At 33.0% G+C, this 72,089-nt stretch overlaps 4 protein-coding genes across 6 annotated transcripts in view; 3 read left to right on the top strand and 1 right to left on the bottom strand.

The window, feature by feature from the left end:
• Positions 1-14,682: 14,682 nt before the first annotated feature.
• Positions 14,683-15,997, bottom strand: LOC133304140 (protein BIG GRAIN 1-like E). The gene has a single exon (XM_061504109.1). It carries the CDS (start codon positions 15,830-15,832, stop codon positions 14,882-14,884), a length of 951 nt encoding a protein of 316 aa, XP_061360093.1. The 5' UTR covers positions 15,833-15,997; the 3' UTR covers positions 14,683-14,881.
• Positions 15,998-30,533: 14,536 nt separating this feature from the next.
• On the top strand, positions 30,534-43,709 carry LOC133304129 (agamous-like MADS-box protein MADS2). Of its 2 annotated transcripts, XM_061504097.1 has the most exons (9): positions 30,534-30,868; positions 32,223-32,225; positions 35,829-35,910; positions 37,080-37,141; positions 37,440-37,539; positions 38,965-39,006; positions 39,098-39,139; positions 43,315-43,445; positions 43,535-43,709. In XM_061504097.1, exons 1-9 carry the CDS (start codon positions 30,684-30,686, stop codon positions 43,623-43,625), a joined length of 738 nt encoding a protein of 245 aa, XP_061360081.1. In that variant the 5' UTR covers positions 30,534-30,683; the 3' UTR covers positions 43,626-43,709. The 2 variants fall into 2 exon arrangements, with proteins under 2 accessions (XP_061360081.1, XP_061360080.1); XM_061504096.1 differs by lacking the exon at positions 32,223-32,225.
• Positions 43,710-57,463: 13,754 nt separating this feature from the next.
• On the top strand, positions 57,464-62,666 carry LOC133304128 (truncated transcription factor CAULIFLOWER A-like). Of its 2 annotated transcripts, none has more exons than XM_061504095.1 (8): positions 57,464-57,775; positions 59,236-59,314; positions 59,820-59,884; positions 59,989-60,088; positions 60,201-60,242; positions 60,414-60,455; positions 62,160-62,272; positions 62,391-62,666. In XM_061504095.1, the coding sequence occupies exons 1-8, from the start codon at positions 57,591-57,593 to the stop codon at positions 62,482-62,484; spliced, it is 720 nt and encodes a 239-aa protein (XP_061360079.1). In that variant the 5' UTR covers positions 57,464-57,590; the 3' UTR covers positions 62,485-62,666. The 2 variants fall into 2 exon arrangements, with proteins under 2 accessions (XP_061360079.1, XP_061360078.1); XM_061504094.1 differs by having other exon boundaries at positions 59,962-60,088.
• Positions 62,667-67,337: 4,671 nt separating this feature from the next.
• Positions 67,338-72,089, top strand: part of LOC133304139 (truncated transcription factor CAULIFLOWER A-like) — a 5,105-nt gene continuing 353 nt past the window's right edge. Inside the window, exons 1-7 of the mRNA XM_061504108.1 lie at positions 67,338-67,746; positions 69,389-69,467; positions 69,697-69,761; positions 69,888-69,987; positions 70,091-70,132; positions 70,305-70,346; positions 71,987-72,089. The exon at positions 71,987-72,089 is cut by the window's right edge and continues 10 nt beyond it. Coding sequence (XP_061360092.1) covers positions 67,562-67,746; positions 69,389-69,467; positions 69,697-69,761; positions 69,888-69,987; positions 70,091-70,132; positions 70,305-70,346; positions 71,987-72,089 — 616 coding nt within the window. The 5' untranslated portion in view covers positions 67,338-67,561. The remainder of the gene's footprint in view (positions 67,747-69,388; positions 69,468-69,696; positions 69,762-69,887; positions 69,988-70,090; positions 70,133-70,304; positions 70,347-71,986) is intronic.

The raw sequence follows: 72,089 nt of genomic DNA, 5'->3' as shown, positions 1-72,089 counted from the left end.
TGTGCTTCTAGCTTGTAAAAATAAGTTAAAAGAAATGATAATGATGCTCTCATCCCTCGATCTTCAAGAGTAAGGAAGTCTAATTTTAACAAAGTCAAACAGCAAACTTTGTAGTCATGGCTTTAACCGTTAAAATGATACAATAAAAGTTTAGATTTATGCCATTCTGTAAATTATTCAAAAATTTCACTACTTGTATATTTCTAATGCCTTATTTTCATTTATTTTATATAAAATTTTTGGCTTCGGCTTCGGCTTCCTCGTGAGTTTGCAATACTTGGGACTAGATTTTCAAAGGCCTTATATGGGATAACAAGTGTTAGGGTTGTGGGCTTTATGCAATGGATTGGGTGGCTTTTGCCAAAACATGTTGGTGGCCATGACAAAGTTTTAGTAGGCAGAATTAGACAGCTAGAAGTTAATGAAACATTAATATATACAAGTTCGTTGATAAGAAATTAATTACAAGTGCGCCATATTTCTCAACAACAATTGACAATAGTCCAAGCTAGCTCTTATAACTCACTATTGCGTTATTACTTATTTATAACTTTTTACTAGAAGTTTGTTGACAAGCAATTACAGGGTGCAACATATTTTTTCCACCATAATAAATAACATGCAACTTGGGAGGGATATCCATTACTCATCACTCTAATTCTTACCAAACATATTAATAACTTTTGTTGCACCAAATTATAGAAATAGTAACATTTGCTTTGAAGATGGTAAAATTGTTGGCCAACGTGGATTGGAAATATTAAGGCAATCATGTAATCTGTCACTTTCTTGTAGTATGGTTGTTCAATGATTTGATTTTTCTGAGCCGGCTATGATATGATTTTATTGTCATTAGGAAGCTTGTGATTGTCTGAAACATATCAGACAAATGAGATTCACGTCATTTAAGATAATATATATGGGATTCTTCAACCAATCCATATAATTACAGGGACAACAATTAATATAGGAAAAGCTAATAAAAGACTTGGAATTGAGGCTATCAACTTTGTGTGTTATTTGTACTCTACGGTTGCATTTATCATACATAACAAAACTCCCATTATTTTCTATATCTCATTGCAAGTGGAGTGTGACACACAATACCCTTCAAAGTGCTATCTATGTGTGTTTGGTGACCCTACAATTTGTCAAATCAAAATATGAAGGGTGAAGATGGAGAGGGCGTGCTTGAGTGGGTAATGGGAATTGGGAAGTGTGATTCTGACCTTATCTCATGTTAAGATGACGCTAAGCCTAGCTTGATTTTCCTTTTCAATTTCAAATTTTCAGTGCAGGCCACTAAACCATTTATGCCATGAGACTTTCGCCCACTGTAGAAGAACCCTCCGTTTCTCCCAAAAACAAAGAACATCTTTATTACTCCTATAACAAATTATGGTAGGTCAGCTGATAATAAAAGAGTTAAAAAAATAAAAATAAAACACATGTCATTTTTGGAGAGATTTAAATATTTTTATCCATGACTCGCTCCGCACTTTGAATTAGTCTCATAGTCAACTCAAAGAGTAAAAACTTGTGAGAATACCAAAGTGAGCCAACTCACCTCTAATAGTATTTAGAGTTGAGTTAACTCCAAAAAAAAAAAATCTTTAATACTACTATAGTAGTGGATGCAACTTCTATTCAAAATGAAATTACAGATTATATATTTCCAAAAATACATAAGCATAATTTTTTTCTCTCCTTAAAAAATATATCAGTATATGTGTTAGTATTTTTATTGACGGAATATAGGTACTACGCTAATATATTAAAATTTTAGCATTCCACATGCATATTTTCTTTTGATCAAATCAATTAAATTCATTACTAAATTAATTACGCATGTATATATTTATTTTTTTGATAACAATTACGCATGTATATTTGAAGAACTTGAAATGGGTTTTACTCTTTCTTTTATTTCTCTTATTTATCACCAAAAAGAAAAACATATTACATTGATCAATGAACATATTTGTCTTAATTAGTCTTCATCAGTAAAGGTTATGCCGTTAAGCATGACTTTGCATTAAATGTAATCTTCAAGTAATGGTTAATGGAATAATGGGTAATCGATCTTACTGAATTTTTTAGCCTACGATATCTAAACAGAGATTTTTCGTTGCCTCTTTAATAATGACAAGTCAAGCTCCTAGCAACTTTATTGTGAATCGGAGTCTTTGAGAAAATTTTGTTTGACAATGCAATTTTCTTGTATTGAAAAGGTTCTGCGATGCACGTATAAATTAAAAAAAAAAAAAAAAATTTAAAAATTAACTGTCAATTAATTTTAAATTGTAATATATAAAACAATTTAAAATTTTTTAACAGGGAAAATTGGTGTAAGTAGTAACAATAATTTAATCTTATTTTATTATCATAATTTTTTTTTAAATAAAAAAGTAAAAGAGACATCAAATAGAAGAGTTACTGATAAGAAAGGTGGCTCAACTATTGTTGTGAAAAATTAGGGTAAAAATGTAAAAACTTACGTTTTCACGTTTTTACTGAAGTGATATGTGCTAAAATACAAGTAAAAACTTTTCTCGGTAAAAACTAATAAACACTCCGTGTAAAAACATAAAATCAGTAGAAACACAAGTTTTTCAAAAAACTTAACCGGGTCAACTTTTAACCCATGACTTGGTCTTACTTTTATTTTAAAAAAATAAAATAAAAAATCTATTTTCATTCCCCCAAATCAAATGCACAATGTCTTCTTCTAGTTATCTGAAGAAGAAAAAAATTCTCGCGTGAGGCCGTTATATTTTTATTTAAGAGTTGTTAAACTTTATTCTTTTGATGTTTTGGAACTTGGTTATAGGAGTCGTTAAACTCTTTATGTTTTTTGACTTATGTCTTATATAGTTATCTGATTTAATTATATCTTTTAAATATGAAGCTGTTTATTAAAATTTGAGTAGTGACTTATATGCTATTTTTTTTACATGTATATATATATATATATATATATATATATATATATATATATATATATATATTTATAATTTTGTATCATGATATTAAGTAGGAGAAACTTTACGTTTCATGTCGTTTTTACGATTTACGTTTTTATCATCCCCTTCTGTTTCTGCGTAGAAATTCGATTTTGACAACATTGGACTCAACTGTAACATTAAATTATGTTGACAAAAAGATTTTGGGCATTTTTTTATTGTGTTTTGGTTTTTTAATTTTAAAATTATTTTGTAGAATAGTCAATAAAATATGTATTTTTTGTTTTGAAAATTAAAACATAAAACAAAAATAACTGAGATATATTCTCTAAATTTGATTCTAAAAACTAAAAAAATAGTTATAATTTTTAGAATTATTTTTATTAAATAGGTCTTATCAAACAGATTTCTTTCTTTTTTTATTCTGAAAATTAAAAAACTATTTTTAAAAACTGTTAAATTTGTTATGTTTCATTGATAGATCATATTAACACTGCTGATGCTTCTACACGATTGAAGTCCTCATTTGCAATTGTAGCTAAATGTAGTTAGCTTTCAGTTTGTTGTTACAGCTGTCAAGTTGTTAGTATCTTTTAGGTACAGCTGTTAACATCTGTTAGAGTTTAGTTATACAGGTGGCTTAACACCTTGTGCTGAGTCATACTCCTTTAGTCTTGTATATAAGCTTTAGTTCTGTATCACTCTCAACATAGAAAATATACATGCAATTCATTCACCTACATTTTCTCTCTTCTGCTTCTATTCTTTCCTTCTTCATTTTCTTGATGGTATCAGAGCTCTCTCTGAGGGCCTGATCCAAACGCACATCATGTCTTCCGCACCAACATCAACTCGAGATTCAATGGCTGAAAACAAGACTCCTGTGCTGTTTAATCATCAGATTTCTGTTAAACTAACAGAGAAGAATTTTCTTCTTTGAAGTCAAATTGTAGAACCGGTTATCATGTCACATCAACTGCATCATTTTCTTGTTAATCCTAAGGTACCAATGCAGTATGAATCAAATCTTGATCGCACTCAAGAGATAGTAAATCAAGCATATACTGATTGGATTAAACAAGATCAAATGCTTCTCTCCTGGTTGCTGTCAACAATTTCTGAAGAAATTCTCAATGAAATTCTAGGAGTTCATCATGCTTATGAAGCATGGGAACAAATCCATAAGCTTTTCCATGGAATGATGCGCTCAAAGCTGCGTCAGCTCAAATCTGAGATCAGAACTATCAAGAAAGGAAACAGATCTGTCGTTGAATACCTTCGGCATGTAAAGACCTTGTGTGATGAACTCAAGGCTATAAAGAATCCAGTCTCAGTAGATGAACACACAGAGGTAATCCTGGATGGACTTCCACCTGAATTCAATGCTTTTGTTACTTCAGTTCGTGCACGTGAAAATCCTTATGCTCTAGATGATTTGCGAATTGAGCTCATAACATATGAAATGATGTTAGCCAAACAAAATGAAGTTCTGCTATCAGAGTCTATGACAGTGAATCTTGCTCAAAAGAATGCAACATCTGATCAGAATGAAAATCCAGGACATCCTGCTCCTCTGGCTTCAAATTCGTTTGATCACCAATATAACAATGGCTCTAATTCAGCAAACAGAGGTAGAGGAAGGTATCTTGGCAGAAACTATCGTGGTAGAGGAAGAGGAGGTCGTAGCAATCTCCAGTGTCAGCTATGCTACAAGTTTGGACACAATGTGCACAGTTGCTGGCATAGGTTTGATGAAAGCTTTATTCCCTCAGAACATGCACCTGAAGCACCTCAGTATTTCAACAGCAACTCATATCAGAGGTCATTTCATTATACAAGACCTCCTTCCAATCCTCAAACTCCACAGATTATGCTCACATCACTTCCAGCACAGACTCCTCCTTCACAGCACACTGCTGCTCTTCAACGAGGCCTCTTGCCTACTCCATCACAACCTGCTTCTTTGGATTGGTATCCAGACTCAGGTGCATCGCATCATGTGACTGCTGAACCTTACAATCTTCTCCAGAGCTCTCAGTTATCAGGTTCAGATCAGATCTTCATTGGAAATGGTCAAGGTCTGAAAATTAGAGCTATTGGTTCTTCTCATTTCTCATCTCCCTTCAAACCACACACGAATCTGTTTCTTCGTAATCTTCTTCTTGTACCTTCCATTACCAAAAATTTAGTCAGTGTTAGCAAATTTGCAAGAGATAACAATGTGTATTTTGAATTTCACTCATTCTCATGCTATGTAAAATCACAGGACACACATGAGATCCTACTCGAAGGAGCTCTAGGGACTGATGGACTGATGGACTGTATAGATTCAATGATGTTCAACTTCCTCATTCTTCAAGATAGCATAGGCAGCATAGCAATTCACTGTTGTCTTCTACTACTTCTGTCAATAATCCTACTTGTAATTCAGCTTTGTCTTCCAATTTGAATTCTGCTGCTGTACCATCACATTGTGATAATAATACTGAAGTTGTAAGTAGTCAATCAGTAGAATCCAATTACTTGTACAATTTGTGGCATTGTCGTTTAGGACATCCTCATAGTGAGGCACTTAAAAATGTTCTCCTCTCTTGTAAGATTTCCATTCCTAATAAAAATGAGTTATTTTTCTGTTCTGCTTGTTGCTTGGGAAAGGCTCACAGGTTACCATCCACTTTGTCTACAACAAAGTATAACAAACCATTTGATCTCATATACAGTGATCTATGGGGTCCTGCTCCAATCAAGTCTTCCATGGGATACACTTACTACATGTCCTTTGTTGATGCACATAGTCGATTCACATGGATCTATGCTCTCAAACTAAAGTCTGAAGCTCTACCAAGTTTCAAACAGTTCACTGCCTTGATTACCAATCAGTTTCAAACCACCATTAAAGCCATTCAAACAGATTGTGGGGTGAATTTCGCCCCTTTACTCAACTCCTTAACCAACTGGGTATCATTCACAGAATTGCCTGCCCTCACACACATCACCAAAATGGTGTTGTTGAGAGGAAGCATAGGCACATAGTTGAAACAGGTCTATCTCTTCTTGCTCATGCTTCTCTCCCATTAAAATTTTGGGATCATGCTTTCATATCAGCTGTGTACCTTATCAACTGTCTCCCTACTGCATCATTGCACTTTGAGGTACCATTTACTAAGCTTTTCCAAATTATACCTGACTACAAGTTTCTCAAGGTATTTGGATGTGCTTGTTTCCCTTTTCTTCGACCATATAATCAACATAAAATTGATTTCAGATCCAGTGAATGTGTTTTTCTTGGGTATTCACCCAATCACAAAGGATACAAGTGTCTCAATTCAGATGGAAGATTGTTTATCTCTAAGGATGTGGTCTTCAATGAACACAAATTCCCTTATGTGTCATGGTTCAAGCCTGACATCTCTCCCTCTCCTGTTTCTTCCTCATTTGCAAACAATGTCATTCCTCTTGTCTCTCACAGTCCATCAGTCACTCCTTCACAGTCCCTCTTGCCTTCCATACACAATTCTCCTTTAGATACCTTACCTGCAACACATGATTCACTGCCTCTTTCAAGCTCCTCATCCCCTCCATCCTCACCTACTGAACCACAAATAAGACCTCCTTCCTCTCCAATCCCATCTGATGCTTCCTCTCTGCCCATACTTGCTCCAACACGACACTCCACTAGAACCTCACATCCTCCTTCCTATCTCCAAGATTATCATTGTAAGCTACCTTCTAGTTCTGTTAACCCACAGCCACATGCCCTGCTTACATCTCTTGAACCAAGCTCAATTAAACAGGCCTTGTCATCTCCTTGTTGGCGTTCGGCAATGCAAGCTGAATATGATGCTCTTCAAGCAAATGAAACTTGGTCTTTGGTTCCCCTTCCATCCAACAGAAGAGCTATAGGATGCAAGTGGGTGTTTCGTGTTAAAGAAAATTCTGATGGGAGAATCAACAAGTATAAAGCAAGACTGGTTGCTAAAGGTTTTCATCAACAAGCTGGATTTGATTATAATGAGACATTCTCACCCGTAGTCAAGCCTATTACAATTCGTACCATCCTTACTATTGTTGTATCCTATGGCTGGTCTCTAAGACAGCTTGATGTCAATAATGCCTTTCTTAATGGCATCCTTGAAAAGGAGGTTTACATGCAACAACCTCCTGGATTCTCTTCTAATGATAGATCTCTTGTATGTAGGTTAAAGAAAGCTCTTTATGGCCTTAAACAAGCACCACGGGCCTGGTTTGATAAGTTGAAAAGTGGTTTGTTTCAGCTGGGATTTGTTGGAAGTAAATGTGATCCTTCCTTGTTTATTTATCGCAACAATGGTCACTGTGTGTTTGTGTTGGTATATGTGGACGACATTATTATCACTGGAAGTGATGCTCAGCTTGTCCAACATCTCATTACTCGACTTCACTCCCAGTTTGCACTTAAAGATCTTGGTATACTTGACTACTTCTTGGGAATTGAGGTCAAAAGAGCAGTTTCTGGTTCACTGATCCTTTCTCAATCCAAATACATTAAGGACATTGCTGCTTAAGGCTCATATGGCAGAAGCAAAAGGGATTTCAACTCCCATGCCCTCTGGATGCAAATTGTCCAAAAATGGTTCTGACTACTATGCTGATCCTTTTCATTTTCGCTCCATTGTTGGGGCATTGCAGTATGCAACTTTGACAAGACCAGAAATCAGCTATCCTGTTAATAAAGTTTGTCAATTCATGTCTCAGCCTCTCGAAGAGCACTGGATTATTGTTAAGCGCATTCTTCGGTATTTAAAGGGCTCTCTTGATCATGGATTACTGCTGCAGCCAAGCAATCCTGGCGGCCACTTCACCGTCACTGCCTTTTGTGATGCCGATTGAGCCACTGATCCAGATGATAGGAGATCAACCTCAAGTGCCTGTGTTTACTTTGGGGCAAACCTTGTGTCCTGGTGGTCCAAGAAACAGGCAGTTGTAGCACGCTCCAGCATTGAGGCAGAATATAGAAGTCTGGCTCTTGTCACTGCTGAGATTCTTTGGCTGAAATCGTTACTCCATGAATTGCATGTTCAGTTCAGCACCCCTCTTGTTTACTGTGATAATCTGAGTACTGTAGCCTTGTCTCGCAATCCAGTCCTACATGCTCGCACAAAACATATGGAGCTTGACATCTTCTTTGTCAGAGAAAAGGTCATTGCCAAGGAGCTGCATGTTCTTCATGTTCCAGCTATTGATCAAGTTGCTGATACTCTTACCAAACCTCTTGGGGCTCCTCGGTTTGTTTCTCTTCGTGACAAACTCAGAGTTGTGGATTCTTCCTCTTTCAATCACTGCCTCTGAGTTTGCGGGGGTGTATTAACACTGCTGATGCTTCTACACGATTGAAGTCCTCATTTGCAATTGTAGCTAAATGTAGTTAGCTTTCAGTTTGTTGTTACAGCTGTCAAGTTGTTAGTATCTGTTAGGTACAGCTGTTAGCATCTATTAGAGTTTAGTTATACAAGTGGCTTAACACCTTGTGCTGAGTCATACTCCTTTAGTCTTGTATATAAGCTTTAGTTCTATATCACTCTCAACATAGAAAATATACATGCAATTCATTCACCTACATTTTCTCTCTTTTGCTTCTATTCTTTCCTTCTTCATTTTCTTGAGATCATATGCATATATAACGCTATAAGCCCATGTGCTTTTGGCATGCCTTTTCGATTTTGAAATGTGGCAACTGGCAAAGTTCCCTTCCTTCAAAGTCTTATTGTAAAAATAAGAGAGGATGTAACTAATTCTTACTAAATGATGACAACGACCAAGGCCCATCGAATTATACTTAGGATTGCTTCATGGCCTAAAGATAAGTATAAAATGAGACCTTTTATTAAAATTAACGAAATAAGCAAACATTTATTTATTTATTTTTTATTTTTTATTTTTTTTAATTGTTAAATTTTTATATACAAGTTATTTTAACATACCTTTTTTCCATTAATAATATAGCCAAATCATTAAGGTGATAGCTGACTTGGTAAATTTCCCTCTCTTCATGTGGCATGAGTGGGTCATTTACTAGTTAAAATCTAAAAGGTTTCATGGATTATTGGGCTTCCGAATCCAAATGTTGGAAAACAGATAAAATTTTGGAGGCCATATAGAGTAATATTGGGTTTTGCAATTCTATTAATGGAAATCATATAAACCTTCGTAGTTCATAGGCCCAGAAGTTTAAAGTATAGAAGAGAGAGAGAGAATCAAATGAGATAAGCTTTAGGATATGCTAAACACAGCAGTGGGTCTAAAGTAAAATATCCTAATTCTTGTGGGAGGTCCTTCTTCGCTTTTAATGAATTCATTTCCACTTTCTTCTCAAAAGCAAAGTTTGTTGTTTAGGATCAAATATGCACCACTTATGGCTTTTGTAAAAATGGTAGATATTCTTACTATCAAATATTTTTATTATTAATCTATTACCATTCTAATATAATTATGTATTATCAGTAGTACATAAAAAATTATATATATTTTTTGATCTTTTTATAAATTTTTCAGAAATTGTCTGTTGAAAAATGAGATCCAACAAAGGAAAAGTGATAGTAAATTAGTAATAAAAATATTTAGTAGTAAGAATATCCTACTCTTTGTAAAATTTCATTTTCCGTAAAGTTTTAAATTCCCAATGAGTAGGCTCCGGGACAATTTTTTTTTTTATATCATAACTTATAAATAACTGTAATTATGAATTTCTAGTCAAACAAATTGCAACGCTTATGCCAATCTCATTTATTCATATACGTTGCCCCTATGCATAAATTAATGGAATTTTCAATGATTTTTGTAATGGGAAAGTACATGCATATTTCCCTTTATTTAATTATTTATAATCTTAAACTATATATATATATATATATATATATATATATATATATATATCAGAAAAATATTTCTGCAGTTAATGCAGATAAGTTATCTGTATTTACTTCAAAAACGATATCGTTTTGGGATTGAAAGATTAGAAAATTATAATTATAAAGACTATAATAACCCTGAAATAAATTAAAATTACAAAAATACCATGATTTTCGCTCCAAAACAACATCATATCGGGCTTACTGCAGATATCTTATCTGCAGTAACTACAGAAAAAGTGAACCCTATATATATATGAATAATATTCTCATGTTATAAGAGGTAATTTTATCTTCTATATATATATAAAAGTGTATAGAGCCATGTGAAGAAAAGAGATATCACACATTTTTATGAGTGTGTATGAGATATAATTATCTCTATAACATAAAAAATTATTAATACATATATATATATATATATATATATATATATATATATATATATATATATATATATATATATATATATATATATATATATATATATATATATATAGGGCTTATCGTTTCTCAAGCTGCTTGAGACAATGTTATCTCCGGCTACTAAATCATAACCGTACAAAGATGGATCAATGGTGATAAATGAAGAGAGAGAAAAAGGAAATCAAAACCATTCAAAGGTGAATCAATTGATATAAGGAAATAAATAATAAAACGACGTAGTTTTTGATTAGCCGGAGATAAACTTATGTCAAGCTGCTTGAGAAATATTTTTCTCATATATATATATATATATATATATATATATATATATATATATATATATATATATAGGGATATGTTATTCTGCCTACTTCCATTTTGTCTACCTTTACCTACCTCTTTTATTGCCGTTCAATTACAATATAATCCAACGGTCCATATTTGCAAAATAAAATAAATCATTTTCCTCCCTTTTTTTCTCCTCAATTCCTCCCACATCCTTTCTCTCTTTCTTTCTGCTATACCTATTTTTTTCACCACCTTTATCGATGATGTCTGCCGCCTGGTGAATGCACGACAGTGTATTTTTATTTTAGTTTTGGAACTTACGAGGTTTTTTCGCAAAACTAATCCAACGATCCTGATAAGGTTTTTCAATTATTATTTTTTTGGTTAATTACATATATTCCCAATTTCAATTTATCAATTTTTTTCCATGCTTATGAATACAAAGTATATCTTTGAATCCGGTTTGGTTACTGCACTTCGAACAACCTTTTCAGGGAGCACAATTCCAGCAACTCCACTTCATTCACAAATAACTAACATAACACCATAAATTCAAAAGGTAGAATACAGAATCACTGACAATAATTAATAATAACAAATAAAATATATTTTTTTGGATCCCAATATATTGCATATGAGAAAAAATAAACAATAAAAAAATATTTATTTGATTCCCAGACAATCAAGTTATTATATGATTTCATATCAGTTAGATTACCATCAAATATCAATGAATCTGGAAATTGTAATCATAAACCCTCAAAACAAATAAAAAAAAATTAGAACGTATCAATAAAATGAATAAACCATCAAACGATAAAAATAAAAATAAAGGATCGTCAACAAAAGGAAGAGAGAAAGGGTGTGGGAGGAATTGAGAAGAAAGAAAGGGTGAAAAAAAGTTTATTTATTTCGTCAATATGAACCGTTGGATTAGATTGTAATGAACGGTAATGGTAATGAAAGGGGTAGACAAAGATAGACAAAACGAGAGTAAGCAAAATAACCTATCCCTATATATATATATATATATATATATATATATAATGAGTAAGCAAAATAACCTATCCCTATATATATATATATAAGGCAGGATCCTTTGACACCTCACCTGAGAGCCATTAGATCAAAAAAGATCAATATATATATATATATATATATATATATATATATATATATATATAATTTGAAATTTGACAGGATCATTTATATATATATATATATATATATATATATATATATATTACACTCTTAATCTTGTCCGTTAATCCCACTTATATCTAAGGGTTTTTTTAGTAACGTGAGCCATTGAATTCAAGTGGATCAATTGTTAAGACTGAGTGTAAGACTTCTAACTCTTACACCAGTGTAAGAATATATTGTTCCATATATATATATATATATATATATATATATATATATATATATATATTCCTGTTGGGATAGCTTTGCTGGTAGGAACCTTTTCTCCTTTTTGATCAGTTTTATTAACGCTAATCACTCCCAACAAACTTTTTAAGGCACAAACAATGAAAAATAAGCACAACTATTATTGATAATCCATTATCATGATTCATGAAGAGTTTACTAGGAAGGAGTTGAACCTTTTCTCCTTTTTGATCAGTTTCATTCGCTAATCACTCCTAACAAACTTTTTAAGGCACAAACAATGAAAAATCAGCACAACTATTCTTTGATAATCCATCATCATGAGGAGTTTACTAGAAAACAGTTTTAGATTTGTAAGTAAATTTTTTTAAAGGAAGTGAGCATGATATATATTTATATGCATATATACATTTAGTGAAGGGATTTGTGCCTTTGTTTTTCATTTATATTTGTTGGATTAACTTTTACTAAAAAAACAAAAAAGAAAAAGAAAAAGGAAGATTTGATTGCCCATAAGAAAAGATGGGCATGTCTCTCTCTCATTCTCTCTATCACACTCTGTCCCTATCTCTTTCCCTCAGGCCTCTACTCTAGTGCAAAGCATCAAGGCCTGAGCATACATAGCGAACTTTACAATTGCGATTCAAATTGAATTATAACAAGGTTTGGGCCCTCCACCCCAACACTGATAGTTACACCGACCCTTTTGGTTCCCCATGCATCATTTGTTTGTATCATTCTTTCAAAAAGGCTACCCAATTAGTCCATCATTTAACTCCTTGCTAGCTTCCAACTGTAAGCCATAAATAAAATGCTAGATCATACCCCCGGCCAGAAATTGCATCCTCACAAACTTTGCAAGCATCTAACTCATTTCGTTATGAATTTAATGTTTATCACATTATAAAAAGTACTGATTCGTTTATAATTTTTTTTTTTACAAATACACTATGTTTTTTTCGGAAAAGATAGTGTAATCTAGGGGCTGTTTGGTACACGGATTTTTCTCGGATTTCTAGGAAACTGAAATTTTTAAAATTTTAAATTTTCAGATATTATCATAAACTGGATGTAAAAATCATATTTTTGAAAATCGAGATTCCCGGACAAATAAAAATTTCTCCTGTACCAAATGCCCCCTAGTGTTCTCCTGGGAGAACATAGTGTAATTTGTAAGAATTTGTAAACAAAAAAGTTTGTAAATATAACCCTCCCCTAAAAAATATATTATGAATTTTATTTCTTATACATATATAAAAAGTATGTGTGATTCATTTTTCTCTCTCTTTTATTTACATGATTTCATACGGGTTTCACATATTTTTATATATGTGTAAGAGATAATTTTATCTCCTATAACATAACAAATATCAAACCCTTTGCTTATTTATCCAAATCTATTTATTTTTTGATATAGCAAAAAAAAATCTAAATTTACATTTTGACTCTCATATAAATTGGGCATTATTTCTCTCATATTATTGGAGAGAATTCACAGACAAATAAAATGGGGCCTATCATATTAAAAAAAAAAAGAATCGCTCATCTTTTGACGTGAGAAGAGTATGGATGCTTATGTGAAATGAAAAAAACAGTTTTTCATATAAATTAAGAGTTTTATTAATCTTATGTTAAAGGAGATAAGTTATCTCATGTCATAGAGACAAACTTGTGGGCTCCACCGCTTGGAAAAAAAAAAAGATGACACAATTATCGAATGGTGTGTAGGAGAAAAATTTATCACATATAACATAAGAGTAGTTTTTCTAATAAATTAATTAGGAAATTGAGCAAGTGCGAACTTATTTTTGTATCTCATTCGTAAGATTTGTCTGTCTTATATTTTATTTTTTGTTTTAGCTTTAAAAACTGTGCCTAATATATTGCGTGGTAAATCTTGATGTTTGTCTGGATTCTGTCTCTAACACCGAGAAAAATATATTAGATTAATGAAATTTCCATGACTTTCTATGTTAGGTCATTTGATTAGACAGATATTTCATTAAGCATATCAAGCTCCTAATTATTGGCTTAGCAAGCTAAGATCAAAACTGTAAAAAAAAAAAACCATGGATTGTACGAATGATAACTAGTTTTTGTGCTTCTTTTTTCTTCATAGTTCTCAATTGACCCACCATTAGCGGGACACAGCTTAAAATGTAATATTGATAATGTCACATCATGGACATTAGTTTAGAGGAAGAAATTATTAGATCTCCATTTGCTTACTTTTCAAGTTCCCAAACCCCTAATTAACCACCTTCCACTCCATGAGCTTAGCTTGACAATGTGACATTGGAATAATTAAGCATTGTTACTGTCCCCACCTAAGTTGGAATTGCAAAACCAAAACCTCAACTCTTAAAATGAAAAAAGAACTAAAAAACCTTTGACTCATCACCAACATGGACAATATATGCATATATAGATGAGAGATGTAGATGAATCATGCAGGACTTGACAGATATATTATACTCATCTATTTGTGTTTTAGTCCCATTCTCTATAAAAATCAAGGATTGACCCGCGTCAAATTAAGGCATGCAGCCAAAAAGGTTGATTTTAAGTATGATTTTTTCCATCTCAAGGTCAATAAGGCTCATAATTGCAGCCCACAAGAAACTCTTGATAACATGTTGTTAAACCAAAAATCACGGCAAAAATCTGATCAAGCCACTAATGGTGGACATTTTTGTTTTGTTTTTGCACTCTAAAACAAATTAAGGTTCAAAAGCAAAGAAAGAAAAGTAGATAAAATTATATAAGACAAGTAAAACATTCCAAAAGCTGTACACACAGAAAAGTATTGAAAGAAGTTGAAATGAAACCCAGAAGGAAACAGGCAAAATCTAGTAGATTTTTCTCTTACATGGCTTCTAAACTTGCTAGTTCAACAGGAACCAATTAAGAAGGAGAAAATTCACAGTATCACAGAGGGCCATTGGAAATTGGTGCTCCTCTCTTGATGTTATCCATGTTGGTAGTTTCATAGACAGGTAGACCACTTGGATAGTAACCCAAGTCATAGTTTTGCAATTCAAACAGATCAGAGCTTGAATCACTTTCTGCACCATCATCAACCTCATTGAACTTTCTGATTTCCTTCTCTTCTTCTGAGTATTTGTCCAACCATATCCTATTTTTCTCAGGAAACTCATTGCTGCATTTCTTTTGTTTCTCTGATAAACCATTACTATGTTTGTTATTATCATCCAACAAAGTAGGGTCCCTCTTTTTCTTATCATCCAACCACTCATTTTGCAAAGTGGTTGGTTTTACACTTTCGTTGTACTTTGTTGACAAGGACACTGCATGCTTGTGATCTGACAAGGTTCTGAATTCCTTGCAGCTCTTTGTTGGTGTTTGCACGTAAGGAGGAGTTCTAAAACCTGAGCTTAAAGAAGAGTATATGGACCTTGAATCAGCAGTGCTGGAGCTTCTGAAATGGCTAATGCTGCTCCTCCTCCTCCTTCTACCACCAGGGCTCTCATCTTCATCCTTCATAGACTGTGTACTGGATTTTGATTTCTTCTTCTTAGAAGCTGATTGACTGAAGAGAGAGTTCAAGAAGCTTGCAAGTCTACCACCTGGAGAGCTAGGCTGCTTGTGTTTCTTCTCTTTCATTTGCTTCTCCATGCCATGAAATTGTTGAGGAAGCAAGCTTCTCATTGGCATGTCTAAGCTGATTCTGGCTCTGTGTCCGTGCCTTTCTTCTCTCATGATCTTTTGGGTTAAAGTAGAGCCAGTATAGCCAACAGCTTCATTGTATCCTGAGAAGTATCTTGCAGCTTCAAACACATCAAGCTCACCAGAATCATTTCTGCGGTGGAGGGTCTTCTTGTGATTCATTTCTGGGTCTATAAGCCCTGCCATGGACATGGTGCAGTCCTTGATATGTGCAAGTTTGGGAACTTTGTCTCTGAAGTTTTATGTGAAGGTGTTTACCAAGGGTTAAGTATGAATAGCCATATGTAATTAACAAGAGGGAGGGGGAGGCTATTTTAAGGATGCAAAGATATCAAAGGGTTTGAAATGATTGAGAGTAGTGGGAGCTGGGTCAGTTTAAAATAATCAATAACTCTCTAGCCATAATTTTATATGATGAGGGAGTTTTGGAGGTTTTTGTGTGAGACCCACATGACGTGAATATGTGCATGAGCGATAGAGAAAGAGTGGGGTATAAGTGGGGAACAATGCTTTTTATCCTTCTCTCATGGTGTGAAGACCAGAGATTTGTGTTAAGGATTGTGGGTAGCAAAGAGCTGTGTTTCCTTGGATTCTATATGCTTCTATTGGTTTGAGTGGGAATTGGGTGTTAAGTGGTTGTTGGCTATGGATATCCGATGGCCATGAATTACACATGTACATAATGCAATCAAACCTTTCTGTGTTTATATCATTATACAGATGGACAATAATTATTATAGAGATCCCACCATCATTTTTGGAGCTTGAAAGTCACTCTATAACAAATTAAAAGTAATTTCTTGATAAGTAATTGCTTTTGACTAGGATAGATTTATGATGGCCCATTAATATCTCACTGCCTCCTCTTTAGGCTATTTTGATAACAAGGACTTTTTTTTATCATGGTAAGTCTATATAAGTGGGTAATATTTCAATTTCCAACCACTGGCAGGTTCAAATAGAGAATCCATGGTAGCAGAGAATAATGGATCTAGATGATATAATTCAGATTAGCAGATAACAAATGTCTTGTCTAGTAAAATTTTAAAATTACCAAATTTTCAGAAGTATCTTCATATGGAAGATGAATAATATACCATGAAGTCCCACCTTAGGAGCAAAGAGTAATGGTGGAGTGGCCTTTTCTAGTGCAAATAACTTTTAAGATCTACACATGCATACATAGTATAATCAATTTCATTTTCTTTTACTTTTAGATACTCATGTTAATCTATAGATCATTTGGCCCATCAAACCCGATGCCCATTTCTAGGTGTCGCAGTATAGTGATAACAACAGTCTTCTATGTGTGGGCACGAACACACGAGCACTTGTAGCATATGAACTAAAAGAGACACCCCAATATATATGGATGTGCATTAAAGCAATATATAGGCTACAAAATATTGTTGTACCTATAAACGTTCAGTTATTCAAGGCAAGTCAAGGGAGGTGACCATGACAGTTCCATTAAGATCATCGAGTGATCTAGTCAATTTTAACTTCTTAATTATACATATGGGAAGCTAATGGTCCCCCTTTTCTGTTGTAGCTACCACTATGTTGTAGTTTACCTATAAAAGTCCTTTTTTTTTTTTTCTTTTTTCCATTTGATAAATCAGCAGCAAGATTTGAAAACCGATGCTGTCACTTGTTATGGCAGGTCCTTGTCCATATCTAGTTTTTGTTGACAAATCTAAGTGTGAGTGACTGAAGTCTCCTAGTGGTTAAGAATAGATTGACTGAGCGTTATACAAGTGGAAGGACCCACATATTTAATGCCTTAAGATTTTCGATTTGATTGTAGTGTCTAAACTCACTCAATATCATGTCTCACTTATACAATAGATGATGGTTTCTCCTCGGCATGAGCTCTTCCTTTGTCAGCCCAACAAGTGACATTCTATTAAAGCATATAAAGCGCAAATCTCAAAGCACAAGGTTAACCAAACTGAAAGGGTATAGGGGTGTTCACGGTCTAGATTGGATCGATTTTTGAAACAAAAATCATCTGATTCAATCTCTTCTTCGGTTTGATCATTTAATTCTCTTTTCGGTTTGATTTTTTTTTCTTTCTCAAATCCGATCCAATCTAATTTTATTCGGTTTGAATCGGATCGATTTCCTATTTTTTGACAAGTTTAAAATTTCAGCCATACAAATCATTAGCTATATCAAAATAAAATCATACAAAACTACAAACTATTGAAAAATTTAAGTCTTTAAATTAAAACAAGTCTTAAAACTCATAAAGAGTTAAAATAGAGTAATAGTCTACTTTGGATTCTAGAACGAAAGTGGGTTCTTCAGACAAAGGAGACGCAGTGCGGGTGGTATGAATTTAGGAATAGTCTACTCTAGGGTTCAAAACTAAGAAAGTAACTATATAAGGGTTACTAAATTAGGGAAAAGGGCATTAGCTGAATTTCAAAAATAATAAATACATAATACATTCAATCGGTTTGGATTGGATCGGTTTTCACCAACTAAACAGAAAATCGATCAATCCAATTAAAATATGCTATTTTTTTTCGATTTTTGATTTTGATTGGATAAACTTAATGTCGATTTTGTATGCAGATCAATCCAATTCAAATCTAAGTTTGAAAAACATAAGAGGCCAAGGTAAATTTAGAATGCAGATTTTGTTACTCTATTATTGGTGAAGCTCAATGCAAGACCACAAAATACATGGGGGAGAAATCATGAATATTCAATTAAGTTACCTGGCTTATATCCTGTGCCTCATATCTGAGTTCCATGAATGGCCTACATCAAATAATAAACTGGACATTGGCCGCAAATATTAGGCCCAATCATGACAGATGGATCAAATCCAAAGCCAGTGACACCACGGCATTTGAGTTGACGTTGCCACAACATCTTTATCCTCATCTTGAATAGGAACTTTTTTCTATAAACTTGGAAGATACACATGCTTGGTTGCTTTCTTTTAACATGCACCATGCATTTTTAAAGTGGTCTTTCATGGATATGGTTGCCCCAAGAGTCTCATCTAGGGCTGAGTTGCATTAGATATCTTGTCTCCTTTTCACTAAAACGACATTGGATCATAATTTCATCATTGAAATTTATTAGTAGAGAGTGGAGTTTTTAAGGGTTTAGGACTTATTGTAGACCCAGAGAAAGTCCCGGTTCAGATGTTATCAAGGCTTTTTTCCAACAGATCATATGAATTCTTCTTGTTTTAGGCCCATCAAGGGCTTGAAGTACCACAGAGAGGTCCATTTGGTGTCCCTAAAAGGAAAACCTTGTTATTAGCTTCAGGGACAGAGTGGGGCTTCAGAAACTTGAATTGCTCTTCAACCTTAGCCCAAAGTGTAATTTCATCTTAATTCCTGACACCGACACTTCAAAAATTTTGATGTGTCGTGTCCGACACTCCGACACTTCTCGACACTTCCCGACACTCGTTGCAAAAATTCAAGAAAAGTTCAAAGGTTATGTCGCATTGTATTGTATTTTGAGTTCCAACTATTAGATTCGTTATATTATGATTACGATTTTATTGAGTTTAATATAAACATTTGAGATATATTATGTTTCTTTGCAAAATTGATGGATATTATAAGTTTAGTTTTATTTTTTTATTAAATTATTAAATACTAAATATAATATATACTACATAAATTAAAAATATTATATAATATCACAACATGTCCTAACGTGTCAAAATTTAATATTTTTTAAAATTAATATATCGGAGTGTCGTGTCTCGTGTCGGTGTCGGTGCAACATAACTGGCAAGTACTCTCCAATGGGATGTCCCCAATATGAACAGGACCTTCAATAATAAGAGAATAAAAAAGATAAGATAAGGATACGAAAGAGGTTTGCATATTTGGGTACAAGAGAATGTGCAAGGAACCTGAAACCTAAACAATCTGAAATGAATCTAAATCAGAGTGCACTACACAAATGGGTCTCATACAGTTGGATTTTACATAAAGTTCTTAGACAGTTTTTCTTTTTCAACTTTTTAAGATATTCAATACACGTGGCAATACTAGCTTCATACATAGTGCGTTTTCACACTTGGTAAAGATGGCCCTTTAGTGCACTTGTTGATATCATATCTATTTCAAGCTCCCAAAATGTTATGCATAGTTTTAATGTGTATGGCTGTAAACTTAGCATGGCCCAACGACATGTGTGCTCTTATCTACTATAGTCTATAGGTATAATTTTTTTTTGATATTTTAATCGATTCATTTTTTCGCGGTTAGTTCGATTCGGAGTGAGTATCGGAATTAAGACTTTAAATTTAAATTCTTTCCAAAGACAATAATAAACAGAATCGAACACATAAATGCTCTCATCCCACCTACACAATACCTGAAGTCAAACTGGTTCATAAGTTTCATCGTCTGTCTCTCCCTTAGCTTCTCCTTCCAAAATTTCAGTCCACTAAGCACTTCTCTTACGTTCTTCTAGAAGTATCACTTTTGGGTGATTTAAAACAGATAAGCATAAACGGTTTTGTCTACTCAAAGCAGTTGCTTTTTCTAATGAAGAAATAAAGAAAAATATCTCATACGAGCATAATGGCTGATATATATCAAATCATTCATCTTAACTAACACCTAAAACTTTTGAAAAGAATTCCATAGCATGGTATCAAAAGTCTGTATGATTAAATGATCAGTTTAACAACTTAAGATTTTAAGAAAAAGAGAGTTTGAATTAAAATTACAAGGGCAATGCCTTTTAATTTAAAACCCTAGTTGATGTGTTAGCTAAAATTCCGTTTCCCAATGTTAAGTTAACTTCCTAGATCCTACTTGAATTTTCTTAGTCACATGCCCAGTAAAAAAAAAATTACTAGCCAAATAAATTATGGATGTGATTCTAATACTTCTCGTTTTTTTAATTAATTGATAAATGTTAAAGTGAAAAATGAAAATTTTTGCTGCCCCTCTATTTAAATCTGGTTGAATGATCACTTGAAATGACTTTATACATAAATGGATCACGAAATTGGAAAGGATTCTCAACCTTAATAAAATGATTAGGAGAAACCCAATTGGGGTAATTGGGCCTTCGTTGGCTCTAATTTGACTAACAGACTTGGGTTTGCTTTCTCCATTGAAATGTTCTGGATCTCTCGTAGCAGTACTTCAATTCACAAAAAGCATATTCGAATTGAAATGAAGAAGCAATTATGCATAAGCTTATTTGCTACAATTGGATTTGGGTTCCTTCTAACTTCTAAGCATCTTTTATCCACAAAGATAGAACGGAATATTTTACCCAAAGTTAATGGAATCTGCAAAGCTGTTCAATCTTTCTTTTCTTCCAGCATGGTGTTCTGCCTCATAATAAATGAAGCAAGCATTGATTCCTAAAATTCATAGCTGAGCATGGTACCAAGCTGTTATAACTTGTAACATAATTTTGTTTTTAATCTACCTCAATAGTGCTTGTTCTTTTTTATTGACCTTTTTGCTATTAAGTATTGAATTAAAAAAATTGAATATATATTATTCATATGACAAAAATCAACCTTGTTTATTTTATTTATGTGCGATATTATATTATTCAGATCATATCTAACTTTAATTTACATTATGTTTATTTACTAAAGAATGGAATCAACTAAATATATATTAAAAATGATCATATCACCGTAGCTCATTGTATTTCTATAATTGTTATTTCGTATACAGATAGTGACATTGTTTTGGGTTTAGCAAGTCACCAAGAATTACTTGACCAGAGATTTATACATTGTGCCATGTAATATCTCTTTAGAAACCAGCTCAACAACTAGGGATAATGGAAATAAATGAAGAAGCAGTGCGACAAGTTTTGGACGTATTTATTTTTTGTTTTGTTTATTAAAAATATGGCAGGCACTTTAATCCCTTTGCTTTACTGCTGCAAGATCATTTTAATTTGTCGGGGTTTAAATAAATTATTTTAATTGGTATATGTAGATAATATTTGTATTTAGAATTTTTTAATAAATTATTTTTTAAAACAAAATTTAGTTTATTATATGTTTGGAAGCTAATTATTTTTAAAATAATTTACAGAGATGCCAAATTACTTTGTTTAAACCAATATTCTTAAGTTGTAAAAAAAATCCAATATACTAAGTTTATTTAAAAGTGTTTCTCATATACTAAATTTAATATATAATTTTTTTTTCAAAAGCTCTTCCATGCGATAGTATTGAAAATGATAATTGACAAAAGCTTGTACAAAATTTTAAGAATAAATTAATTTTGTCCGTGCTCAACACTAGGGGGACACTTATGCCCCGTATTTCCTCATAAATGCAAGATCTTAACACACCGGATTATGCGAGTGGGAAATTTTATTCTACGGTCCCCTCTCCATTTTTTCTCCAACAGTGATCATTTTGTTATTGTTGGCAAAAAAATTACCAGACTGCTACGTCAACAGTAAATTTTGCCAAAATGTCACGTGACATATATCGTTACAGTGTGTAGCGAAATATGTGTATAAATAATTCGCTACACAGTGCAGCGAAATATGCCACATCAAAACCAAAAATGTCACGTGCCAAACAGGGAGAATTTCGCTACACAGTGTAGTGAAATTTTCCTTGTTCGCCACGTGGTATTTTTGATCCTGTGCATTCTGACGTGGCATATTTCGCTACACTGTATAACGAATTATTTGAACACATATTTCGCTACACAGTGTAGCGAAATATGCCACGTGACATTTTGGCAAAATTTACTGGTAGCGTGACAGTTTTATAATTTTTTTTGCCAACAGTGATACTTTCGTCACTGTTTCCTTTTTTCTTCTCTCTTTCCTCTCTCCTCTCTCCTCTCTCTTTCCTATTTTCTCTACAAGGACCACAAGGCCGGGAGCCTTGAATATTGTCTCTGAGAGCGGAGGGCATTCGATGATGCAAAATAGCTAGGAAACAAATGGCACAATATTAATATTAGAGATACAGATCTTGTGCAACACAATGAGTGGTTATCATACTAATTCGTAAATTAGTTATCAATAATTTTTTTTAGTAAACCCAACCCTAATTATTTTCATAAGTTTCGACTATTTGAGTTAACTATGATACTAATTTGGAGTGCAGAGCAGGTTAGAAATGTTGATATTTAAATCTCTCTCAAAGGTGACATGTATGTGAAAATCAAATTGAGACATTTTTCTTTCCACTTACTCAATTATCTTGTTACCCACTAAACTACCACTATTTCGTGTTATCTAAATAATGTTGTGAAGGGTTTTTAACACTTTACACGCCTCATGTACCCACAATAGGAAACAAATTATCAAATACCACCATTTTCCCTACTTTTCAAGGCTTTCCTATATTACTTTTTTTTTTTGCTGCTTTCATTAGTCTAGGCTTAAACTAAATCCAATAGCCTTTATTTCATAACTTGTAGCCAGAAATTGATGATTTTATTGGAACCCCAAAAGTTAGGGGTGTGCAAAATAATCAAAAAATTGAACCGAACCATGAACCAAACTGAACTGCACTTAAAATAATCGATTTTTAAAAATCAGTTCATGAACCGAAACAGTTTTTAAAGAACCAGTTTTTTAAGAACCAGTTCATGAACCGAATCGGTTTCTAGAACCAGTTTAAGAACTGAACCAAAATGATTTTTATAGCTTTATTTTTAAAATTTTTAATTTTCTTTTCTTTTCAAAATAGGATCGATCCGAACCACTTTCGAACCGAACCAATTTTGAACCGAACCGAACCATTTTCGAACCAAACCATTTAAACCAATTCGGTTCGGTTTTTCAAAAAATTTGGTTTGGTTATGCATATCCCTACCAAAAGTGTACTTGAACCACTCTTGATAAAACAATTCAATTTCATCTAAATATTCTTTTTACTTTATTTCTCATGTTTATATGTTTATCATTTATCTTTTGGGACAAGTTATATTTACAAACTTAACTATATACTAAGGGTAGTACATTAGTTGGTTTATAATTATACTACCTGTAACGTTGGGATCTACAAGCCCAATATGTTTCCTTTTAGGGATGTGGGTCACTGTATGGGTAATGCTACTAGCATAGGTAAAGACCAAGCTAGACAACATTGTTCCAAGTATGAACCATGCTATCAGTAAAGGAGGGGATGTGTGTGATATTTACAGGGCTTGTGGTTAATAGGGTAACGATACATAAGATCCTCTCTCTAGTCTTAAGGGGGGTATTTATATGGGGTGAGATGCCTCCTTGGTGCGGGTAGGTAAAAGGGGGGGGGGGGGGGGTCAACCCTCCTGGGGGATGCTGGAGATGGCTGACACTGCTGCGGTAACAGAGGAGCAGTCCCTACATCGGAGGTGGCAATTGCCGATGCTGTCTCTGTGCGAGGGGGTTGCTATTTTTGGTACTTGGGGCGATCTCTAGCAGGGTTGATATCTCGAGGTGAGACATTTTGGTGGAACAGTGACCATTTTGCCACGCCTGGTCAAAAAATTTACCAGACTGCCACGCCAACAATAAATTTTCCTAGAATGCCACGTGGGATAATTCGCTACACTGTGTAGCGAATTATGCCTCGTCAGAATGCACAGTTAGCAAGAATGACACGTGTCAAGCAGGGCGTAATTCGCTACACTGTGTAGCAAATTATGTTTGCGAATGATTTTTTGACACGTGGCATACTGTCGCAGAAAAAAGCTGACGTGTCATAATTCGTTACCACTGATAGCGAATTTGGTCTGTAATATGACTACGTGTCACGAAATTATTGGCCATGAAATTCGCTACCAGTGGTAGCGAATTATGACATATAGCAGTCTGGTGAAAAATATTGTTCGCATGACATTTGAGTAAAAAATTTGACAGAACGTGGCATTTTAATCACTATTCTCATTTTGATTTCTCACCTTGGGTATGTTGTCGCCCAGGGGACAGGATGGAAGGAGGGTTGGTAGTGACTGGTCAGCAGGACTGACGTGGAGGTAGTAAGAGGGGTTAGGCCTAAATCACTGGGCCGCCCAGATGTGGGTCATCTGGAACACTACCCTTAGTACATAATTAAATTTGTAAACAAAAAGTTTGTTAATATAACATTCATTTTATCTTTTTACTTAATATTTTATATTTTATAATTGAACTATTCAAAAGACATTTTATCAAGCCAAATAACATTCACAATTCCAAGGTTATGAAATGCATAATTGTGCATTCATCTATGACAAAGATTGTCATAAATATGAAAATGTTAGATTTCCTATCTACTGTAAAAAAAACAAAATCAAAATTCAAAACCATATTAACTCACCAATTACCATAAGCAATTTTGAAACTACGAAAATTTCTACCCCAAAAGATGGCCGATAATTATTTCAGTCCTCAAAGAAGAGGATGGTTGGTAGTGCTATGATTAAGTTGGCGGAACTTTGCAATGGGACCCCGCTACTTTACCATTCGCAATTTTTCAAATGGGGAACGCAAGCATGACTGAGGAAAGAATCCTAGAGCTTCTACCATAACACAACACATCTGTTGTGGCAAGGAAGAAAGAAGTAGCGTCGTCTTTGTTTTGTTTTTGTTTTTCAATTTTTTTGATGTCTCCTTTATTACCTTTCTTTCAATTACCGATTTTCATAAGAAGCATTAAATATAAACATTAATTATTTCTTAATTGTATGTTTGAGAGATCTTTTTTTTAACTCTGTTTTTTTCTGTAAGCAGAAAATAAGCCAAATAAATTAATAAAAGGTCAAAGTCAAAAGCTCTTAGAAGAAACTTTTTTTAAGTTGTATAAGCTTTTTTTTTGAAATAAACAGCTTTTAAACTAAAGATTTTATATAATTATCAAACAACTTTTAGCTTTATTTTTAACTTGATATGCTTTGTTCACTAGTAAAGAAATTAAGAAACATTGTTGCTTTGAAATACTTATCACGAATCTGATACGCATTGTATTAATTTTTTTATATAATTTCAGCTTTTATTTTTTGGAAAATATTATATTTATCATGCAACATGAGATAAAGTTATTTCCAACAACCTCAAAACGACGTCATTTAGGAAACAAATACAGAATATTTTAATAATTTAACTTTCTTTTTGTATAATGTAATTTTATTAAAATACTCAGTATTTTTTTCTCAAACCCTAAAAATAGTATTGTTTTGGAGCTCAGGAGATGATCTTATATCATGTTATAGAGAAATGTAAATCACTTATTTTTTTTTAATTATTTTGAAAGTTTTATATTAATATAAGTGAAATTGTTGAAGAATTCAAATGTGAATGATTGAGTGAAAAAGTCTCACATTGGTTAAGAATGAACTAAGTGAGCACCATATAAGTGGAAGGGCTCATGCACCTAATGTTTTAAGATTTTGAGTTTGATTGTGATGTTTTAAGCCCACTTAATGTCGTTGCTCACTTGACTCATGATTGGTGGTCCCTCCCAGCCACGAGCTCCCCTGCACAACCCTGTAATTGGCATCAGAGCTCAGAGGCGGACCTAGGTTGTTACATATGTCCGCAAGTGCAGACATAAGATTTTAGGGGGTTTTTTTTTACAGGTTGTTCTTATTTGTCTCTTGATTCAATATTTATATTAGGAGTAAATACTCTTTTAAATCCTCAATAAAAAATACGATCCCCACTTTAGTTCCTTATAAAAAAAATTAGTCTTGAGGTTTCTAAGAAATTCAAAGTGGATCAATTTAGTTAAAATCGTGATCCCTCACAAATTCAAAAACAAGGCACATTAGTTGCTCAAAAGGGCTAAAATGTGTCTACTTTGAATTTCATAGGTACCAGGTCACTATTTTTTTTTTTGTAAGGGACTAAAGTGGGGACCGAATTTTTTGTTAGGGATCAAAAAGAGTATTTACTCTTATATTAGTTAGCAATGTAGCAACGTACATAAATGATTAAAACAACGTAGCAATGCAAATTGATTAGAGAGAAAACTTATTCTTCCTCTCCTGTCACTTATCCATTATCATGCTCTCTTCATCCTTTGTTTCTTTTTTCATTTTTCTAAAAAGAGAGGATTGATTGCAGGTTTGACATTCTCAAATAAGTTAATCTCTAGAGACGAGGCACTCATTGTGATTTCGCTTGCCTTCTGTACAGGTAGTGTTGACTTTTTTATTCACCATTATAAAATAAATTGATGATATATGGATGTACTGGAGTATATTCTAATTTTGTTTTGGAAGATTGGTAAGATTTAAGGAGGAATGATTAGTCAAACCATTGCCTGCAGCTTCTTATGGAAGCAACTAAAGCGTTAATCTAAACTGTCTTTACAAAAAAAAAAATTCGGGGGCGCTGCTCCCGAACCCCCACCACTAAATGTGCGGACATAAAACTTTGTTCTTGGGTCCGCCACTGTCAGAGCTAATGGTGGATTGGCATGTGGTGATCCGAGTATGTCTTGATGTGAGAAGCCAATAAGAAGCCAAGCATTGATGAACCTCGTGAAAACTTGAAGAAGCTTCTCTTTGACGGGGAAAAAATGTGGGCCTATAACTCATACTTGAGGGCATAACTCACATTTGAGGGGGAGATGTTGAGGAATCCAATTATGAATAATTGAATGAAAAAGTTTCACATTGGTTAAGAATTGACTAAGTGAGGAGCACCATATAAATAAAAGAACTCTTACACCTAATACCTTAAGGTTTAAGTTTAATTTTCAAACCCACTTAATATCGTTGCTCACTTGACTCATGATTGACGATTTTTTATCGTCGTAAGCTTCTCTTGCATGGCTCAACAGAAATATCATAATAATTTAGGTAAATAATAAATATTTTATTATATTTATAATAATTAAAGGTCTTCCAATAAAACAGTAAAAAAAAAAAAAATCAATTTGGTTTGAGCGTGCATGTACGAACATGGTGCAGCACTGACGTACGCTTGCTTCTGATATGTGACTTACATCGAAACAGCGTATCGTAGTGTCTTCACTGCGAAGGAACCCAAATATAAGACAACCAACCAAAAATCGACAAGTTGCTCCCACAACTGTCACCCCCTCTCTCCTTTATTTGTCTCTGACGTTGGTCACTCACATTTTTTATTTTTCTTCGAATCAGCCCTCCCCTCTCACCCTTTCCTTCTCCCCTTCTTATTTTCTTTGTAGGAAAAATTCTTTACGTGATCTTTTGAGGACACTTACATCACATCAAATTTATAATGTCTCAGGGATCACGTTTTTCATCATAAAAATAGAGCGTACAGTGTTAATTTTTTCAAAAAAATAAAATAAAAATCTTTGTACCTTTAAATAGAAATTTTATAACTTTCGTGTTTTAGTATGTAACTTTTTCAGTTATTTTATGCCTTTTCTCTACGAGTTTGTTCTCTCTTATGTTTTTGTAAAATTAAATATTAATAAAGAAAGTATAAAATTACTTTAAAAATTATAAAATTTATATTATGAGTTACACAAAATAATATAATATTATATATTTTTTTAAAGAAATATTACACTAAGCCCCAATGTTTCATTATATAATTATAATTAATCTCTGAAAGTCTTTTCACCCTTTTTGATTTTTTATTTATGTCAAATGTAAGGTAAGGGGTTTACTTCAATATTTATTTTAAAATGAAATTTTATCTTAAAAGCTATAAAGTTATATAAAAAATAAGAAAATTAAAAAAAATTATAAACGAAGCTAATAAACGAAGCTATAAAGTTATATTTATTTTCAAATTAAAGTTATATTGAACCTTATAATTTATATATAATTTGTAACTTCTGAGATAAATTTTATAAAATTATACCTGCATTTTTTTAAGGGTTTGATTTTTTTCATATTGCATAAGACAATTTAGCTCATGTAACACTCAAAAAAGTGGGTGAGATCCACTAAAAAGAAAAGAGAAAAAGAAAAAAATAAGTCTCATCTGTTTTTGTGTATGTTATATAAAACAAATTATCTCATTCAACACAAGAAACATTTTTCTTTTTTTAAAATACAAAATGAACGGCGTGAGTTACAGTACATCCATTTGTACAAATTATTTTATTTGAAAGAGCGTGGGATACTTATGAACGGCCGCGGACCCAACAGTGACAAGATGTGATGTTATTATAAATACACTGATTTTATGATATGATGTGCTTATGATAGGATTGTCCGACTGATATCTTAATTTTTTTTTTGGAAAACTTCAAAAACTTTCGTGTAACTTTTTTTATAATTATTTATTTCTTTTCAAAATTTTGAATTATTTATTCTCTTGTCTTAAATTTTATTTATCATTTATTCCTCTAAGTAAAGAGATAAGTGATAAAAAAATTTAAATCAAAGAGATAAGCGATAAAAAAAATTTAAATAATAGTGTAAGTGATTCAAAAAATTTGTGAGAGGGGTAAGTGATAATTGAGAAAACTCATAGGAGTTTTTTTTGAAGTTTTTTTATATTTTTTTATAGAACGTGGCACACTTGACAATAGGGGTGTTTATCAACCTATCCAACCCACAGTGACCGAACCGAAAAATCGATAACCAAATAAATCGAAAGCCGAAAAATCGAAAACTGAAAAAAAAACGCAAATTTTAATTGTATTGGATTGATTTTTGGATGGTTGATGAAAACCGATTCAATCCAAATCGATCCAATATGTTAATTCCCCTTTATCTACTAGGTCTTTCCCCAATCATAGCCCAAAAATTTCTAAACCCAAGTCCCATTAACCCATCAACTAAACCCAAGAAAAAATTTAGTCACATCTCATCAACAAAATTTTATCTTTGTAGAGCTTCATATCTCATTGCCTAAAAAAAAACTATATTATAGTTTACTAATGCTTTTGTATTTCAAAAAAAAAAATTTACAAAGCCAATATATACAAAAGATGTTATTTGCACAATAATCATGAAATAAATTTTAGGATTTTCAAAAATCAAAAACCGATCCAATCCAATCCAAACCGAAAAAAATTGGATTGGATCGGATCGGATTTCACAAAAAATCCAAACCGAATGCATGATTATATGATCAAACCGAAATGATTGGATCAGATGATTTTTGCTTCCAAAACCGATTCAATCCAGACCGCGAACACCCCTACTTAACAACATATTTTCAATATAACAATAGTGCATTGACACGAATATATATAAAGAATAATTTTATTATATAACGTAATATTCTATAATTATTAATAATATATTAGAAAGAAACAAATTAAACGTATCTCACAAGAATAAAACGTAAGACTTATAATTAAAAAGATGATTATATTTACAAATGTTTTATTTACAAATTACATTATATACTTCTAGGCGTATATTAAGTCATACTATTTTTTTTAGTAGTATATAATATAATTTATAAAAAAATTTATAAACGAATTCTTTCCTTCTAATTCATTATAACCCTCTAAGTCCAACTATGACAATGGAACTAACTCTAGCTGACCATTTATTTGAGTTATGGCGTGACGTACAGTATAGGTTTGTCAAACAAGACTTTTACGCCATTAGTGTAGAAAACAAGAAAAATTGATTGTTATTTCCAAAAAAGAAAAAGAAAAATTGATAGTAACATATTCGAAAATAAATAATATAAGAATGTTGTAACAAAAATAATTTGGGTGTGTAAGAATTTTTTAATGGTAAAACTGATAGGATTTACTGTGGCAATAGATACAAGTACTAGGAACTGCGGTATCTTTGGTTGGTTGGGAATGAATTCTTTCATATGAAAAGTGTAATTTGATAAAATAAGAAAAAAATAAATATATAATTTTAAAATGAGTAATTGTGATTATCACATAATTACTTTTTTCGTATGAGAGTATCTATTTCTGCCGTGGTTTCTTTCTACTGCTTTATAAAAGGGGTTATGTTCTCAGCTTGCAGTAAGACCTATAGCTATACCATACCGACTAAACTCAGAGACAGATCATAAACATAAACAGAGGAGAGGAAGAAGAAAATTTAGCAGAAAATATATAGCTGTATAATATTTAATTAATCTACATATTATAATTTTTATTTTGTTTTCATCTGCTGCTACTCTGAAAAAGCAATTTATATTTGTCAAAAGATATGAAGTAATAATGGGCAGGGGGAAGGTGGAGCTGAAGAGGATTGAGAACAAGATAAACCGTCAAGTTACATTTGCAAAGAGAAGGAATGGGTTGCTCAAGAAGGCTTATGAGCTCTCTGTCCTCTGTGATGCTGAAGTTGCCCTCATTATCTTCTCCAACCGTGGCAAGCTCTATGAGTTCTGCAGCACCTCTAGGTACCTATTATAGCCAAATCCATCATCATCATAATATATATATACATAGATATGCTCTTTCTTTGTGTGCCACGGCTTCTGTGTTCCCCTTATGTGAATAATATGTGGTTCTTTGGGAATTATTATTATTATTTTTTATCTGGGTCTGGCTTGTTTTTCTTTCCTTGTTTCATGGGATGCTTAAAGTTTTTATCTTGCTGATCTATCTCTTGATTTGTTCGGGGTGAGTTTATGCATAGATTTTCATCAGGGATTGTGAGTCTAATGACCCCCCCCCCCCCCCCTTCTTTTGTCTCTGGTTTTTTATGTTTTGATTCATAGGGCATGATATATGATGTGTAATTTGGTGTCTTTTTTTGTTGTCCCTAACCTAGGATTTTTTGTTTTTTTTTGGTAGACAAGTTTAACCTAGGATTTTAATTTCTTTTGTTGTTTTCATCTTCCTGCTTTTTAAAGAATTATAAGATGGCAGTCACAGCTTGAAGATCGTTTTGCTTCGAAACCTTAACTTGATTAGTTCAAGGGTACGGTTATCCATAATGAATCGCTCGAGTTATTTTTTATGGTTCAATTTCAGTGTTTGTTTTGATTTAAAATTTAAACAATATTTATAGTAGTTCGTACTTCGTATATCATGGTAATCATCCAAAACAATTTCCCTTTATTTTGTTTTAAATCTAAATTGAGATGAATGGTTTTGTTATATAATAATATTTAATGATCATATATCCACTCTCCTAGTAAAATTTTGTAAATGTCTCGCTTGCAGTGGAATTTTCTCGTCTGAACTAAGAGTTTTTTTTTGATTATTATTTATGGAAAATTCATGAATCCCCCTTCTTGAATGTACTATCATATCAATTGATTAAAGGGCTAGTATCAATCTAACAAATAGTAGGAAATATCACCGATGATTAATTAATTAATTCAATAATAGCCATTTAAATGTTTGGAAATGAATTCTTTTATGCGGAAAAGAAATGACATGGTCATAAGAGAAAATCACAACCATACAAATTAAGGTGAATCAATGATTATAATTTTGTAATTACTTATTTAAATATTTTTTTCTCTTATTTTATTATCATTGGTTTATTTTTGTATGATTATGATTTTTTATATAACCATATCATAATTTTTTTTTTCCCACGGATCCATGTCCCAAATGTTTTTGTTTTGGTTTTAATCCAAATTTCAATATTTATTATGCGTCAGTTTAATTCCTTAGTAGATTTACGTTATGGCAATAATAATGTAATATCATAACATCGAGTCTTCATCTTAGGAGCCTTCAAATAATTAATTGTGACTAAATACTATTGGGAAATTCGTTCCCTCAAACTCCAATGTCAAGCGGGTCCAGGGGAAGCCCGTGGTGGGGAGCCACCACCAATGAGCTAAGGCTACACCAACCGTAGCAAATGGATCCGACACCATGTCTCAACCCAAAACCTTAAGGCATTGGGTTCATGGGTCCTTTCACTTATATACTCTTCACTTAACTCATTATCAACCAATGACTTAGCTCATTATCAACCAATGTGGGACTCATCACACTTGAATATCTCAACAATCTCCCCCTTAAGTGTGAAACCCACCATTGGTATGCTCCCCCTCAACCGAGTACCCGAAGCGCAAAGTACTCGACCCGTCTCCTAGCCAATCACTAGGCTAGCTCGAGCCCAATCCGGCTCTGATACCACTGTTGGGAAATTCGTTCCCTCAAACTCCAATGTCAAGCGGGTCTAGGGGAAGCCCGTGGCGGGGAGCCATCACCAATGAGCTAAGGCTATACCAATCCGACACCATGTCTCAACCCAAAACCTTAAGGCATTAGGTTCATGGGTCCTTTCACTTATATACTCTTCACTTAGCTCATTATCAACTAATGTGGGACTCATCACACTTGAATATCTCAACAAATAGTGTATATTATGAAAATAAATTCTGGCATTCTTTTGATACCTATATTTACTACCCCCAAGATTTCTCTGTCGATAGATACTTGATTCTGATTAGACCCTCACTTATGTGTCAGAACACAACAAAAGGAAAAAAAATCTATACAGTTTGCATTCAATGCAAAAAGATCAGATTTCAGTACAATGACATACAGTTTGAAAGACAAATACATGATTTACCGAAAAAAGAGAGAGAAGACAAATACATGTATCTTTATTAGAGGACAGTTATATTTATAATTTTATTTATTTATAATATTTAGAGGACAAATACATGTATCTTTATTAGAGGACAGTTATATATTCTTTTGAAATGTCATCGTGTAACTTTTCTTTGAGGTTAGACCGGTTTCTTTGCTGTTAAAATAGGTTTCTCTCATCTCTAGTGAAATTTTATGATTTTATAAGCCATCCATGCTTGATCAACATTTTAGTTGTGTTATATTTTGGGACCTTGTTGGCATTCATCAGTAGCATTTGATCATTCACGAATATGATAAGACGAGCCCTGTGTTTATTTTACTGTATGTCTAGATCTGCTAAACTGCCTATATCTCCATTGCCCTGTATATTAAACTGGAGTAATAGAGGGTTGCTGGGGGATTCATGTGTATGAACACATGTTTGGAGATTTCCTTTAGTAAGTTTTGCTTTTTTTGTTGAGGTGCAACCTTAGTTACCCAAATTTTAGGCAATCTTGATACATATTTTAATACTTTCATAGGGAAAAGAAAGCTTACAAAATATGTAACTTTCTATTATTGCTTTGCCCTCTAGATTAAGGCAATATCTAAGAACAAATCTGAAGTAGTTTGCTACTTTGCTTAGTGGCAAAGAGAAAGCACCCAAAAGTTATTGGTCTAGTGGCATTTAGCTAGACTCCAATATTTATTTTGTCCAAAGTGTAGTGAATTCGATTCCTAAGAGAATTTCTGGAGAGGATAAAAAAAATTCAAAATCAAAACCGGATTAATCGGATTCATTAGAATTTTGAATACTGGTTGGTATTTGGGGAAAAAAAAAGGTGATAGAAACTAGCTTGCTTTTGCTGGCATTATTTATTCAGCGCCTTCCTAGAATTTTTGGGCATAACATCTCAACCATTCCTTCATTATATATTTAATGGTATATAACAAGATATTTCTCATCCTTTGGACAACACCTAATAAATTTTCGTTGTAATATACACTTAGTGCCTGTTTGGATCCTTTTTTTTAAAGCTAGAAGCTACTTATAAGCATAAGTTAGGCCAAACAGGTTTTGGGAAAAGCTCTTATAATGAAAAGCTCTTTTTTTTATAATGAAGAAAAAAGCTGAAATCTAAAAGTTCTTAGGAGGAGCTTTTTTTTAAGCTCTTATCTATTTTTCTTGAATTGTGTGTTTTTTTTAAAAATGAAGAGTTATAAAGATAGAGAAAGAAATAATTTTCTTGAAATATGTGTTTTTAAGTAATTTTTAAGCTAAATTTTTTATGCAATTACCAAACAGCTTTTAGCTTCTTTTATTAAGTTCTTTTTTTTAGCTTTAACTTATAAGTAGCTTCTAGCTTAAAAATAAGAGGATCCAAACAGGCTCTTAATTGATATCTGCCTGCAATGAAGCTTATATCAACATTTCATTGTAAAATACATTGATGTATCCACATTTGGCTTAATCATATCATATTTCAAGAGTTGTCAATTTCTATGATATTTGCCTCCAAGGAAGCTCATATATTCTTTATTATGAGGGACAAAAGTTAGAATACTTCCAGAGATAAACAGGATTTACTACTTGGAGAAGCGGGGTGTAGGAAAACGAAATAAAGAAAAATAAATAAATAAATACATAAAGAAATCAAATTAGAGGAAATGAAATTTATTCTCTTCTGGCATTTGTAATGACCAAAACACATGGTTTAAAGCCAAACTAAGAGGATTAGGTTTGGTTTCAATAATGTGTAGTAAGAGTTATGTAGCATATCAATCACATATTCTAATCTCCATCATCATAATTTGTCTAGTCTCGTACAATTGACCTTATAATAGTTGGTCTCAAATTATTAATTACTTTCAGATTTATTTCCCCTTTTTTAATCTCAATTACTTATATACTTAAAATAATTACTTTCAGATTTTTCTTTTTTAAGTTAGTTTACTTTTCTTTTCAAATTTTAATTGTTTATACTCTCAAATCAATTATTTTCATATCTTCTTTTTTACATTAAAATTTGTTCTTTCTACCCAAGTTTCAAGTGTTGCACTCCTATATATTAACTTAGAATATATTATGCCTAGAGTGACTTAAATTTTTAGTTCACTCTCCCTTGAAAATGCCATTCTTGATTTATTTTCTTTAAAGTTTTAAATTCAATGTCTTCGGATACTTGTTAATGATTTAAAAAGGAAAAATATTAAATAAAAATAAATACTTTTTAAGTTTGGATATGTTATTCTACCTACTTCTTTTGCTACCCACCTTTGCCTATCACTCTCCAATATACCATTAGATTATAATCTCAATAGGAGAGAGAAATGATAAGGGTAGTTGAGATTCTGATCTAATAGTGTTGCAAAGTTGTAAACAAAGGTAAACAGAAAAAAAGAAGGTAGAATAACCTATCCTTTTTAAGTTCTCAATATAATAAATACTAATTTTCATTAAATGTTTTTTGTATTCCTTAACAAGTGCATCTAAGACACTCATTAGCATGATCCTAAATTCAGTAAATTGAATTTGGCAATTGAATTTCCCTCCTTGTTCTTCTTCTTAAGGAAAATATTAATTAATCAGTTTCTGAATTATTAATGATTTCTGATGGAAGAAAAAGATTTATTTACTTATTTATTCAAGAATTAAGTATATTTTAACTTGTCAATTGTACTAAATAAGAGATTTCATTGGGCATTAATTTATTTATTGTATTTTATGATTTGATTTATATGATCTTAATTGCATTTCCTTTCTCTTGAAGTAAAATACATGGACATATATACTCATGTACTGGCTATTTGTTTTAGCATGACCAAGACACTTGAACGGTATCAAAGATGCAGTTATGCAGCCTTGGAAGTGCACCACCAATCTGCAAATGAGACACAGGTCTTCATTTTTCTTTTTTTAACTAAAATATGTTTTTATGAGGATAAAGAAGCTAGAGAATGTGACATTTATACATCAACGAATTCAACTGAATCTACTATTTACATTGGTTTCATTTATTTTCTAAAAGGTATAACTGAGTACTTTGTAAAGCATTATTTTTGTGTATGCACTCTTCGAAATGATTTTGAAGGTTCCGCCTATTCTTCTAAAAAGCATAGGAAAAATCCTAAACACAGTAAAAGTCAAACAGATAAGTAAACTTTGCAGACATGTTTCTTTTATTAAAGGTTGATTCCAAGTTCCAAGTTTGAATACTGTTAAGAACCTTGAGGTCACCACCCCAAAAGCTAGCTCAAAGGGTGAGAGTGTCCAAGGCCTTATAAATGCCACATTAGTTGCCCACACAATCAATATGGGACTATATATCTCAACACGCCCCCTCACGCAAGAGCCATTTGGGCTAGAAGGTTAGAATTGCACAGGCTCAATTTTTGGTTTACTTTTTGTGCTTTTGTTTTAATTTTTAATTCCACTTGAAAGTGGAGGGTCGTGAGAATCGCTCTGATACCATGTTAAGAATCTTGAGGTCACCACCCCAAAAGCTAGCTCAAAGGATGGGAGTGCCCAAGGCCTTATAAAGGCCACATTAGTTGCCCACACAATCAATGTGGGACTATATATCTCAACAAATACTGCTAATCGCTTTACATTGATTTTGTTTTATTAAACGTTGATTCTTCAAGATTCAATTTTCAGTAGTGTTCTTATATACTAATTAATTTCCTTTTAGTGTGTATATATAATTTAAAGTAAAGTAACTTTTGGATCCTTAACAAATATCACGGGCCCAATTTAATCCCTTATAAAAAAAAGTCGATCCATGGTCCCTCTAAAATTCAAAATAGACCTATGTTAGTCTTTTTAAGGGACTAACGTGGATCTTATTTGAATTTCAGAGGGACTACGATTTCGACTAATTAAGTCTACTTTGAATTTCATAAAAACCACATGTCGACTTTTTTTTAAGGGTTTAAAATTGGATCCATAATTTTTATTGAGGACCCAAAATATAATTTATTTGTTTATAAATAGAAACTGTCCAAGTCCAAGAGCATGACTTAATGACTTTTGGCAAAGTCTAACATATACACCATGCCCTTGTGTAGAGGCGCTACCAAGAGTATCTCAAGCTGAAATCAAAAGTTCAGGCACTACAGCAAAACCAGAGGTAGAATGCTAGCTCAAAATGTTTTAAATTCTTGTCAAAATACAATTAGCTCATCCAAGATGAAAGTATAAATAGATATTGGGTTCTATGGAGACAAATTATGGGAAATATTTTTCTTATGTCATTAGAGATAACTATCTCATGTTATACACTCATCAAATTTTGTGTCAGTTTTTTCCTTTTCTTTTTCCTTTTGTTTTAAAGTGTGTATTCCACATATTTATTTCACACACATGAGAGAACTATCTCAAGCAACATGAGATTAGTAACTCCTATAAATTATATCTGCATCATGTAGAAACTTCCTTGGGGAAGATTTGGAGCACTTAGATATTAAGGAGCTTGAGCAGCTTGAACATCAACTGGACTCTTCCTTGAAGCAAATAAGGTCTAACAAGGTATGTAAATTTGGTATCTGAGTGTGATGAACTAACTGGTCACGTGTCATGTTTAGAGGCCTACGAATTTGTAAAAAGGAAAAAGTATTTCTTGAGTCATTGGAGATAAAGTTATCTCTAGTTAGCTCAAAACGACGTCGTTTTGAGATTATAAGATTAAAAAATTATAATGATAAAGACTAATATAACCCTACAAAAATATTTTGATTTCCGTCCCAAAACGATGTTGTATTTTGAGATCACCGAAAAAATTCTTTACCCTCGTAAAATTTATATTTTGCCCCCAGTCAAAATGGCATTGTAGTTTTCTTAAGAAAAAGAAACGGATACATGAATCAAGTTAATTACACTAGTTTTAAATTTTGCCATGCATGGAGATTCAATTGCATACTGAGCCAGTTAGATATCCTTTCCAAACAATAAGAAATTTGCTTGGAATAAAATGTTGTTGACTTTCCCATAAACCAACACTTTGAAATTCATAATGCTTTTCTCCGTTATTTCCTCCGTTATGTAGTTTTTATACAAGCAGGTCTTGAATTTATTTATTTTGTATGGTTTCAGTTAGATATTTATCATTTAAAACATATACTTGATCTGCAGAATTTGGAAATTGATCACCTCATATTAAAAAAAATGTTATGGTCATGTGGGAAGATCATAATCATACAAAGATAAATCAATGCTTATGATCCACCTTTATATAATCATGATTCCTCACATGACCATGTTATTTTTTTTTTTAACATGAAATGATCCAGATCCACAGAATTTATATGGTTTCGTGTACTCTCTACACGTAGAGTTTAATACGGCCCCACATTAACGCTAAACTAGCACTAATATCTTTGGAAAATAGCTAGTTTGGTGTCTTTGCTGAAATTAGATTAATTAATGAAATCTTAACATAATTTGAGCATCTATAATATCACTTGCTTTCTCATTTACATATACAAAAGTTAATCATGGATTAAGAGAGTTTTACATCAAGAACTAATAATGAACATTTGATACACATCAAAAGCCTATCATATTTATCTCAAATTAATTGGGTCAACGGTGGATAAACTCAAATAAAAAAAAAATATATAAAGAAAAAGATTTAAAAAGGACTGTTTGGATCATAAAAATAATAGGCATACTAATAAATTCCCTCTACCCCGTCTTATAAAATTAACCACACATCAAGATCTATTTTTCATGGGCTATCTGAAAATTTTGATACATGCATCATCAAATTTTATGGATAATTTGGTACTTAGAAAAATATTGCATCACAAGTTTAGAGGGAATATTCCAAGCACAACATATAATGTCGCTGAGGTTGCTATAAGTATTTGATGTCATAATCTTAAGATTATACAATAGCTCAGTATTCTTATACTTCTAACAATATTTTCTTATTTATCTCTTTGTTGTCTCTAGACACAACAAACGCTTGAACAACTCTCTGATTTACAAAAAAAGGTAAAACTTTGTTTAGACTTTCTATGTCATTCTTTAAGATATATCATTTGCTTATTTTGGCTGGCCGACTCTGTTTTTGATGGACATGCAGGAGGAGATGCTACTGGAGACTAATAATATCCTAAGGAACAAGGTAACAAAACAAACAATTTTCAGGTGTTATTAAATATGATGCGTTTAGTAATCTGATCTTGTGAAACCTTGTTGAATTTTCTCTTTGAATTTTATTTTTCGAAAAGGTATTAAAAATAATCAAAGAATCAAGTTATTTATTGTTGAAAAGGATCAAAACTATATTACTCATATTAAATGATAAATAATTGACCAACTGTGAATTATTTTGTTGTAGACAGTGGCCCTAAGCATTATTGTTCACTTGTAAATGTTAATTATTGCAATGACCAAATTGATAATTATATAACTCCGTTTTAATACTTTGGTAAAATGAAATCTTTAGATTCCTCAAATCATGAGTTTTAGGTAGCCTAACCCATACAATAATATATTTAATAATTAATAACTTAAAAACACATTATATTTTATATTTATCAAAATTAACAACTGATTCTCTTTGTAAAAATAATGACGCAACTCGAGATTAATAGCTTATATTAAAATCAAAACATTCTTCACATGGAATATTTGCCAAACACATAAATGATAGCCAAATTAGACTCCCTCAATAAAATTAGAGGAAGAGAATCAAAAGTTAACTATTTCTATTTTTTTTTTTTTTTGGTACATAACTATTTATATTTATTTGCAAAGATATATAACCTCAATTTGGATAAGTTTGCAAATTGCAATTCAATGATCAAATATTGAAGAATGTAATAAGCTCGCCATGGTGCCATTATAAAAATCGTACTTAAATCAAAGAGCAATGCTAATTCAATAAATTCTCAAAGCTAGGGTTATGCCCAAATATATTTATATATATAAAGCAGAAATTAATACTTTATTAAAATAATATACATGTTTAAATAGGGATATGCTTAGACAGAACTATAATAGGCTCCCCACCTGAGGAGGTTCTTTCACACAAGTAAATATTAGGCTCCCTGCCTTGATATATAAAATAATAACAGACTATACAAGTTCATCTCCTATAAATGAGTCATGGTGTACCAATGTCAAGACCTATTATTATTAGTTGCAGTAATATGAAGAAGTCCTTCCCTCAAAACCAATTCAAAAACATAAACCATAATATATATTCATATTGGCATAATTAATCATAAACATACTATAGTGTGTATAAAATGTTTCATCCACATTTTTTAAACAATCAAATAATAATGTTTTTTCAAATATTCAACCACGAAAGTGTAAATGATTATCAAATTCATGTGATCTTTTCATACCTTTTCTCAATATGATCATCAAAACCAATTCATATACAGTCGATGAACCCAAATAAAAAGAAAGATTGAGGAAAAGAAAAACAAACAAGAGAGAAAAGTAAATTAATAAATAAATATTTAGAAAAAAAAATTAAGATAGGTATTCTCGAACAAAGGAAAAAACAGGTCTACCCTTCAATAATGCTAGTAGATTTCCTCCGCTCCGTCCGAGATGAATTGTATAATAATCTATTTCCCACTCAATTAAATATAATTTTATTACTTTTTTCCAAGAAAGTTTCGCATGATCTCCTCCTATTTTGTGTCATGCTCTCAGTTTCAAGCTCTTGTTCTTGTTGCTGCATATAACAGTCTTTGAATAATATGACAAAACTATCTCAATATATATTCACTCATCTTTTTAACCATCATTACTACTCCAATTACCTTTTCTATGTAGAATATCATTATTTCTTATCTTACCGATAATTGTATGACCACATATCCAATTTAACATCCTCATTTTTGCCACTCCCACTTTATAATCATGCTACTTATGGGACTACCAACATTTAGCTTTATATAACATCGCATACCTTATTGTCGTTCCATAAAATTTCTTTTAACTTTGGAGGAATTCTGCGATAACATAAAATTCTTAATGCATTGTGCCATTTCATCCAACTTTTTTCTTGTTCTATAGTTTACATTCTCATCAATCTCTCCCCATTTTGCAATGTTGATCCCATATATATAAAAGCATATTTCTTGGGTACCTTTGGGAAGCTCTCATCCAAGCATATTCATGGAATCTCGATCTCCTCATGTCGTAGTAAACTCACACTTTAAGTACTCAATTTTACTTTGACTTAGCATAAATCATTTATACTGCAACATGTTTCTCCAACTCGTCTTGATGCCTTTTGTTAGCTCATTCATAACTAGGGCAAAAAGAAAAAGACTCAAAGGAGAACCTTGATATAAACCTACTGGAAAATTAAATCATCCACTACAAACTTAACTAAATTAATCGTATTCCCTTTCTTTATGACATGAGCAACTATCTTTAAATTTTTTATTGATCAAAATCCCAAATCTATTTTTACTCTTATTTGTGCTTGTGTACCACAATTTTTTTTTTTTTTTTAAGGTTACAAGGATCGAACACAACAACTCACACTAACACACACCCACACCACTAGGCTAACCCGAGTGGATATGTGTACCACAACTTTAATTCGATGCCTTCCACTTCCTAAGTCTTTTTTATACCCACTTGGTCATTAGAAGGAGAGCAATATTCACTCTTCTTCTAGGAATAGTATCTGTTAACTGCCTTACCCAGTAAAATTTATATGTTCTAACTTCCCAATATCATTCTCCCCCATTGAGTATTTCTTGCCCCCCATGCTTGCCTATAAATGTGTGAAGACCCTAGCACACTTTTCTCTATATCTAGGCACCGATGCGGTGTTTTTCCTTAATGCAAGGGCCTTAATCCATTTTTCACTACACTCGGATTTCTGCAACACACGGCTAAGAAAGGTACGCTAGCTCGAACAAATAATCATTTGGTTTGATCTCATTAAAATAGCTGGATTCTTTTTCCCCGTCCAGCTCGCTATCCTTAACATCAACCTTCCTTCTTTACCCTAACTTTGGACATCCTATTTATATTTACTTAGGCAAAGTTATCAAAACCAAATCAAGCATTATAAAGAAAACAGTGAAATCAAATAGTTATGTTCTTGTTACCCTGTCCCACAAACAGTTAATTAGATAATATTACAACATCTATCATTTATAAAACCATCGTATGATAATGAGCTAAATCATACTAAATTTTTGAATATAAGAGTTTAGACTTGATATAATTTACATTATTTACTAATTAATAAACATCATGAGCAGACTAATAGAAGTATAAAACTGTCAATTGAAGAGATGATAGGTGAAATCTTACTAAAAGTTCGCAATTGTTGCATAAGTGGGAGATTATAAGAGCTCTGACATGTGTTTTTGGTAAAACTAATTTCCAAGAAATGACTGAAACAAGGACTTAATAGGTGTTAAAACTGTTGCAATTGACCATCAGACAACTCCAAAACCTACCACTAGCTTCAAACCAAGCTTGTGTGCCCATATGCCACCAAGGGTCTAAGTAGATAGCCCCAGAAAAAAGATGACTAAAGTAGGCCAACTCTTGCACTATCCCAGTTAAACTCATATGACGTTTATTGATATGCTCATATTTACACGGCACATGTTGCAGAGCAGAAATGCTCTAAAAGATGGCAATACAGTAACCCTTCGCTTCTAATTGTGGGACATTTCCTTCCAGTAGAATGACTTCACATGTCCCTTTTTTTTCATATATATATATATATATATATATATATATATATATATATATATATATATATTAATATAATACATTATATTTATTATTTTGATAATAACCCGTGGTTCATGCAAAGCATCGGGTGCTACAATAAGTATATGATGGGTTCATATGTATTAACTTTTGATGAAAAAAATCAATGTTTTGGATGTTTATACAATGGGTTCATCTAATCTCATGTTGCATAAGAGAAGATCTCTTATGTGGTAGACACATATGTTGTGAAGTCCGCCATTTAAAAAAAAAGAGAAAAAAAAAAAAAGAATATCACATTTTTCAATGAATCTATAGGAGATAAAACTACTCTTATATGATACAATTGCTGAGCAATAATTTAAAGACTTGTGAAAAATTGCACTTTAGTCTATATAAATTTAAACAATATTAAAGCACGTCCTTTGGGTGGATACCCACGTGATTCCCATCATTTATATTTTCCCAATAAATTGCTTTCAGTTTATGCTTAAATTTTGGAGTTGCTTTGTTTACTTTTCAAAGTGGTTCTATATGTTGCCATTTTGTGGCACCCCATTAGATTAATTCCAAACTGTCCATTTTTCACAGTTGGAGGAAATTAATAGTGGCCTTCAACCCACATGGGAAGCTAGGGAGCAGAATGCTCCCTTCAGCTACCACCCCCTCCAATCAGAGGGATACTATGAGACAGCACATTGCAATAGTACATTGCGAATTGGGTAATTCTTTTCTCCCTAAATGCAAACAATATTGTGAAGTAGATTATATATGTGTTTGCAAGAAGCTGATTCCTCATTCTTCTCGACAGCTACGGTTCTTCAGTGTCAAATGAAGCAGGAGGAGATGCAGGAACCTCAACCCAGAATGCCAGTGAATTCATGCATGGATGGATGGCCTAAATTTCTAACTTAGTTTGATTTATGATTTTCAGAAGATGATGCTTCTATCGTAGATATATTGTAGCCTTGAAGAACAGGCTGTAATAACAGGTGTCATACTACATAAAACATATAATTATATGCTATATACTCCAATAAAATACATTTCTTTGATGAATTTGATAGCATCTTGCCAAATTCCATCCATCTTAAGTCCAAACCTTCTGAATTTGATCCAAATGGGATTCTTTGGTACATAATGACATGTTTAAATTATCAAATAAGAAATTGCCATTGGTTACTGTTCAATTTGCTTCTTCTTTTTTGTACAAATCTGCTTCTGTTTTTTAATTTGTTTAATTGTAAGAATATAAAGATCTGTATTGAATCCTAGGGTGTTCGTGGTTTGAATTGGATCGGTTTTAGAAGCAAAAATCATCCGATCTAATCCCTTCGGTTTGATCATATAATCATCTATTCGGTTTGGATTTTTTTTCAAATCCGATCCAATCCAATTTTTTTCGGTTTGGATTGGATCGGTTTTTGGTTTTTTGAAAATCCTAAAATTCGTTTCATGGTTATTGTGCAAATAACATCTTTTGTATAATAGGCTTTGTAATTATTTTTTTTGAAATAGAAAAGCATCTAGTAAACGATAATATAATTTTTTTCTTTGCAATGAGATATGGAGCTTTATACAGATAAAATTTTGTTGATAAGATGTGACTAGGTTTTTTCTTGGGTTTAATTGATGGGTTAATGAGTATTGGGTTTAGAAATTTTTGGGATATAATTGGGAAAAGACCCAAGTAGGTAGAGGAAAATTAATATATTGGATCGGTTTTCATCAACCCATCCTAAAACCGATCCAATCCAATTAAAATTTGCAATTTTTTTTTGGTTCTCGATTTTTCGGTTTATTCGGTTATCGGTTTTTCGGTTCGGTCACCGCGGTTTGAATCGGTTGCTGAACACCCCTATTGAATCCTGCTAGATATAAACCGGCACGTGACCAAGAGAAAAACATATGTACGTGAGTTTCACATTTGATTTGGATTGTCATATAAAACATGTAAAATGTTATTCTTACGCAACAAAAGATAATATCTCTTTCTTATAGTTCATATTGATTTTTGTGTAGTTAACTACATACGTGGATTCCATCTATGATTGTTTGTATGGTAAGAGAAAACTACATACGTTTATAAGCAATCGTCTACGATATTTTGTAATGCCGAAGCGGAGTAACCGCAATTCTTAATATAATCTTTATTTCATCAAAAATAATTAAACAATTTATTAAAAAAAACTAAATAAATTAGGGTTCACACGCACTTAAATGTGAATTGAAAAATCAAATAACAAGAATCACAAAACTGTCCTTACATAAATAAAAAGATAAAGTTAAATAGACTATAATTAAAAGCTCTATGAAGACGATCTTGAAAGCGCAAAAAATATTGGTGCTCATTGTGAAGCAAATGAGCCTGGCTCAGGCCAATTCCAAAGGTCCGATCAAGTTTGAGCCCATTTTGAGATGACCACTATTTATGGGGTATAAATAAGTTAGGTTGAGTTAGGATTTGACTTAAAAAGACAGTCCATGTAAAATATTTGAAATATGATTTGACTTGTTAGTCTGATATTGACAAAACTATAAACGAGGCCGAACCCATAGTTAAAAATTAAAAAAAACCTATCATATGCTTGTTAGGTTGTTTGAACCTATTAAACCATCAAGAATTAAAAAAATTTAAAATAATAATATTTAAATGATAATTTTATTTAAAATAAATAATATGATATATGTTGACTTGTAAAGATTATATCATGTAAAACAAAGTTTAAGACCTATTTTTTAAATATGCTTTTTTAAAGCCTTAATTCGTTCTATTTTATTAGATATACTAGGCTAGACCCGATCTAATGTAAACTAGTCTAAGGCCTTTAATGGTTACCTAATCCATTTATACCTCTAATTTTGTTAGAATCGAAACATAATATTTTTAAGTTTTATGTTTGATATTCATTATCAGCAATCATTTTTTAAGTGATTTATAAGTACTGTAGTAAACTTTTACAGGACATGTCTTGATTTTAGAATAAGGCAGCTTCTCTTTCTAAACTTTGTTCAAAACACTAAATAAAGGAATAAATCTACACACATATAGTATTTGTTTCATTCTTGTCATAACGATAAATTTAGGCATCGATATGATCGTATGAGTTATGAGGGATTGTTTGGTACCTCAAATGAATTGTGTCCGTTATCTTAATTAAAGCTTTGTCCGATATCATCGTACAAATCTTTGGTGAATCAGATATCAAATTCGGTATTTTTTTTTATTTGGAAAACAAATTATCACTTTTGAATTTTTTTTCTCGCCATATTAGAAAAGATTGCTATTTTGAAAAAAAAAAATCCAGTTGGGTTCACCAAAAATTTATTCCTAGATAAAAGGGATGCAGTTTGTAACTATTACTTACGATGTACGACTCATCCATACATTTCACGGAAGAAATTTTTTTAATGAAACAATACATTATAAAAAGTTTTTTTTTTTTACTCTTTTGCCCTTCATTAATTAATTAATAATTATTTTGTCCTTTATTTATTTTGCTCCTTATTCGAAATTATCTACCAATCTGTCCTTCTTTAATCGATTAACTTGAAGATTTAATCGATTAAATGGTCAAAAAACTGACAAAAATGGTTGACTTGAAGATTTAATCGATTAAATATCTCTCTTAATCGATTAAATCTCCCTCTTAATTAATTTAATCGATTAAAACTTATATTTAATCGATTAAATATACCAAATGAGCGTGAAAGCATTGATTGATTGCGTTTTGTATTTAATACGAACTGATTGCGTTTTATTAATAGTTGCCATTTTACGAGTTGGTTACAGATTGTCACCAATTCAAATTTATTTGTAATTTATAATTCTGAACCTATTTATGAGCAACATTTCAATGAAATGAGTAAATATACCAAATGAGCGTGAAAGCATTGATTGATTGATTGCGTTTTGTATTTAATAGGAGCTGATTGCGTTTTGTATTTAATAGGAGTTGAATGTGTTTTGTATTTAATAGGAGCTGATTGCGTTTTATTAAGAGTTGCCATTTTACGAGTTGGTTACAGATTGTCACCAATTCAAATTTATTTGTAATTTGTATTTCTGAACCTATTTATGGGCAACATTTCAATGAAATGAGTAAATATACCAAATGAGCGTGAAAGCATTGATTGATCGCGTTTTGTATTTAATAGGAGCTTATTGCATTTTGTATTTAATAGGAGTTGAATGTGTTTTGTATTTAATAGGAGCTGATTGCATTTTATTAGGAGTTGTCATTTTACGAGTTGGTTACATATTGTCACCAATTCAAATTTATTTGTAATTTGTAATTCTGAGCCTATTTATGGGCAACATTTCAATGAAATGAGTAAGAGTGTACATACCAACATTTGAATTGTGACAATATGTAACCAACTCGTAAAATGGAAACTCCTTAATAAAACGCAATCAGCTCCTATTAAATACAAAACACAATCAACTCCTATTAAATACAAAATGCAATCACCTCCTATTAAATACAAAATGCAATCAGCTCCTATTAAATACAAATCGCAATCAACTCTTGTTAACTTGTTGATTTGCTTCGTATGCATGGAATCTGTTTTGTTTATGGAGGAGATTTGACCTTTATTGCATGTTGCGAGATTTAATCGATTAACTTGAAGATTTAATTGATTAAATCTTCAAGTCAACCATTTTTGCCAGTCTTGACCATTTAATAGATTAAATTTTCAAGTTAATCGATTAAAGAGGGGCAGATTGGTAGATAGTTTCGAATAAGGGACAAAATGGTTATTAATTAATTAATGAAGGGTAAAAGGGTCAAAAATCCCATTATAAAATGGAAATAATTTTTTATGTTGAAGAAAAATAATTATTTTATGGGAAAAGTATTTCTTCATTCACTGGAGATAAAGTTATCTCTAGTGAGTTCAAAATGACGTCGTTTTGAGATTATAAGATTAAAAAATTATAATGATAAAGACTAATATAATCTTGTAATATATTATAATTACAAAAATACTTTGATTTTCGTTCAAAAATGACGTCGTTTTGGGCTCACCGGAGATAACTTATCTTCATTGACCGAAGAAATCCTTTATCCTTATTTTATATTGTAGAAACAAAATTGTAAGTGAGACTCATAGGTAAGAGGAGAGAGAGAAAAAAGTGGGACGCACCATCTTTTGTGTGTGTGGGAAATAAGGGTGTTAACGGATCGAGCCGAGCCAATCTTTGATCTTAAAAGGCAAAACTCCCCTGCTGTGAAGCAGTCCTCTTGAACTGACCAGGCGCCTGCCTCGTCGCCAACTGTTTACCTTTGCCCTTCCTAGCAAACTTCCTGTCCTTCCAAGAAGTAGGAGCAGGAGTGGAACTAATAGTCCCCTTGGTCTCGTCGACCTTGGCATTCTTGGCCTTGCTCGCTATGCAGACATCCTCAATGTCCTTACACTGTTGAACCAGTGTACCAAAATCCCTCGAAGCAGCTCCAGCAATATGCTCAGCAATCACCTCACTAAGTCCTCTGCGGAACTTAGCAGCCAGAAACATCAGAGTAGGAGGAACCATCCGGAAGTGCGCAAACTTCAAAAGCTCATTAAACTTGGCCAGGTACTCGTCAACAGACATCGAGCCCTGAACCAATCTATCAAATTCTCCATGCTTCCTCTCCTGCACATCGTAGGGAAAGTACTTGCCCAAAAAGCATTCCTCGAAGAATGACCACGTCATGACATGACCCTGCATCTCATAAGCACGAGAGGTGTTCGTCCACCATTCATGGGCATCGCCCTCCAGCATGTAAGTCGAGAACATCAGCTTCTGCGGCTCTGTACACTGCATGACCCGAAATATCTTGTCCAGCGCCTGAAGCCATCTCGCTGCAGCAATAGGATCCAAAGACCCATCAAACATAGGTGGCTTATGCTTCCTGAAAGCATTCAGCCGGCGATCAATCACGTCACGATCCTCAGCATGCCTTACCAAGGTCTCCATCGTCTCAGCGACATGAGTAGCACTACCAATGTGTCTCAGGCTCTCATCCTGAACAATAGGTGGAGGCGGCGACGGTGGTGGCGGTGGAAACTGACCTACAGCAGGACCAACCCTCATATCCTCCAACATGACTCTCATCATCGTCATGTTCGCCATCCTGTTCGCCTCGAGGACATCCTCAGTGGTCCTCTGGTTCGCTTCACGAACCTCTTCTGTGGCTATCCGGTTCGCCTCGTGAACAGCGTCCATCATTGCCGCGTTGGCCAATCTAGTGGCCTCCTGATCGGCTAACCTAGCCGCCTGCATCTCAGCCAATGCAATAAGGATAGGATCAGATTGATCCTAAGAAGTCTCTCGTGTTCTCCCGGACCTTACCATGACTCTGCACAAGTTACACAAATTATGAGTTAATCAGGCCCACGCAATGTGATTACGCATGCATTATCATAATAAAATTCGACGGAGTAAACACACAAGACAAACGCAACCAAACATCCTAGCTATTGCAATACATACAGACTTTTCCCTCGAACCATTGCTCTAATACCATAAATGTAACACCCCGTATATATCCGACAATGTTATCATACTATCGTATTAAGCTGCGCTTAATTAAAAATGCGGAATATCTTTTTCTTTTCAATTATGAAGTCATTATCATTACCAACTTGCTTATTAATCAATTAATAAAACATCGCCTGTATGCAATTGCAATAAAACAGCTAACTGAAATACCTCATTAAATAAAATAACATAAGTATGTCTCTAGTCACGGAGCTACAACACGTAGACCGAACCAACTAGCAGTTCATACAAATCAACTCAAAAGTACTAACAACATGGTGGCATGAACAACTCCCATGCTCACCCCAAATAAGGAAACAAAGCCCAACATAAGTCTCAACTCAACAACAACATAAAGATAAGGGCAGAAAACATAAACAACATCCAATCCAGTCATGCCAGCATAATATGAACAGCTCAAAACATCAACTAAGCTCTGGCCTCCTGCCACCAGAGACATCAATCCCCATACTACCTGAACCTGAAATAAGCATTCCCCAAACGTAGGGTGAGATCTCTAAACAAGAAATCTCAGTAAGGCAAGGGGTCCTCAAGGATCTTCCACCCCAAGCTCACTTACATGTGCAATATAAGTTCAAAAGCAGTTTATCATCATCAGTTCTAAAATAGTGCAATGCAGTAGATAATCATGCCATGTGTGTCAATTCTATTCTACTGGCCAGAGAAATGCAGGATTTATATACGTCTAATACCCACACATAGTGCAAGACGCCACTTGCATCCACCCCGGATCACCGTCTTGTATGACGCCACATACTCAGGCTTACCGTCAAGATGGAACAACACATGCATATTAAAAGCCATTACACATAAAGCTCAACAACATTTCAAATATTCAAAGCATGTAACACAACATGTATATAACCATACCCCCATGGGACATGGTGGAACCACAACATGGCTAAACCGAGGACACGAAAGCTTACCTTGCAAGCTAACTATCCAAGCCAAGAGTCCGTACAAGATCAGGACCCACAAACAGCACAATCACAATCTGTTTATATGAGAAATATCATCAATAACCATACTTTAAAGGTTCGTTTCATTATGACAACATTTCCTTATTCGATTACGTCTTTTCTAGATCATAATTATCAAGCACTAAGTCCCTTAATTATAGGTATCACTGTTTCCCAACAGTAACACCAACTTCCTAGGCCATCAAGCCCACATGGGAACTGTCCCACGCACAACAAACTGATTTCTGGTCATTTTCACAGGTGGTAATCGATTACCAAGGGCTGGTAATCGATTACTGCACATGGTAATCGATTACCACCAGTAAGGTAATCGATTACCACACATGGTAACCGATTACCAATCAAAAGTAATCGATTACCACGCGGGCAGAACAACATTATGCAGATTTTTTCTCCATAATCCGAAGCCAAATTGCCACCCCATGACCCAAGGTCCGGTTCTGACCCAAAACAGAAGTTCAATACCACATTTTAGACTTAGAGTAACAATCTTAAGCTTGAATGATTAAAGTTAACTCATTTCATAACCAAAAACAAGTCATTAACAAGGAAATTCAAAGGAAAGTTCAAGGTATACCATTGGAGGTTCAAACTTAGCAAAAAGAAGGCTCTTGGAGCTCTTCAACAAGGCTCAAAGATTCTGACTTTGCAAGAGTGTTGAATATTATAGATACAAGAGGAAATGATAGTAATCCTTGTTATATTAAACTACACAACATTGGTGCTATTATATAGCAAACCAATTGAAGAATACAAAGAGACACACTTAATGTGGGACTTCTACACTATTAACACTAACACTCTTAACACTCACCCTCAAGCTGTAGCATATAGATCATATGCTACAAGCTTGATACATAAATAATACTTTCATTAGGAACCAAAAACAACAATGCTACATCAACGAAATGAAATGACTAAGTACAACAAATCAACTGGAATGACCATCAGTCTGAAGAGCTGATAAAGAGACAGTGCTGGAATGGACATCAGAGCATGGATGGTGCCAGAATTATCATCGGCAAAGACAACTGAGCTGACCAGGACATTAGCATCAAGATCCCTCTCAGACATTTCATTTAACAGTTGGTGAGCAGTCGTGGTTTCCCCTTGACTATGCTACAAGCTTATTACAAGAAAGACCAAGTAACATAACATCAAAATAAATCTCCTAAATGAGAAACCAAAAATCAACAATGTGCTAAAAATGGCGTTGAAATGAACATCAACATGGAAGATGCCGGAATGATCATCGGCAAAGACAATTGTGCTGGAATGACTATCAGCAACATGGACGGTGCTCCCCCTCAAGAGGAACTTCTAAACAGTGCCGGAATTATCATCGGCAAAGACAATTGTGCTGGAATGACCATCAGCAACATGGCCGGTGCTCCCCCTCAAGAGGAACTTCTAAACAGTGCCAGAATTATCATCAGCGGAGACAACATCAACAATTTGGACAGTGCTCCCCCTCAAGATGGATGATGAATAATATAAATACTCCATCTTGGGAAGAAAGAAGATTAAAGAAAAACAAAGCTTCGCGGAATCGGAAAAGTCGCCGGAGACGGCGGTGGGTCGTCGGAAAAGTCGTCGGAGACGGTGGTGGATCGCCGAAAAAGTCGCCGGAAAGTCATCGGAAAAGTCACCGGAAAAGTCGCCGGAGACGGCTGTCAATGGTGGACGACGCGGTCAACGGTGGTCGGTCAACGACAACAGTGGTCAACCCAACAACTTCCCAAGGATCATTCTTTTCTGATGTGACAGATCAATCTAAGCTGCAGTCACAGAGCATACTAAGAAAAACCCGAAAAAGTAATAGCAACGGGAATCCCTCAAGGAGGGTGATATCTCTCTATAACCATATTGAAATTATGGAAAATAGAACTAAGTTAAACGAATTAAGATTCCTCTTGTTAGGCTCTAGATACCATGTTGAATATCATAGATACAAGAGGAAATGATAGTAATCCTTGTTATATTAAACTACACAACATTGGTGCTATTATATAGCAAACCAATTGAAGAATACAAAGAGACACACTCAATGTGGGACTTCTACACTATTAACACTAACACTCTTAACAAAGAGCACAAAAATACAACACATGGTTGGACCTTTCTCTTCAAAGATGGCTCTTTTAAGCACCAAATGCCATAACCATGGCTTCCTAAAGAACACTCACCAACACAGCCCACTAACACCCAAAAACCAGAAGTTAAACTCAGCAAAGTAGGATCTTTAACTCACACAAGGCTTGTCCTCACAATACTCAACCATTTTGGTGAAGGAACCATGACCAAAGGTGATCACTTTGGTGAAATAAGTGAAGGAGAAGCTATGGAGTGGAGAAGGGAAGGTGGCAGCTGAAAGGAACCAAAAAAATCACGTAGCACAAATGTAATTCGGACCTAGGGCTTTGTGCCAAAGCTTATATAGGCCCACTTAAACATTAAACACACATATATAACATTAATTGCTACGCTTAGCATTTTAATCCCAAACTCAGGATTCTTAACCTACTCAATTTTACAAGAATTATCATATTTTTCTTATATTTTTCGGAGCACCTTTCCGGTACACGCTTTTCAGAGCCAGTATTAGTTTCTGGCACCAGTTCTCATTATTTTAACTTGAAACTCGTTTTACAAGTCCTACATGTTATTCTAGTAATTATCATGCACTTATTATAATTTTTCGGGATACTTTTTCGGTACGCATTTATACCGACTAGCAGAATCGGTATATGCACTTTTCGTTAGAAAAATGACTTTCAGCAATATTACCCACTTACTATAATTATTAGAGCCTCATAATAATTATATATGAGAATTAGGAAATTATTCCATAATTGACCCTAATAATTATTATGATGCTTAAATAAATATAGTAAGTGATTAAGAATGCTGAAAGTCATTTTTCGGAAGAAAAGTGCAGATACCGGTTCTGCTAGTCGGTATAAATGCGTACCGAAAAAGTATCATGGAAAATTATAATAAGTGCATGAATATTCCTAGAATATTATATAGGACTTGTAAAACGAGTTTCAAGTTAAAATAATGAGAATTGGTGCCAGAAACTGATACTGGCTATGAAAAGCGCGTACCGGAAAGGTGCTTCGAAAAATAAAATAAAAATATTGTAAATCTTAGAAAAATGAGTAGGTTCAGATTTCAAAGTTTGGGATCAAAATGCTAAACGTGACAATTAACGATAATACTGTGCGTTTATGACTTAATCCACTATATATACTCTTGTGTTGGCTCAAAACCCTAGGCATATCAGTTTTCTACGTGGGAACACTTGGAGGCTGAGTGGTTATCACTGTTCTATTGCATTCCTTCACCATTTGTGACCAAAACCACCATTTTGTCTTGATTTTCCTTCTCTTTAACCGTGCAAACACTTGAGTGTGTGATGGGTGAGGAAAAAGGAACCATCTTCTGAATGTGGGACTGCTGTGTTGGGAGTCTAAGGGTTGTGTTCTATGCTCTTGTGGGGTGTGGCCTTTTATTTGGTGTTTCTTTCAAAAAAAAAAAGAGCTACCTTGTGCATCATTTTCGTTCATCTTGGTGTCTGCAAGAGCACCTAGAATTTTATCACTGTTCTATTGCATTCCTAGCTCCAAGAGCACCTTCATTCTTTATTTTGAGCTTGTGGTATGATCAGTACCCTTGAACTTGAGTTTTTATGCTTAAAAATCAATCCTTGATGCATCTAACAAGTTAAAGCTAATAACCTAAGGGTGGGTAAGCTTAAACACACATAGAATTGTATGCTTAAGCTTCTGTAATTGGTAAAAATGGATCCCTTGGAAAGATATCTCGCGAAAATGCAAAATCTGCATTATGACACGAAATATCCGGATATTGAGTTGGAAATATACGGATATTGATATCCGGATATTCAGTTGGAAATATCTGGATATTTTGGTCGGGACAACAACGAACCTGTTTTAGTAAAAATTCGATATATTGATCTACAGAGCTCCAAATTGAGTTCCGTTTGGACCTATGTGAAGCTAACACATAGAGCTACAATTCTGTGTAATTTCGTAGCCATTGGATCAGTTGTTTAATCGCAGTGTCAATTTTAAGTCGCATTTTGGTTGTAAGAAATTCAGTTTGCAGCAGTCACCTCGAGTAAATCTTAACCAGAGTTATACAACTCCGATTGAGGCGTATAATATGTCATTGTAAAGATGGACATGTCTATTTTAACATATAAAAATATTAGATTTTTTGGTAAAGAGATACAATTAAAGTTTTAAAAAGAGTAAACGTTGTTTAATGCTTAAGGCTTTGAGAAAAGCCTGGAGTAAAAAGAAAATGAGAAAGAAAACGTATTATTTTTGCCATGAAATTATAGGGCATGAGTATTGATGATAATTCTGGTATAAACAGACTGTGATTGTGCTATTTGGTGACCTTGAGCTAGCGTGGACTCTTGGATTGGATAGTTAACTTAAGAGGTAAGCTTTCGTGTCCTCGGTTTAGCCATGTTGTGGTTCCACCATGTCCTATGGGGGTATGGTATATGCATGATGTGTTACATGCTTTTGATTTTTTGGAAATGCTATTGAGCTGTTATATGCTAGTACCTTTTGGATATGCATGTGGTGTTCCACCTATGCGGTAAGCCTGAGTATCTAGTACATACAACATGGTGAGGCTGTGGGTGAGGTGCACGCGATGTTCCTTGTACTACATGTAGGTGATAAACGTATTCCAGCATTTCTCTGGCCAGTAGAATAGTTAAACACACATGTCATGAATATCTGTTGCACTGCATTGAGTTTTGGAACTTATATTGAATTACTGCCTTTGGAACTTATATTGCACATGTAAGTGAGCTTGGGGTGGAAGATCCTTGAGGACCCCTTGTCTTACTGAAATTTCTGGTTTAGAGATCTTACCCAACGTTTGGGGAATGCTTATTTCAGGTTCAGGTAATGCGGGAGTTGAGACCTCTAGTGGCAGGAGGCCAGAGCTTAGCTGGTAAATGTTACATGTTTATGCTGCTTTGTTGATATGCTGTTGTGATTGGATGTTGGATCCTATTTACTGTCTTATGCTTTTAGCTTCTGTTTATGGATTTATATGTTGAGACTTTATTGGTTATGCTGTTGATTTGGTGAGCTTGGGGATTGTCCATGCCACGTAGACTTGTTTATTGTCTTGTTTAATTTGGAGTTGTATTAATGTATCAGGATATTGTCCAGACTATGTGTAGTAGATCCGTGACATATATACTCAGTACTTTATCTATATATTGAGGTATTCCAGTTAGATGTCTTTTTGCAATTCACATACAGGCGATATTTTATGAAATTGATTAAGTAATCAACTTGGCTAAGTATAATGACGTCTTAATTGAAAATAAAAAAAATATTCCGCATTTTTAATTAAGCGCAGCTTAATACGATGATATGTTAACAAACCGGGTATACACGGGGTGTTACACTACTCAATTTTACAAGAATTATCATATTTTTCTTATATTTTTTGGAGCACCTTTTCGGTACGCGCTTTTCATAGCCAGTACCAGTTTCTGGCACCAGTTCTCATTATTTTAACTTAAAACTCATTTTACAAGTCCTACATGTTATTCTAGTAATTATCATGCACTTATTATAATTTTCCGGGATACTTTTTTGGTACGCATTTATATCGACTAGCAGAACCGGTATTTACACTTTTCGTTAGAAAAACGACTTTCAACAATATTACCCACTTACTATAATTATTAGAGCCTCATAATAATTATTAGGGTCAATTATGGAATTATTTTCTAATTTCACATAATTAATTAATTAACTTCCTTAATTAACGGTGCGGGTTCTTTTAGCCGTCACCTCCACCACCACCATCCTCACCACTACCGCCGCCGCCGCCACCATCACCACTGCCATTGCTGCAGCCACTGCCGTCATAATCACCACCACCACTATCATCACCACGTCACTGCCACCATTACTAATGTACTGCTGCTGCCACCACAACCACCATGCCACCCCCCGCCGCCGCCACCACCACCACAACCACATCATATGGAAAAGAAAGTGATGATTCGATTTTTTTTTATATTTAATAGGAATTATTTTTTATTATATTATTTGTTACGTTATCAAACACAATTCTTATTCTCGGAATAAAAATTGAACATGTTATCGAACACATTTTTTTTTCTCAAAAACTGTTCCAAGGCACAGAAATAGAAAAAAAAAATTTCTTTTCAGAAACAGTGCTAGAAAATAGAATGGTTGTCATGCACACCCTAGCTATTGATTCAAGTGATAAGAAGTTTGCTCCCTTAATCAGAAGTCTCCACTTCAAGTCCTGAAAATGAAAAAAATGATCTTGGGAGACTCACACGTCTAAAATGAGTCCAACAATATTCAAATCAAGCTAGTAGGATAATGGATGAACCAGTGGTTATATCTGAAAAAATTATTGACTTAATTTGACCTGCAAATTGTGAATTATTCGGTCTGAAGAAGCATTATTTCTTTAATTTTTTTATTTATATAATACAGTCTTAAAATGTTGATTTTAACCAAACAATACTTAAATTAACATTTGTTAAAAGATTTAAAATTTATTATCATTAAAATATATAAATATTAATTTTAAATTAAAATTTAAATACATTCAACAAAAATAGTAATTATAATAATTCTGAGTTTATATATTTACCTGACACGTTATAAGCCAACGCACATCAGATTGAACTAAATTTAATGGAACCAAGTTAAATTAAAATTAATTTTTAAAAATTTTATTTACTCAGTCTATATATTTTATCAAACCTTTCCGAGCTACCTGAATATATGTAATTTTAATAATACTTATACACATTTAAGGAAAGTGGCGAGGATTAAATTTCAACCATCCCATTTTCTAGTTTCTCCTTTTATTTTTTGTACGCCCGTTTTTGGAAGCCATCCAAAATGCCCTTAATGGGTCCCACCATGTGTGGCTATGAAAAGTAATGACACATTGACACATATCAACATTAGTACACAAGCCAACCAATCCCAAATCGACAACGTAAAATAACTAAACTGCTTCAGCTTTCCCAAACCAGATACCAAAAACCACTTGTCACCAAATCCCAATCTCTGATTATTTTTACTACTTCCTTTTTCACCTTTAATAGATATATGTAACAAGCCTGCATACTTGTCCAGAAGAAGAAAGGTACACAAACTAACATTCCCACACACATTGGTTTCTTTCCTTTTCCTTGTTTTGTAATTGGGATTTTTCTTGGGTGAGAAAAAAGGGAAGAACTCAACTAATTGGGTAAGCAGCTAGGTCTAATATAGTAAGAGACAAAGATGGGAAGGGGTAGGGTTCAGCTGAAGAGGATAGAGAACAAGATCAATCGCCAGGTAACTTTCTCCAAAAGGAAAGCAGGGTTGCTCAAGAAAGCACACGAAATCTCTGTGCTATGTGATGCTGAGGTCGCTTTGATTGTCTTCTCCCAGAAAGGAAAGCTCTTTGAGTATGCCACTGATTCATGGTAATATAATTATACCCTATATATTATATTATATAATATATATATGCATTTTATATCATATATAGTTCAATAATCTCTCTATCACACAAGTGTGTGTATATATATTTGTATATATTGTGCTTGTGTGTGGAGGTTATCAGGTGATATAAATATATATAGTATCTCTTTGAGTATATGCTGCTAATCCATGGTTATGCAATACCCTATATTACATCATGATATATATGCATATAAATCATATATAATTCATATATCTGTATGTAGTATATGTGTTCAGTTTTCCGTCGAGCCAAGAATCATTGAACCTCTGCTGTTTTTTTTCTCCTTCTAATTAATTTTCTTTTCTTTGTTGCTTTTGCTGTTCAGAAGGGTTTAGGTTCTGGGTTAAAACACGCAAAGAGATTCCATTCCTCTCCTTCTTCTTTTTTCTCTTAACTCTTAATTTTGTTCAGATCAAGCCTCAATGATTATATATTTTGAATGAACACAAATAAAGCTAACCGATGGATTCTTCAAATAAAGAAGAGATAGATTATTGTGAAGAAGTTAATTTGCTCAAATTTAACAAAGTTACACCCACTTCCGATCCGCACATACACTTCTCTAAGAATTTGTTTTCAATTTTGGGGATACAACATGCGCAAAAACGATTTAGTATTGGTACAAGTAAGTGTATATATACTCTTTTTTGTGTGTTTTTCTCTCATCAGGAAGGACAATTTTATGTTTTCGATGGAGAGAATCTACCTGTCCTAGTTAGAAAATCATAAGAATACCCACTGAAACTGGGAAAGCCCTTATTTAATTTTCTTTTTGTTAAAATTACTAACTATATGAGGTGGTGAATATTCTCTTGCAAACCATGAGGGGGAGTGATAGTCTTTGCCTACTTCATATGTCATATTCATTTTCTATGATCTCAAGTCTTTAAGTTCTCGCAAAAAGATTTGCTAGCCTTAATTTTCATCTTTTTTATTTTTTTTAATCCAAAGTTTTGGTTTTGTTCAACTTGTGCTGTATACTCGCAACTGCTTTTGTTTGGGTGATCAACACGTAATTGCATAGATGTCATGTCCATTTTCTTTTTTTTCTTATTTTTAATACTAATTTGATAGTTATTGTTTAGAGTAAATAATGGGGCTACTTTTTGCTGGTTAATTAATACTTCTGCTTGTCCCGTCTCAGTAGATGGGTGCAATTCCCTAGATAAATCATGTCAACAGTTAACTAATTCAAAAAATGAACTTCTAATATCTTAATACTTGATTGGATCGATGTTACAAGTAAGTATTTTTCTTATTTGTTTCATTTCAGTTTTGTGCTAGCGCACGTTCGTGGATAGATGTCATATAGAAATTTATGAAATTATATGTAAAGATTGTCCATTACGATAAAATTAATGTTAAATAGTGATATAATTTATTTATATTTTATTTTTGTTATACTTAATCATTGATCAGCATGGAGAAGATACTGGAACGCCATGAAAGGTATGCCTATGCAGAGAGACAGCTAGTAGAAAAAGAATCTGAGATACAGGTTTGTCGATTGTCATTACATACATACGTAATTTATACATACTCAAATACAAGCATATATGACCTTTTTGAAATCTGTTTCGGAAAACAACTTTTTTAATTTTCAGAACAAAACAAACAGTTTGATAAGGCCTACATTATAAAATGAATTTAAAAATTATAACTATTTTTTGTTTTTAGAATTAAACTTAGAGAATATATATGGGTTGTTTTTGTTGTGTTTTGACTTTTAATTTTTTTTTTTAAAAAAAAACATAAAAAATATCTATTTCATTCAATATTCTATAAAACAGTTTTAAGAACAAAAAAAATCAGAACACAATCAAACATGAGAATATAATTTTTGTTTGCATCACTATTTTACATCAAGGTCCTTCTCAGTTGTAAGAATTGAACTAAAGCCTTGCATATAGATTGGAATGACATTAAAGTGATGTAATCAAAACCGATATGTAAATATCAATACAGGACTGTATTATGGAACTAAACGGTAGCTGTTGTTGTAGGGAAACTGGACCATTGAATATACTAGGCTCAAGGCAAAGATTGACCTTTTGCAAAGAAACCACAGGTAGATGATGATCTATATGCATGCTTTAATTTCTCGTTATAGTTTGATTTGATCATTCACTCACATGTGTCACACAGTGTCATAATCTTGAATCCTTTCTTCAGGAACTACACGGGAGAAGATTTGGCTTCAATGAGCCTCAAAGAGCTTCAAAGACTGGAGCAGCAGTTAGATACTGCTCTCAAAAATATTCGTACACGCAGAGTACATATAATATTATAACTTATTATATATGTTTTATTAGCATCCTTTATATATTATATACTTTGGTACTGATCATAGAAATATATATATATATATTACTATATCTTAACAGAACCAACTCATGTACGAGGCAATTTCGGAGCTTCAGAAACAGGTATGTCTTTGACTCCAAGTCTATCCAGGCTTTATTTAGCTTTGTGTCTTGGAAAAAGTTCTTATCTGTTACATTTAGGGGTCACTGGGAACACAAAATCATTATGAGTGTCTCTTCTCTAGATAGTGAAATTGATGTGAAGATTTGTGCTCTTATTATTCTCTATGACAGGAGAAAGGGATAAAAGAGCAGAATAACATGCTCGAAAAGAAGGTGACCGATATCTGCCTTTACAACTGTTTTTTTTTTTGCATTTAACTGAACTTCATTTTATTACAATTGATGCTTCTTCAACCAGTTCAATGCTTGTTGGTACTATTATAAGGGTATAACCCTAGTTTGATTATTTTATACTTTTGTTCCCAGCTCCTCCTCTGCCTGTTATTGAGTGGTGAAATTATTATTTTGTTATTGTCCCTTTATCTGATACCATTTTAAGTTAACCCAACCCTAATTATCTCCTTGAGGCGAGTTGGCTCCTTCAGGTATCCCCAAACGCTTTAACTCTTTGAACCGGTTAAGGGACTAATTTGAAATAGTGCGGAGTGGGTCAGGGATGAAGATATTTAAATCCCTCCTAAAGGTGACATATGGGAATCGAATTCATGCCCTTTCCTTTCCACTTACTCAGATCCCTTGCTACCAACTGAGCTACCACCATTTAATAGAAATTTACAATTTTCCTTTCTTTGTTTTACAAATTATATACACCTTGCTATGTGTTACAGAATAATTGTTGATGTTTGTACATTTAAATTTCCAGACTTAACCACAATTATATGCTTTAAAAATCCCTTATTTTCTTTTCTATATTGTTACAAAACCATATTTCTTGGTCTAATTCAAATTATAGAAATCAAAAAACAAATAACTAAGAGTTAACTAAATTTGAATCCAAGTTCTCCACAATATTTTTAGGATTCGTCACTTCTCCTGTTGCTGTATATGAGAAATTTTGCAATAAATATATTTACACCAAAATCTGCATGTAAATCCTGATATTAAAACAAAAAAATCAGAATCTGCATGCGCATTCTAACTGTTTGTGTTGCTACAAATTTTTTTTTTTTGCAACAGTAGCATAAGTACATTTGCCATAATTTTATGTACCAACTACCACTGCATACATCTTATTTTTATAAATATATTTTGAAACTCACCCCTTCATCGGGGTGCTATTGCTAGTGAAACTAATGCAGGCTAATTTTTTATGGCCTTTTTTTTTCTAACATTTTGAAAAGCAATTCTTAACCCGGTGGAAGTGATTGTTACAAAAGTGATGAAATGGGAGCTCAATGAATGTAGTTTATGTTGAGATATTCAAGTGTGATGAGTCCCACATTGATTGGTAATGGGCTAAGTGAAGAGTATATAAGTAGAAAGACCCATGAACCCAATGCCTTAAGGTTTTGGGTTGAGACATGGTGTCGGATCCACTTGCTACGGTTGGTGGTAGCGCCCCACCACGGGTTTCCCCATGGACCCGCCTGACATTGGTATCAGAGCCGGGTTGGGCTCGAGCTAGCCTGGTGATTGACTAGGAGGCGGGTCGAGTACTTTGCACTTGGGGTACTCGGTTGAGGGGAGCATACCAATTGTGGGTTTCACACTTGAGAGGGAGATTGTTGAAATATTTAAGTGTGATGAGTCCCACATTGGTTGGTAATGGGCTAAGTGAAGAGTATATAAGTGGAAGGACCCATGAACCTAATGTCTTAAGGTTTTGGGTTGAGACATGGTGTCAGATCCACTTAATACAGTTGGTGTAGCCTTAGCTCATTGGTAGTAGTCCCCCGCCACGGACTTCCCCTAGACCCGCCTGTCAATTTAGCCACATGTTTTGAAAGGTTAATAATTTATTGATAGCCATATATGTTTGTCTATTAAGTATTAACATATTTTGTGATATGAAATTAGATCAAGGAGAAAGAGAAGGCTACAGTACAGCAGGTTGCTCAATGGGAGCAGTCAAACTACAGGGTTGATACCTCTTTCTTACAACAGCAACCCCTTCCCACTTTGAACATCGGGTAAGGGTCACCTTGCTATGCTATGATATTGCAATAATTTAACACCTTCATTAGTTCATCTTCTCGTAACCGCTAGTCTAATTAATGCAACTCTACATGCGTATTTTTGTTTGTGCAGTGGCAATTACCATCAGGAAGCACCAGAACTGGGGAGGAACGAGCTTGACCTGACCCTGGAACCACTATATTCTAGCCACCTCCGATGCTTTTGAAAACTTGTTTACTTTGAGGTTGATGATATTATAAAACTGCAGGCATAACAATTCTATGTCGTCGTGTTTGAATGCTTTATCTATGGCTCTCATGGTATATGGTTTTCCCAGCTTTTATGACATTAATTTGAAGTGTTTTTGTTGTAAGCATCTTGAATTTGAAATCAAATTGTATTTGTGGATCCGGCGAACTTTCTCAATAATTGAATATACAAATTCATTAAAATAATAAGAAGTATGTTGAAATTACTTGTCTAAATATATTAGACAAGAAATCACTACAGGTAAATTTTTTTTTTTTTGGAGAATTTCATTACGGCTAATCTGTTATATATTATATTGTAGTCCAAATTTGTAATTGTTAGGATATTCAAGTGTGATAAGTTTCGCATTGGTTGGTAATAGACTAAGTGAAGAGTATATAAGTGGAAGGATCCATTATAAGTCCCATATTGGTTGGTAATGGGCTAAGAGAAGAGTATATAAGTGGAAGGATTCATTAATTCAATGTCTTAAGGTTTTGGGTTGAGATGCGGTGTCAGACCCATTTGGTGTATTTAGGCTAACTTAGCCCATTGGTGGTGGTCCCCCGCCACAGCACCATATCGCGCCAGTAGCATGATATTAGTGAAAATAATAAAAAAAAATATAAAAATATTGGAATAAAAATAAAAAATAAATATTAAAATAATATAATAATAATAATAGAATAAAAAGAGAAGATTATATTTTTCTTAAAGCCATGGTCAAAGATTAGATTTCTTAAAAGTCAAGGCAAAAAGATGACTCTTATCTATATAATGATTAGTTAGTTAGATTTTTATTTAGTTTGATTGAAACTTAACTATATGTAACAATTAGATCTAGTTAGATTTTTAGTCAGCATATCTACTTATATCCCCTGACGCGAAAAGAGTAAGAAAACTGATAAGGTAGAAAAGGAAGAAACCAAGGGAGAGACGATAAAGACAATGAGAAGGAAGAAAAAAAAAAGGGAAACAGTGAGAAGAAAGAAAAAGGAAGAGGAACGAGAAAGAACAACATAAAGAAGAAGGAAGAAAGGGAAATAAAAGAGGAAGATAATATGAGAGAAAACCTCATTCTCCTATTTTCATTTTTCTTCATCTTTTTCTAAAGTTGGTATTTCTGAAGTTATTTTTTTAAAAGCTGTGAAGGTGTTGTTACTCTGGCGAACCATTTTCTTGTGAATTTCTTTCATTCTTTTATTTTAGTTTTTATCTTTGATTTTATCTTCTCTCTTGTTTTTTATCTTTTAAATTTTGATTTGATGGATTTGATGGATTTATTCATATTATTTATGAGAATGATATTGAATCAAGACTAAAGAACTAAGGAATTCCTTTGGTACCAAATGAATATTAACGAAATATGTAACCTTTAACTGAATGATTATGAAGTAAACTGACGCACAAATATTTAGGATCAGACGGTAAGAAGGTATGAGATGCCTTACTTGGATTGATCTCTGTCAAATAGAACATTTCACATGCAGAAATCCACAAAGGTTTGGGTTTTAATAGTTTCAGTTAAAGGTTATACGTTCATTTTTATGTTTGTATGCAGAAACCCACAAAGGTCTGGGCTTTAGTTGTTTCAGTTAATAGTTACATATCATTTTTATGTTTAGTATCCTAGTCATTATTTCTTATTATAAACATGTTATGAGAGAATGATATTTTCAGTTAGTTGGACTGATTATAGTTTGAAAACCCTAAACATTATTGAGATTTATCTCACGTGTGTTTATGTTCGAACCTTTTTAGAAAGTAAGCATACTAGTATGTGTATCTTTAGAGATGGATGAAGCACTATGATTAAAGACTTTGAGGACCATTTATAAACCTTTAATTTATCATGTTTTCAGGGCCAAGATTACATGAATTATATAGTCTAAAGCATGAAAATCAAGGTTATTTGGTGAAAAAGCATGAAGAATTGAATTAGGAACTAACATAACTAATTCTTGCTTGTTTTGAAGGTAAATTGATGTAAATTGTAGTAAGGATGAAGTTAAAGGAGTTGGAGTACAAGATGGAAGATCGAAAAAGTCCTCAAGCGCGTTCCAAAAGCAATTTCATTACTTGAAGAGGGCGTATTAGCGCAGAATAACATGCCAAAGCATGCAAATTGCACATAAATAGCTAAAACCTTCTGGAAGAGTGCGCTAACACATGCTATCATGCAGAATTTCCCTTTTGAAGAGCGATTTCTGTGCGCTTGAGCACACTTGCGCAATTTCGTAATGTGTTTTTACCGCACTGGAGCGCGCTAACTAGAGGTTTAACGCCCTGCTGAAATCCAATTAAGACCCAACTCCTTAAACTAACATAGGGCACAAATCCATTACCTATAAAAGGCGATTTTCAGAACCAATTAAGAACCTTTTGATAATTTTGAAGATCCAAATCCTATTTTGGTCATTGAAGCGCGTTCTTCATGCTTTGGAGTACTGGAGGTGGGTTGAATTTGGGAATACATTAGGGACTTTGAAGATTCACAACACCATCACACCAATGGAGCTTGGGAAGCTTTATCATTTGTTGTGTTTTTGAATTTGCTATGCTAGGCTAAATTTCTTTGTAGTTAGGATTAGATGCAACCCAATTGAACTTTTGTGTTTATAGTTTGAATGTTTAATGCAAATTTTCCCTTTTTATATTGCATGAATTTATCTATTCTTAACGTCTTCTATGAGTCTGATCTCTTAGATTGATTTAGGGTGATTGTATGACAATAGGAATGTTTGATAAATTCATCGTAATCCTTTTGATTATAAGAATAGACACAGGATAATTATGCAATCTTATGATTGTTGATCTTTTTTTTCCCCGTAAACTTGATTCTTGATCTTAATGGTTATCTTCTTGGAGAAAAGCCGGGAAATAATTAAGATTCTTTCAATATTATAAATAATTAGAGTATCAAGGGATTGATTTAGAGGAATTGATTGATAATATATTAAAGGCAGTTACTTAATAATTTAATTCATAACATAAAGGAGAAATCGAACTCCTAACTGCACATTTATTGATTGTCAAAACAACCTTCAATTTACTTTCTTGCTTTATTAATTATGTTATTTTGCCTATTGTTTGGTTTTAATTTTTTATTCAAAAATTCTCGTTATTGGTTGTTAAATAAAGCGTAAATAATAAATTGATGATTGAAATTCTAATCCTCGTGGTAACAATCCCGTATTCCATTACACTTTATTATTTTTATGGCCGGTGCACTTGCTGAAGTCGCAACAACCGTACGGAGTTTATAGTGATTATGTGTACCCGTGGAGTAACTTTAGTTTTCTAACCCGATAGAGTAGAAATGTTTTTTTTTTCATTTTACATGATGATGTAATCTAGTGTATTCCATATATACTAGTGAACTTAACTTATTGTTTAATGTATACTTAAATTTAATTTTTAGGATATTTTTTTAATATCCGCTGCATTATAATCTCATATTCTTTATTAATTTTATTTAAATTAAGATTTAAGAAGTAATGTAATATCATCTATGCTAATCAATTATGGAGTATGTTACAGAGGACATATTGGTTGGAAAATAAAAAGTAAACGAGTAGTATATTGGCTGTATATATGACGAGAATAGCTGCATAATTTTTTTTAGAAGCTTATTGAACGCGTCTATCTCTTGTTAACTCAAACTTTTATTTGTTTAATTTGGCTTCATTTATTTTTATTTATTTATGTATTCATCAACTTTTAATTCAAACTTTTTCATTGGATGTTCTTTATAGGAATAAGTGAGTCTGAGAGGAATCTAGGGCATGTTTTAAATCTGCTTCGAAAAACATAACTTTGGTTTTTAGGAAAAAAAAGCCGTATGATAAAATTTGTTTTGTAAAAAAATAAAAAATAAAAAATAAAAAATTGATTTTTTTTTTAATTTTTAAAATCAAATTTATTTTTGACTTTTGACTTTTTTTGGTAAACAGGTTTTTGACTTTTAACTTTAAAAAAAAAATCATAAGAATGCATATTTAATTAATTATTCTATAAAATAATACCAAAGTAAAAAAATTAAAACACCATCAAACACACTTTACACACGAAACTTTTAGGAGGCGTTTGATACGCGTCATTTTGAAGAATTTCTGAAAAGTTAAATTTTTTTAATTTTTTAATTTTTGAATATTATCGTATACTGTGTATAAAAGTTATTTTTAAAAATCGAGATTCTCAAATAAAAAAAATCACTTCTCCTCTACCCATTAAGAAAAGTGAAGAGACTTAAATTTCAACATTTCTATTTTCGAATAAATTTTTAGTGCTACTACTAATGATTCAGTGTATCTCATTAATAAAAACATTACATATTAACTAAATTTTTTTTTTTTGTCAAATTCTTTCTGTTTCCTCTGATGTATAATACTTCAATTGATGAAATATCCAGAAACTAGATGCAACATATGGATTTAAGATTTATTCCCTATTTTCTAATTTCTCCCTTTATTTTCTGTACGCCAGTTTTTGGAAGCCATTCAAAATGCCCTTAATGGGTCCCACCAGCATTAAAAAAGATATCATAGCTGTGTGTAGCTATGAAAAGTAATGACACATATCAACATTAGTACGCTAGCCAACCAATCCCAAACCGACAACGTAAGATAACTAAACTGCTTCAGCTTTCCAAAACCAGATACAAAAAACCACTTGTCGCCAAAGCCGAATCTCTGATTATTTTTACTACTTCCATTTTCACCTTTTATAGATATATGTAATAGCAGAATAAATAGATAAGGATAACATATAGCACAGTTACGCTCATTGTGCTTTCTCATGACACAACTCTGTATACTTGTCCAGAAGAAGAATGATCCATGAACACTAGCATTCACACGCTTGCTTCACTATATTTGCAGGCCTTTTTTTTTTTTGGGTAATCATATTTGCAAGCCTTTTATTCTTTGGTTTTCTTCCCTTTTCCTTGTTTTAGAATTGGAATTTTTCTTGGGTGAGATAAAGGGAAGAACTAATTGGGTAAGCAGCTAGGTCTAATATAGTAAAAGGGAAAAAAATAAATATAAAAGGCAAAGATGGGAAGGGGTAGGGTTCAGCTGAAGAGGATAGAGAACAAGATCAATCGCCAGGTAACTTTCTCCAAAAGGAGAGCAGGGTTGCTCAAGAAAGCACACGAAATTTCTGTGCTATGTGATGCTGAGGTCGCTTTGATTGTCTTCTCCCAGAAAGGAAAGCTCTTTGAGTATGCCACTGATTCATGGTAATATAATTATACCCTATATATTTTATTATACAATATATATATATATATATGCATTTTATATCATATATAGTAAAATAATCTCTCTATCACACAAGAGTGTGTTTGTGAGTGGAGTTCAGGTGATATATATATATATATAGTATCTCTCTGAGTATGCTGCTAATTCATGGTAATGCAATATCCTATATTATATCATGTCATATATGCATATTATCATATATAATTCATAGATCTGTATATAGTATATGTGTTCGGTTTTCCGTTGAGCCAAGATCAATGAACCTCTCCTGTTTTCTTTTTTTTCTTCTTCTAATTAATTTTCTTTTCTTTGTTGCTTTTGCTCCTGAGAAGGGTTTTGGTTTTGGGTTAACACACACACATGGAAATTCCATTCCTCTTTTTTTTTCTCTCTCTCTTAACTCTTATTTTTGTTCAGATCAAGTCTCGTTGATTATATATATTGAATGAACACAAATAAAGCTAACCCATAGATTCTTCAAAATAAAGAAGAGAACGATAGTTTTGCAGAAGTTAATTTGTTCAAATTTAACAAAGTTACACCCACAACGCATCCATTTCTGTAAGAATTTGTTGTCAATTTTGTGGAGACAACATGCGTAAACGATTTTGTGTTGCTCAGTGAAGTGTATATATACTCTTTTTTGTGCGTATTTTTCTCTCATCAGAAAGAACAATTATTATTATTTTTTTGCTGGAGAGAATCTACCCGTTCTAGCTACAAAATCATATAGAACCTACTGAACCTGGTAAAGCCCTTATTTAATTTTCTTTTTTTAGGTTAAAATTACTATTTACATGAGGTGGTGAATCTCTTGCAAACCATGAGGGGGAGTGATAGTCTTTGCCTACTTCATATGTCATATTCATTTTCCATGATCTCAAGTTTTTAAGCTGGAAAAAAAGATTTCCTGGCCTTAATAATTTTCATTTTTTTAAAAAAATCTAAAGTTCTGGTTTTCTTGTGCTGTATGCTCGCGCGAACTGCTTTTCTTTGGGTGATCAACACGCGTAATTGCAAAGATGTCCATTTTCTTTTCTTTTCTTTTTTTCTAAAGTTATTTTAAATAATTTTATTTAATATTTACTAAAACGATGTTATTTTTGGACAAAAATTATAATATATTTGTAATTTTAATTTATTTTAAATTTATAATAATATTTATCCTTCTAAATATTTAATTATTTAATTCTAAAACAATTACATTTCAATAAATATCAGATAAAATTATTTAAAATAATTTCATAGTTGTAGTTTATAAAGGGGCTACTTTTCGCTGGTTAATTTAATACCTATGCTTGTCCCGTCTCAGCAGATAGGTGCAATCCCCTAGATAAATCATGTCAACAGTTAACTAATTCAAAAAATGAACTTCTAATATCTTAGTACTTGATTGGATGCAGGTACAGGTAATTAATTTATTATCTGTTTCATTTCGGTTTTATATACCATCTACCTGTGGAATTTAACATTTTATACTAGCGATCGTCAGTGGATATGATTGCTGTGATAGCAATTTATGAAATTATATGTAAAGATTGTCCAATATGATATAATTGATGATAAATAATGATATAATTTATTTATATTTTATTTTTGTTATACTTAATCATTGAACAGCATGGAGAAGATACTGGAACGCCATGAAAGGTATGCGTATGCAGAGAGACAGCTAGTCGAAAAAGAATCTGAGACACAGGTTTGTCAATTGTCATTACATACATACGTAATTTATACATTCTCAAATACAAGCATATAATTTCTTGCTTGCATCACTATTTTACATCAAGGTCCTTCTCAGTTGTAAGAATTGAACTAAGCCTTGCATATGGATTGGAATATTGACATAAAAGTAGTGTATTCAAAACCGATATGTAAATATCAATACAGGACCGTATTATGGAGCTAAACGTTAGTTGTTGTTGTAGGGAAACTGGACCATTGAATATTCTAGACTCAAGGCAAAGATTGACCTTTTGCAAAGAAACCACAGGTACGGTAGATGATGATCTATATGCATGCTTTAATTTCTCGTTATTAATTGTTTGATTTGATCATTCACTCCCATGTGTCACACAGTGTGTCACTGAGTTAGTATAATCTTGAATCCTTTCTTCAGGAACTACATGGGAGAAGATTTGGCTTCAATGAGTCTCAAAGAGCTTCAAAATCTGGAGCAGCAGTTAGATACTTCCCTCAAAAAAATTCGTACACGCAGAGTACATATAATATTATAACTTGATTATATATGTCTCATTTGCATCCTTTATATATTATATACTTTGGCACTGATCATAAAAATATATTACTATATCTTAACAGAACCAACTCATGTCCGAGACAATTTCTGATCTTCAGAAAAAGGTTTGTCTTTGACTTCAAGTCTATCCAGGCTTTATTTTAGCTTTGTGTCTTGGAAAAATATTATATTTGTTACATTTAGCGGTCACTGGGAACACAAAATCATTATGAGTGTCTCTTCTCTAGATAGTGAAATTGATGTGAAGATTTGTGCTTTTATTATTCTCTATGACAGGAGAAAGGGATAAAAGAGCAGAATAACATGCTCGCAAAGAAGGTGACCGATATCTGCCTTTACAACTGTTTATTTGCATTTAACTGAGCTTCATTTTATTACAATTAATGCTTCTTCAACTAGTTCAATGCTCGTTGATACTATTATAAGGGTATAACCCTAGTTTGATTATTTTATACTTCTGCCTGTTAAGTTTCATTTTTAACATATTGTAGACTTCATAAGTCTTAAGTTGTTGAGTGGTGAAATTATTACTTTATTATTGTCCCTTTCTCTGATACTATTTTAACATAAACATTTAATCAAACACATCACTTAAACTAGTGTGATTGATAAGACTCACGAATGATATTTATTTGAGTTGAACTAGCGTGACTGATATCCTACACATTATATAGAAAATTACAATTTTCCTTTCTTTGTTTTACAAACTATATACACCTTGCTATGTGTGACAGAATAATTGTCAGTGTTTGTAAATTTAAGTTTCCTGACTTAACCATGATTGTATGCTTTAGATAATCCCTTATTTTCTTTTCTATATTGTTACAAAACCATATTTCATGGTCTAATTCAAATTATAGAAATTGAAAAATAAATAACTAATTAGGGGGTGTTGGTATGTGGATTTGGTATGGAATGATGGGAAAGTGGGGTGGAGAATATTTATTTACCATGTTTGGTATGGGTATTGTGAACAAAATGCCACCAAATTTTTTTTTCCAGTATTTTCCTTTTCAACTACACAAAGGCAAAATATTATCCCACTTAATCTTTGGTATTTTTTTTGCCATGGTCTTGGATTTTGAATGTAATATATTGAGTCAAAAATACCCTTGTAATATATGACATCATTTGTAAAGAGATTGCCCATGGTCTTTGATATTTTGGTAATTTCAATTCACATTCCTATCAATATTTTACTATCAACCAAACATACCATCAGTAAAATAATCCAACTTTTCCGGTAAAATTTTGGCCAACCAAACACTTTTTCATAACTTACTGGGAATAAAAAATTTCTTACCAAATCCCCAACAATCTTTTTTTCTCGGTAAAAAAGAATATCTCTCATACCAAACGCCCCCTTTGAATCCAAGTTCACCACAATATTTTTGTCAAAAATTAATTCAACTCAAAAGCTAAGTCGGTAGGTGAGGTTACATTAATGTTTTTTTATATGCCCCTCACATAAGAGTTTACTGGATTTGAAGAAATGACAATACACAAGTCCATCTACTTGTGTTAAGAAATTCCACAAAGAAAATAGGGGCGACGAAGATGGAACTCGAAACACCAATGCTCTGATACTATGTAAAGAACCAATTCAACCTAAAAAATTAAACTGATGGGTGAGACTACATTAATGATTTTTTATATATTTCTAACAATTTTTATGTACCAACTACTACTGAATACATCTTATTTTTATAAATATATTTTGAAACTCACCCCTTTATCGTGGTGTGCCATTGCTAGTAAAACTAATACAGGCTAATTTTTTTATGGTTCTAACATTTTGAAAAGCAATTCTTAACCCGGTGGAAGTGATTGTTACAAAAGTGATGAAACGGGAGCTCTATGAATGTAGTTTAGGCACTTGTTTTGAAAGGTTAATAATTTATTGATAGCCATATATGTTTGTCTATTAAGTATTAACATATATTGTGATATGAAATTAGATCAAGGAGAAAGAGAAGGCTACAGTACAGCAGGTTGCTCAATGGGAGCAGTCAAACTACAGGGTTGATACCTCTTTCTTACAACAGCAACCCCTTCCCACTT

This window comes from Gastrolobium bilobum, unplaced genomic scaffold (assembly GCF_033153095.1).
Source record: "Gastrolobium bilobum isolate Gb01-03AN ecotype WA unplaced genomic scaffold, APGP_CSIRO_Gbil_v1 utg5733, whole genome shotgun sequence".
Lineage (NCBI taxonomy): Eukaryota > Viridiplantae > Streptophyta > Magnoliopsida > Fabales > Fabaceae > Gastrolobium > Gastrolobium bilobum.
Note: the sequence above shows the minus strand (reverse complement) of the source record. Positions and strands in the feature narration are given on the sequence as shown.

Excerpts from the sequence above, each read along its gene's own strand:
- LOC133304128 (XM_061504094.1), top strand. The coding sequence starts at position 57,591 with ATGGGAAGGGGTAGGGTTCAGCTGAAGAGGATAGAGAACAAGATCAAT. Across the intron at positions 57,776-59,235 it reads GAGTATGCCACTGATTCATG|CATGGAGAAGATACTGGAAC; the intron begins GTAATATAATTA and ends ATCATTGATCAG. Across the intron at positions 59,315-59,819 it reads AAAAAGAATCTGAGATACAG|GGAAACTGGACCATTGAATA; the intron begins GTTTGTCGATTG and ends CTGTTGTTGTAG.
- LOC133304140 (XM_061504109.1), bottom strand. The coding sequence starts at position 15,832 with ATGTCCATGGCAGGGCTTATAGACCCAGAAATGAATCACAAGAAGACC.
- LOC133304129 (XM_061504097.1), top strand. The coding sequence starts at position 30,684 with ATGGGCAGGGGGAAGGTGGAGCTGAAGAGGATTGAGAACAAGATAAAC. Across the intron at positions 37,540-38,964 it reads AGCAAATAAGGTCTAACAAG|ACACAACAAACGCTTGAACA; the intron begins GTATGTAAATTT and ends TGTTGTCTCTAG. Across the intron at positions 43,446-43,534 it reads AATAGTACATTGCGAATTGG|CTACGGTTCTTCAGTGTCAA; the intron begins GTAATTCTTTTC and ends TCTTCTCGACAG.